Genomic DNA, 69,636 nt, shown 5'->3' on the forward strand with positions numbered 1-69,636 from the left:
GACTGGGACGAAAAAATAGGCCCAGCGCTTTGGACTGAGCAGCCCCAAGCCCGGGGACCCTTTCCTCGGAGCCCGGTGGAGGAACACCAAGGCCTGGTCACAGGAGCAACCTTTTGTGACCCTGGTAGTTCAGCCACTAGTGAGAGTAGTTTTTTATTTAATTTTTTTACAATTTTATTTTTTATTATTGTTTACATTTTTTTGTAGGAGAGAAGGAAGGAAGGAAGGAAGGAGGGAAAAAAAAAGGAAGGAGAGAAAAGAAGGAAGGAGAGAAAAGAAGGAAGGAGAGAAAGGGAGGAAGGAAGGAGAGAAAGGAAGAAAGGAAGGAAGGAGAGAAAGGAAGAAATGAAGGAAAGGAAGGAAGGAGAGAAAGGAAGAAATGAAGGAAAGGAGAGAAAGGAAGGAAGAAGAGAAAAGAAGGAAGGAGAGAAAGGGAGGAAGGAAAGGAAGGAGAGAAAGGAAGGAAGGAGAGAAAGGAAGGAAGGAGAGAAAGGAAGAAAAGGAGAGAAAGAAAGGAAGAAGAGAAAGGAGAGAAAGGAAAGAAAGGAGGGAGAGAAAGAAAGGATAGAAAGAAAAGAAAGGGAGGAGAGAAAGAAAGAAGGAAGGAGGGAAACAGGAGAGAGAGAGAGAGAGAGAGAGAGAGAAAAGAAAGCAGAATAGAAGCAGGGAAAGAAAGAGAGAGAGAGAAAGAAGGAAGAAAGGAAGGAAGGAGGGAAAAAGGAGACAGAAAGAGAGAGAGAGAGAGACGTATAGAAAGAAGGAAGGGGGGAAAGAAGGAAGGAGGCAAAGAAAGAAAAAAAGAAAGTAGAGAAACAGGAGACAGAGAGTGAGAGAGAAAGAAAGAGAGAGGTATAGAAGGAAAGAGGGAGAGAAAGAAGGAGGGAAAGAAAGAAAGAAGGAAGGAGGGAAACATGAGACAGAAAGAAAGAAAGAGAGACATATAGAAGGAAGTATAAAAATAAGGAAGGAGGGAAACAGGAGAGAGAGAGAGAATGAAAGAGAGATGTATAGAAGGAGGGAAATAAAGAAGGAAGAAAGGAAGGAGGGAAAAAGGAGATAGAGAAAGAGAATGAAAGAGAGACATATAGAAGGAGGGAAAAAAAAGAAGGAAGGAGGCAAAGAAAGAAAAAAAGAAAGTAGAGAAACAGGAGACAGAGAGTGAGAGAGAAAGAAAGAGATGTATAGAAGGAAAGAGGGAGAGAAAGAAGGAGGGAAAGAAAGAAAGAAGGAAGGAGGGAGGGAAACAGGAGACAGAGAGAGAGAGAGAAAGAAAGAGAAAGAAAGAAAGACATATAGAAGGAGGTAAAAAAAGAAAGAAGGAAGGAGGGAAACAGGAGGGAGAGAGAGAGAGAAAGAGAGATGTATAGAAGGAGGGAAATAAAGAAGGAAAAAAGGAAGGAGGGGAAAAGGAGAAAGAGAATGAAAGAGAGACATATAGAAGGAGGGGAAAAAAGAAGGAAGGAAGGAGGGAAAGAAAGAGAGAAAGGAAGGAGGGAAACATGAGGGAGAGAGAAAAAGAAAGAAAGAGAGATGTATAGAAGGAGGGAAATAAAGAAGGAAGGAAGGAGGGAAAAAGGAGATAGAGAAAGAATGAAAGAGAGACATATAGAAGGAGGGAAAAAAGAAAGAAGGAAGGAGGAAAAGAAAGAAGGAAGGAGGGAAATAGGAGACAGAGAGAGAGAAAGAAAGCGAGATGTATAGAAAGATGGAAGGAAGGAAAGAAAGAAAAAGGAAGGAGGGAAAGAAAGAAGAGGGGAAAGAAGAAAGGAGGCAAACGGAAAGAAAGAAAGAAGGAAGGAGGGAAAGAAGGAAGGAGGCAAAGAAAGAAAAAAGAAAGTGGAGAAACAGGAGACAGAGAGTGAGAGAGAAAGTAAGAGAGATGTATAGGAGGGAAAAAGAAGGAAGGAAGGAGGGAAACAGGAGACAGAGATAGAGACAGAATACGGCCAAATAGTATTATTTCAAATATGTCAATATATTTGGGAAGAATAGTTTTAAAATACATTTTAAATATATTTTTCTTCAATGTGGGTAAAAGATGGGGGGATCACAGAAGACAGGATCAAACAGCCTTTTTACACAATGCAGAGGATTAACCCCTTAGTTTCCACAGTGAGTATAACAAGCACGCTTTCCTGCATCTACAGACTGATTCTACTGTTGTGGGTTTAGTAATACTTTAAGTTCACACAAATTCCAAGCCCTGATGAGGGGGTGTGCCAGCCCCCCAAAACATGCTGGCTGTTTAACGTCATCCTAATATTAACTACTAAAAGGTTATGTTCACTTTATGACCCTCTTATTGAACTTGATGATTGTAAATTTTCTGACAGGTCCAGCAGTCCAGTTAAACATCCTTGATTAGGGCAGGTGTGTACTGCGTAGACCTGAATTGCAGTGCTGAGAAACGACCAGCAGATGGCAACCTTTTTGTCCATCTGGACGAAAACTGCTTCATTCAACCACTCACGTCACTAACTGAGGTCTCTGCCATTGGATATTCTGCAATGTGTCACATTTTCTGCACTAAGAGAAGATGCTGTTCAGTAACTGCTGCCAAGAGCTTGTGTTTGTGTCTGCACGACCTGACAGCCAATTATTTCTTCCAGTTTCTTTATGACTATGTGAATATTTATTTTAATTCTTCTCAAACCATGCCTGTAGGGGCGACATGGAGGAATATCTGGGTGAATTCTCCACCACATCGTCCATACAAGCTCTGTGTACTCTGCTTCACAACCCTTCAGAAGAGGAGGAGGAGGAGGAAATCGAAAGTCACGTGAGTATATTACTATTTTATTATATATTACTGTTTGTTTTATTATTAGTAATTATGTCATTTTTAAAAAGGAGCGGTATCAATCTGGGTATGGGGTAGGAGCAGGGGCGGACTGACAACTCATGGGGCCCCTGGGCAATAGGGGATCATGGGGAGCCCGGTGTCCTTGCCCAAACTCAAAAAAGCCTATGAAAAAGGTACCAGGGGCATCTCATGGGGCCCCCTACTGACCCCGGGCCCTCGGGCAGTGCCCGAGTTTCCAAATGGTCAGTCCGCCCCTGGGTAGGAGAAAAGAGTGTAAAAAATGTAGCTCCTCCCACCCATGCTTCCATGTTTAAAATGCGGCGTTCGTTCTGACAATAAGAGATGGAGGTCACAGGTAGGGCCACCATTAGAAACCACGGGGCCCCATAGAGCCTAGTTGACAGGGCAACACCTTCCCTCCCCCTTCCTACCCATATGGAAGAAAAATATACCTGAAATATATTTTAGAAATATTCTTCCCAAATATATTGCCATATATTTGAAACGCTACAATTTTGGCCGTATTCAATATATTTAAAAATATATTTTAATAAATAAATATCTATATATATATACATTCCTTCTGTACTGAAATGTATTGTAATTGTACTGTCTCCCTTATATTGTAGAGCGCTGTGCAAACTGTTGGCGCCATATAAATCCTGTATAATAATAATAATATATACTGCATATTGAAATGCGTTTTTATTACAAAATATATGAAAAAGATTTTTAAAAATACATTTCAAATATACTGTATGTCTTTATAAATACAAATCTACATTTTTGGAATGCATTTACAAATATGTGTAAAAATAAATGACTTTTTTATATGTTAAAAAAAACTGAAGAATATATTTAAAAAAATATATATATTTTTAAAAATCTATTTTTTTTAAATATATTATTACATACACTTTAATCCTGAACATTTAAAGTTTATAATTTAAACCCAAGGCTGTCTAGAGTCTTACCAGCAATTCTAGGCCCTGATGAAGTGGAGGTGTGTTAGAACCAGGGGCGGACTGACCATTTGGAAACTTGGGCACTGCCTAAGGGCCCGGGGTCAGTAGGGGGCCCCATGAGATGCCCCTGGTACCTTTTTCATAGGCTTTTTTGAGTTTGGGCAAGGACACAGGGGCCCCATGATCCCCTATCGCCCAGGGGCCCCATGAGTTGTCAGTCCACCCCTGGTTAGAACTGTGTTGGCTTGTCTCTAACATTTTAAGAATTGTTTGATTCTTTGTGATCTTTCAACAATCAGTCTGGTGCTCCTGCTTTGCCTTTACCTCCTCCTGGTAACAACATATCTACAGTGGGGATCAAAAGTTTGGGCACCCCAGCTAAAAATTTGTATTAATGTGCATAAAGAAGCCAAGGAAAGATGGAAAAATCTCCAAAAGGCATCAAATTACAGATTAGACATTCTTATAATATGTCAACAAAAGTTAGATTTTATTTCCATCATTTACACTTTCAAAATAACGGAAAACAAAAAAATGGCGTCTGCAAAAGTTTGGGCCCCCTGCAGAATTTATAGCATGCACTGCCCCCTTTGCAAAGCTGAGACCTGCCAGTGTCATGGATTGTTCTCAATCATCGTCTGGGAAGACCAGGTGATGTCAATCTCAAAGGTTTTCAGACTCATCTGACCTTGCCCCAACAATCAGCACCATGGGTTCTTCTAAGCAGTTGTCTAGAAAACTGAAACTGAAAATAGTTGACGCTCACAAAGCTGGAGAAGGCTATAAGAAGATAGCAAAGCGTTTTCAGATGTCAATATCCTCTGTTTGGAATGTAATTAAGAAATGGCAGTCATCAGGAACAGTGGAAGTTAAAGCAAGATCTGGAAGACCAAGAAAAATATCAGACAGAACAGCTCGCAGGATTGTGAGAAAAACAATTCAAAACCCACGTTTGACTGCACGATCCCTCCAGAAAGATCTGGCAGACACTGGAGTTGTGGTACACTATTCCACTATAAAGAGATACTTGTACAAATATGGTCTTCATGGAAGAGTCATCAGAAGGAAACCTCTTCTATGTCCTCACCACAAAAATCATCATTTGAACTTTGCAAATGAACATATAGACAAGCCTGATGCATTTTGGAAACAAGTTCTGTGGACCGATGAGGTTAAAATTGAACTTTTTGGCCGGAATGAGCAAAGGTACGTTTGGAGAAGAAGGGGCACAGAATTGAATGAAAAGAACCTCTGTCCAACTGTTAAGCATGGGGTTGGATCAATCATGCTTTGGGGTTGTGTTGCAGCCAGTGGCACAGGGAACATCTCACGAGTAGAAGGAAAAATGGATTCAATCAAATTTCAGCAAAGTTTGGATGGTAACTTGATGCCATCTGTGAAAAAGCTGAAGTTAAAGAGAGGATGGCTTCTTCAAATGGATAATGATCCTAAACACACCTCGAAATCCACGGGGGATTACATCAAGAGGCGTAAACTGAAGGTTTTGCCATGGCCTTCACAATCTCCTGACCTCAACATAATTGAAAATCTATGGATAGACCTTAAAAGAGCAGTGCGTGACAGACAGCCCAGAAATCTCAAAGAACTGGAAGACTTTTGTAAGGAAGAATGGGCAAAGATACCTCAAACAAGAATTGAAAGACTCTTGGCTGGCTACAAAAAGCGTTTACAAGCTGTGATACTTGCCAAAGGGGGCAGTACAAGATATCAACTCTGCAGGGTGCCCAAACTTTCGATCCCCACTGTATATGTGTATGTTTTGTATTTTGTAGTTGTATCTTATTTATATACACTTGTTTTTAGTGTCCTTCCTCTTCTGCGTTTGCTGGGCCCGGGGACATTGGATCTGTAAAAAAGCTGCAACAAAACATTTCCACTTGTAAGTATTATTTAAAGCCAAGCTTCACCTTATAGGGAAGTTCTGCTGATCCTTCTCCTCCCTCCCTCCTCATCCACTTTTGGAACTTTTTTTAGGGAGGCAGGTACCTATTTCTGGCAGATTCCTGCTCCCAGTTCCACTGGAATAGCCTAGGCCAGGGGTCTCCATTGTGCGGCCCGGGGGCCCGGATGCAGCCTTTTTTTGCTTTTATCTTGCCCTTGGGGCATTATCCCCCCCCCCCCACTGTCAGTAACAGTGGGACATAGTTCCTGCCACTGACAACAACAATGGAGCACTATTCCTCCCGCTGACACCAATGATGGGGCACTATTCCTCCCGCTGACACCAATGATGGGGCACTATTCCTCCCACTGACACCAATGATGGGACACTATTCCTCCCGCTGACACCAATGATGGGGCACTATTCCTCCCGCTGACACCAATGATGGGGCACTATTCCTCCCGCTGATACCAATGATGGGGCACTATTCCTCCCGCTGACACCAACGATGGGGCACTATTCCTCCCGCTGACACCAATGATGGGGCACTATTCCTCCCGCTGACACCAATGATGGGGCACTATTCCTCCCACTGATACCAATGATGGTGCACTATTCCTCCCACTGCTACCAATGATGGGACACTATTCCTCCCACTGACACCAATTACCCGGACACTATTCCTCCCACTGACACCAATTACCCGGACACTATTCCTCCCACTGATACCAATGATGGGGCACTATTCCTCCCACTGATACCAATGATTGGGCACTATTCCTCCCACTGACACCAATGATGGGGCACTATTCCTCCCACTGACACCAATGATGGAGCACTATTCCTCCCACTGATACCAATGATGGGGCACTATTCCTCCCACTGAAACCAATGATGGGACACTATTCCTCCCACTGACACCAATGATGGGGCACTATTCCTCCCACTGACACCAATGATGGGGCACTATTCCTCCCGCTGACACCAACGATGGGGCACTATTCCTCCCGCTGACACCAACGATGGGGCACTATTCCTCCCGCTGACACCAACGATGGGGCACTATTCCTCCCGCTGACACCAACGATGGGGCACTATTCCTCCCGCTAACACCAACGATGGGGCACTATTCCTCCCGCTGACACCAACGATGGGGCACTATTCCTCCCGCTGACACCAACGATGGGGCACTATTCCTCCCGCTGACACCAACGATGGGGCACTATTCCTCCCGCTGACACCAACGATGGGGCACTATTGACCATAAAAAATATTAAACTAGTGACTTCTGTGGTGCATCCAAGGTTGAGAAACCAGAAGAAAGTTTCTAAACGTCCTCCCGCATTCATTCCCTGGGAGCGCATGCACCGATCGCTGTACGGGACCTCTGTGTGAGGTCCCGATCATGTGATCATTGATTGGCCAATCAGTGATCACATGAATAGTATTAAGCAAGATGTCACTTCTGACATCATTGCTTACTACTAGTGAAATCTGTGAATGATCACAGAGATCACATGGTACAGGGCTATTCATAACAGCCTTGTACCATGTGACAAGATGTGACCAATCACAGCTCTCACAGTATTTCTCAATGGCTGCAAGAATGCAGCCAGAGAGAAGGAGAAATGATTGCTTTTACAGTCATAAAGGCTGTAAAAGCAATCAGTGTAAAAAAAAAAATGGTGACACTGTACTGCTAGGGTGACAGTATGTTAAAAAAAAATATTAGTATACAAAAATAAAATAAAAATGTAAACATTTTTTGAAAAATTATAATTTTTTGTTATAAACTAATTTGGGTTATTTTTTTATTTTTTTTTGTACTAAAAAGATAGCTGAATACATTTCTTCAAGATTTATGAAGAAAAATTATTTATTTGCAACATTTTATAAGAAAAACACTTATTTTTCAAAATGTTTGGATTTTTCATTTACATAGCAAAAAAAAATAAAAATCCCAGTGGTGAAAAAATACCACCAAAATAAAGTTTTAAGTGTCTCAAAAAAATGCAAAAAAAATATTCATATGGGTACAGTGTTGCATGACCGCGCAATTGTCATTCAAAGTGTGATAGCGCTGAAAGCTGAAAATTGGCCTGGGCAAAAAGGAGGTGAAAGCATCCGGACTGGAAGGGGGGTGAAAGCGTCCGGACTGGAAGGGGGGGTGAAAGCGTCCGGACTGGAAGGGGGGGTGAAAGCGTCCGGACTGGAAGGGGGGGTGAAAGCGTCCGGACTGGAAGGGGGGTGAAAGCGTCCGGACTGGAAGAGGGTGAAAGTGTCCGGACTGGAAGGGGGGGTGAAAGCGTACGGACTGGAAGGGGGGGTGAAAGCGTCCGGACTGGAAGGGGGGGTGAAAGCGTCCGGACTGGAAGGGGGGGTGAAAGCGTCCGGACTGGAAGGGGGGGTGAAAGCGTCCGGACTGGAAGGGGGGTGAAAGTGTCCGGACTGGAAGGGGGGTGAAAGCGTCCGGACTGGAAGGGAGTGAAAGCGTTCGGATTGGAAGGGGGTGAAAGTATCCGGACTGGAAGGGGGTGAAAGTGTCCGGACTGGAAGGGGGTGAAAGTATCCGGACTGGAAGGGGGTGAAAGTGTCCGGACTGGAAGGGGGTGAAAGTGTCCGGACTGGAAGGGGGTGAAAGTGTCCGGACTGGAAGGGGGTGAAAGTGTCCGGACTGGAAGGGGGTGAAAGCGTCCGGACTGGAAGGGGGTGAAAACGTCCGGACTGGAGGGGGGTGAAAGCGTCCGGACTGGAAGGGGGGTGAAAGCGTCCGGACTGGAAGGGGGGTGAAAGCGTCCGGACTGGAAGGGGGGTGAAAGCGTCCGGACTGGAAGGGGGGTGAAAGCGTCCGGACTGGAAGGGGGTGAAAGCGTCCGGACTGGAAGGGGATGAAAGCGTCCTGACTGGAGGGGGGTGAAAGCGTCCGGACTGGAGGGGGGTGAAAATGTCCGGACTGGAAGGGGGGTGAAAATGTCCGGACAGGAAGGGGGGGTGAAAGCGTCCGGACTGGAAGGGGGTGAAAGCGTCCGGACTGGAAGGGGGTGAAAGCGTCCGAACTGGAAGGGGGGTGAAAGCGTCCGGACTGGAAAGGGGGTGAAAGCGTCCTGACTGGAGGGGGGTGAAAGCGTCCGGACTGGAGGGGGGTGAAAATGTCCGGACTGGAAGGGGGGTGAAAATGTCCGGACTGGAAGGGGGGTGAAAGTGTTCGGACTGGAAGGGGGGTGAAAGTGTTCCGACTGGAAGGGGGGTGAAAGCGTCCGGACTGGAAGGGGGTGAAAGCGTCCGGACTGGAAGGGGGTGAAAGCGTCCGGACTGGAAAGGGGGTGAAAGTGTCCGGACTGGAAGGGGGTGAAAGTGTCCGGACTGGAAGGGGGTGAAAGTGTCCGGACTGGAAGGGGGTGAAAGTGTCCGGACTGGAAGGGGGTGAAAGTGTCCGGACTGGAAGGGGGGGTGAAAGTGTCCGGACAGGAAGGGGGTGAAAGTGTCCGGACTGGAAGGGGGTGAAAGTGTCCGGACTGGAAGGGGGTGAAAGTGTCCGGACTGGAAGGGGGTGAAAGTGTCCGGACTGGAAGGGGGTGAAAGTGTCCGGACTTGAAGTGGTTTAAAAAAAAAAAGAATCCTTTTACAACAACTTTCACACTATAGAAACGCAGTGCAGATGCATTCCGGATATGTTTCCACATGCGTGTTTTTGATGCGTTTTCGATGCATTCCAGTTCATTTTTTCCCCCTTTCTTTTTCTTCAATTTAAATAGGGACATGTGCGTTCAAGTTTGTTTTTGGTGCGTTGCAATGCATTTTTGGTGCGTTCCAGTTAGTTTTTGGTGCGGTCCGTTGTGCTTTTGATACATTTTACAGCATTCCAGTACAGTTCTGTGCATCTGTGCAGAAAAAAATGCAGCCTGTTCTTTTTTTTTTCTGCAACACTGGAACTGCAAGCACTGGTATGAACTATGACATTGACAACCGTATAACCTACTTTCTGTGCGTTTTGGATGCAGAAAAAAAGCAACTGAAACGCATGGAGTGTGAACTGGCCCTAACTCCACATTTATTGTCCCTGTAGATCAGGGGTGTCAAACTCCATTTTATCGCGGGCCGTAACAGCATTACGATTGCGCTCAAAGGGCCAGTTGTATCTGTAAGACTAGATGTCCAGAACACCCCCCCCCCCCCCATTACATCAGATGTCAAGAATCCCACACCCTCCCTAACATCACCGTGCACCCCCTTTGGGGGCAGAGCTGGAAAGCAGAAAGTGCAGGGTCTGGAGGAGGACCAGAGTGGAGGCAATTACAAGAGTCTGCTGAATGCTGAGACCAAGGGAGGCAGAGATGAGGGGGTGCTGCAGCTGCACTGAGAGGTGCAGGATTTGGCCGAGGAGTTCTATTCGCCTCTCTGCTGCCGACTGTTGAGATAATGTGGGAGCAAAGACAAGGGGGTACCTGCAGGTGAGGTGCAAGCAGGAGCGGACTGACAACTCATGGGGCCCCCGGGCAATAGGGGATCATGGGGCCCTTGTGTCCTTGCCCTAACTCAAAAAAGCCTATGAAAAAGGTACCAGGGGCATCTCATGGGGCCCCCTACTGACCCCGGGCCCTCGGGCAGTGCCCGAGTATCCAAATGGTCAGTCCAAGGGCCACATGAAATGGCCTTGAGAGCCGGATTCGGCCCGCGGGCCTTGTGTTGACGCCTGTGCTGTAGATAGTTTGTGTGGAACAAGCTGGCCCAAACAAACTATTTACAGTACCAACCGGTGTGCTTGCTGGGCATGTAGCCTTGCTGTGTTCCGGCAGTGGGATGGGGATGTCCTTGACAAAGTCAAGTCGGGCTGTGCACCACTCTGCCATTCACAGGAAACTTTGTATTCTATAAAATAATACAAAGCTCCTCTGAGATGGAGAGGCGGGCGGATGAAGTCACAATCTTCCTCTCAACCAATCACAGGAAGCCTTGTATTATTCATAAAACACAAAGCTTCCCGTGAATGGTTGAGCAGTGCCCAACCCGACTCCATGTAGTGTGATGGAACAAAAACGGAAATTGAAGGGCCACACCACTGCTAAAGAGTCCAGATGCCAGGGGGTCAGGGGGACAATCCAAAGAGTATCCAACACGTTTTGAGGTTCCAAAAATTCCCCCTTCATAAGAGCTAGAAGAAACATAAGGACGTCATATCAATATAATATCCATACCAGTGCCAGGACAAGGTCATTTAAAGCCCAGGGCTAACATGCCAAACTGCACCCTCCCCAAGAGTATTATGTGTCAGCAAACCCCCCCCCCCCTCCATAAAAACATCGATCACTAATCCTAATCTGCATGAGTACCCTCTAAGCATAAATATAAATTCCCTCTCCTCCTAACAAATCCACTCCCCTGTTGAAATCTCCCCTTCCAGCAGAAATCTTTGAACACCCCCACCTGCATCCTCCCTCCCCAATCACCCCTCCTAATACAAGTTCTCTACCCCCCAAATTCCCCCTGCGAGTACAAATCCCCCCCAATCTAAAGCCCCCCTGCCAGCACAAATCGCACCCCCAATCCTCCACCTCCTAGCAAAATCCTCCACCCCTCCTATTCCCCCTCCTAGCACAAGTACCCCCTTCCCAATCATACCTACTAGCACACATCCCCCCCCCTGCCAAAAAAAAAATTCCCCTCCAAGCACATATTCCCTCCCCTCCTCCTAGCACAAGTCTAGGGTATAGGATTATAACTTTTTTTTTTTTACCTATGGTTGAACTTGATGGATTTTTGTCTTTTTTCAGCCAGACTAACTATGTAACTATGTAAGTCCTCTTTCCCCATTTCCCCTCTCAACACAAATCCTCCCCGCCCCCCAAATCACCACTTCTAGCACCCCCTCCCAAATTCCCCACCTAGAACAATTCTTACCCCCTGCTGATTCCCCCTCCCAATGCAAATCTTCTCCCCTCCCCAATCTCCTCCCATTGCCCCTCCAACTCACATGATACTACAGTGCCCCGGGGGCAGCCGTCCCTCCTGCCCACCCCATGTCTTGGCCCTGTTCTATACAATATCCCATCATTAAAACCAAATAGCCAATAGTATTGTATTTGTAGAAATGAATGTCAGGTAAGAGATAGTCAGTATACAAGGAGGGGATATTGTATTGATATAGAGATCAGGGGCGGACTGACAACTCATGGGGCCTCCGGGCAATAGGAGATCATGGGGCCCCTGTGTCCTTGCCCAAACTCAAAAAAGCCTATGAAAAAGGTACCAGGGGCATCTCATGGGGCCCCCTACTGACCTCGGGCCCCCGGGCAGTGCCCGAGTTTCCAAATGGTCAGTCCGCCCCTGATAGAGATGTCCTTCTGCTTCTTCTAGTCCTGATAAAGAGGGCGTTTTGGACCCTCGAATCATGTTGACTACTCTTTGGATTGCCCCCCCTGACTATTATTGCTATAAAGTCCTATCTGGACCTTTTAACAGTGGTGTGGCCCTTTAATTTCCATTTTAATTTCATTGTAATGGGGACATCTGTTCCAATGACAACTGCCTAGGAAGGGAACGCACCTCACTTTGTAGAGATTCTCTTCATTCATTCATTCGTTCATTCTTCTCTTCATTCTTTCATCTCTGATTTCATGTTGTGGCTACAGGACAGGAAGTGACGGGAAATCTCCCCAGCAGTACACTGACAGGGGTGTTAGCTCTTCTTTTCTACATCCAAATCTAAAAAGAAATATTTTAGCTATGCAGTCCAATATTCTTTCTCTATAATGGTCCTTTGACCTGTTGCTGCCCATGTGCGTTGGCAAAGAGGATGGGCTTGAACGTCCACATGCCACACATATGCATCTGTGAGTGGCGTAGATTTCTGTGCTGAGAGTGCACTCTCCCAGAGTAGAGACTGAGCTGTCAAAGACAGATCCTGGTCTCTAGCAGTGATCGGGAGCTGACGGGACTGACTCCTGATCATGTGACCTGTGTGACAATCACAGTGGTCATGTGATCAGACCTTCGCACGCCTTGAGCATTATAGCCCAGTTAAAGGGTCCACAGTTCTGGGGGGGGGAAGGGATTAAACACTTTATAACTGGAAGCACCCAGTCACAATCTGTACTTGGCAGACAACCTCCTCCTGCTTGTATAATCATGTCATCATTTTACAACAGCTGAGACAGAAAAAGATGACAAGGATATTTGGAAAGAGTCAGAAGTCCAAGAAGGGGCAGAATTCGATGATTTTTTGGATCCGAGAGAAAAACCAGAGTAAGTCCAACTGTTCTGTTCAATGAATCTGTGAATCTTGCGGGTTTTTTTTGTTTGTTTGTTTTTCTGACCCCTGTAACCGTTTTATTACATGTTTTATTACATGTTTTATTACATGTTGACCCAGCTAGCAAATCAGTTATTTTTCTACTTCCTGTAGCAGGTTGACAACACTGTTTCTTTTCAAATGAAATTGCACAGCAGCGTTGTCACCCTATAGATGGGGTAGCTTTATTGGACACGTAGTTTAAATCGGCTTTAAAGCCTCACTCCTGGCACCAGAAAAAAACACCCTTGCAGTAGGCTTTCCTAGTATTGCCGAAATTATATTCTCATTAAGTTTACGGGTAGAGGAAGACGGTGTAATGCTTACATTAAGCTTTTGCAGCTTCCTCCTAAGCGCCCTGAAGCCTCTTCTCTAAGGTGGTTGCATGCTGACAAATTCAAGTACAATGCAGGACCAGGAGTCCTGCATTGTACATGAGGACAGTGAGGGCCCATCTGCAATCCCAAGCATTGGAGAGTGAAGAAGTGGGCCCTGAAGGATTCCTCTACCCCAAAGCTAAGCTCAACACCACAACCTTTGACATGTACTCAGCTGGTCATCATTTAAACCTGTTGCTTGAGGGAGGGATGGAAGGGCGATTGACAGAGGTCTAAATTGCCTTTCAAATCTATGTTGTGAATATCCTTAAAGAGACCCTATCACCTTATGAGAGCATCGGCTTAAAGCCCACTCCCTGACCACCTTTACTTCGCAGTTCTCCTCCACAGCTCCTCCTTATGTTGCAGCCACAGCAAAATACCCATTTGCAGCTGGTGTTAGAGATTAAAGGGAGTTGTAACGTCGGCCTTTAAAAAAAAAAAAAAGCCTATTTTGCCAACCACTGGCCTCTTATCTGCAATTGCAATATCACCCCACCAGATCTGTCCCCACCTCCACCACCTAGCCACATAATCTAACAGTAACAGTTTGGTGAAGGCCCTTTTCTGTTCCTGCACGGCTGTGTTCCTGTGCACAAAGCCAGCTCCATAAAGACATGGTTTGATGGGTTTGGTGTAAAGGAACTTGAGTGGCCTGCCCAGATACCTGATCTCAACCCTACTGAACACCTTTTAGGATGAATTGAAGTGCCAATTGTGTGCCAGGTCTTCTCAATCAACTTCAGTACCTGGCCTCAACCCAACTAAACATGTTTTGGATGATTTGGCATTCCCATTGTTCCAGGACTTCTCATCCAACATTAATACTTGCCCTCAACCCAACTGAACACCTTTCAGATTATTTGGAATGCATATTGTGTGCCAGGTCTTCTCATCCAACTTCAGTACCTGACCCTAACCCAATTGAACACCTTTTGGATGATTTGGAGTGCCCTTTGTGTGTCGGGTCTTCTCATCCAACATCAGTACCTGCCTCAGTCCTACTGAACAACTTTCAGATGACGTGGAATGCCCATTATGTGCCAGGTCTTCTCATCCAACATCAGTACCTGACCTCAACACTACTAAACATGTTTCAGATGAATTGGAATGCCCATTACGTGCCAGGTCTTCTCATCCAACATCAGTACCTGACCTCAGTCCTACTGAACACCTTTCAGATGAATTGGAATGCCCATTACGTGCCAGATCTTCTCATCCAACATCAGTACCTGACCTCAGTCCTACTGAACACCTTTCAGATGAATTAGAGTGCCCATTACGTGCCCGGTCTTCTCATCCAACATCAGTACCTGACCTCAGTCCTACTGAACACCTTTCAGGTGAATTGGAATGCCCATTACGTGCCAGGTCTTCTCATCCAACATCAGTACCTGAACTCAACGCTACTGAACACCTTTCAGATGAATTGGAATGCCCATTATGTGCCAGGTCTTCTCATCCAACATCAGTACCTGACCTCAGTCCTACTGAACACCTTTCAGATGAATTGGAATGCCCATTATGTGCCAGGTCTCATCCAACATCAGTACCTGACCTCAGTCCTAATGAACACCTTTTAGGATGAATTGAAGTGCCGATTGTGTGCCAGGTCTTCTTATCCAACTTCAGTACCTGGCCTCAACCCAACTAAACATGTTTTGGATGATTTGGCGTTCCCATTGTTCCAGGACATCTCATCCAACATTAATACTTGCCCTCAACCCAACTTAACACCTTTCAGATTATTTGGAATGCATATTGTGTGCCAGGTCTTCTCATCCAACTTCAGTACCTGACCCTAACCCAATTGAACACCTTTTGGATGATTTGGAGTGCCCTTTGTGTGTCGGGTCTTCTCATCCAACATCAGTACCTGCCTCAGTCCTACTGAACAACTTTCAGATGACGTGGAATGCCCATTATGTGCCAGGTCTTCTCATCCAACATCAGTACCTGACCTCAACACTATTAAACATGTTTCAGATGAATTGGAATGCCCATTACGTGCCAGGTCTTCTCATCCAACATCAGTACCTGACCTCAGTCCTACTGAACACCTTTCAGATGAATTGGAATGCCCATTACGTGCCAGATCTTCTCATCCAACATCAGTACCTGACCTCAGTCCTACTGAACACCTTTCAGATGAATTAGAGTGCCCATTACGTGCCCGGTCTTCTCATCCAACATCAGTACCTGACCTCAGTCCTACTGAACACCTTTCAGGTGAATTGGAATGCCCATTATGTGCCAGGTCTTCTCATCCAACATCAGTACCTGACCTCAACCCTACTGAACACCTTTCAGATAAATTGGAATGCCCATTATGTGCCAGGTCTTCTCATCCAACATCAGTACCTGACCTCAACCCTACTGAACACCTTTCAGATAAATTGGAATGCCCATTATGTGCCAGGTCTTCTCATCCAACATCAGTACCTGACCTTATGTTAATGGTCATGGTTTTGGAATGGGATGTCCAACAAGCTCATATAGCTTTAATGATCAAATGTCCACAAGTTTGACCATAAAATAAAAGTAAATCTTAAGTAAAAAAAATGTGAGGCTTCTAAACTCTTCCAGTGGCAGTCATCACTAATGTCTACACTATTCTGTTCACAGATTTGAAATACTTTTTAAGCAAAGAGTTAGTTCTGAAGATATCTTTTTGGGCCTGAGTCGAAAAGACCCGTCAACTGCTTGCTGTGAGGATATGGTGGTAAGTGTTTGGAGCTTTTCCTAATGCTGTCCAATATAACTTACTGATATTTTCTGTCTAATTTGCTCTTGAGATGGTGACAGGGTGTAGCCTGGAGGAGTGGCATGGGTGTCTGTGGTAAGTCTGGATGGTCTGGAGACACTCTGTTGAGGGTGCTGGGAAGCTTTGGACCTAATAATCTTTCTGTCACTCTGCTTTTTCCTCCTACCAGCATGCTCCTTGTTATCACAAGATCTAACATCAACACTTCCTGGCTCTTTGTGATGTTTCTCTCTCTCCCAGTTTGAGCCCCACTGTAGAGGGACAGGTGTCAAACACAAGGCCCGTGGGCCGAATCCAGCCCTCCAGGCCATTTCATGTGGCCCTTGCACCTCTCCTGTAGGTACCCCCTTGTCTTCTCCCCCACCATGTCTCAGCAGTCGGCAGCAGAGAGGAGAATAGAACTCCTCTGCCAAATCCTGCTCCTCTCAGTGCAGCTGCAGCACCCCCTCATCTCTGCCTCCCCTGGTCTCAGCATTCAGCAGACTTTGGTAGCTGCCTCCACTCCTCCTCTGGTCCTCCTCCAGACAGTGCACTTGCTGCTTTCCAGCTCTGCCCCCAAAGGGGTGCACGGTGATGTTAGGAAGGGTGTGGGATTTTTGACATCTGATGTAATGGGGGGGTGCTCTGGACATCTAGTCTTACAGACACAACCGGCCCTTTGAGGGCAACCGTATTGCTGATACGGCCCGCGATGGAATGGAGTTTGACACCCCTGCCCTAGAGAATAAAATAGTGTTCGTTCCAATTTTTTACGTAACACTGCAAAGGTCACCCTTTCTGAACTAGGGTGACTTAAAGTTCCTTCAAGGGGGCCTTGGAAAAATGTCTAAAAACTGCCCAAAACTTGTATAAAAGCCAGTGGCTGCCTTTAAAGTTACACAATGCCACAGGTTTTCATTGTGCACCATTACAACCTTCTAGCCGCCGGTGTCCTGACAACCTGACAACCAATGACATCATCAGTTGATAAGGAGGATGTCGTCTGTCTGCACAGCATCCTAGTTTGACCTTCCCCTGCCCCTCTCCATCAGTGCTGGGGTCACATTAGCTCAGTGATGGAGAACAACCGATGGAGAAGAGAAACATTGGCATACTAGTCAGTACCAGTGTGCAAAAGTGTATTTGCATTGGAAGAATAAATCACCTCTAATGTTGGGTGTCTTACATGTGTGGATGTTGCTGTCTTATATAAACCTATCAGAATATTTTTCACATTTTAGAATGGGGTGCCTCAAGACTGTCCATAATTTTAAAGGGTGCCTCAGGACTGTCCATAATTTTAAAGGGTGCCTCAGGACTGTCCATGATTTTAAAGGGTGCCTCGGGACTGTCCATGATTTTAAAGGGTGCCTCGGGACTGTACCATGATTTTAAAGGGTGCCTCGGGACTGTTCCATGATTTTAAAGGGTGCCTCGGGACTGTCCATGATTTTAAAGGGTGCCTCAGAACTGTCCATGATTTTAAAGGGTGCCTCAGAACTGTCCATGATTTTAAAGGGTGCCTCTGGACTGTCCCATGATTTTAAAGGGTGCCTCGGGACTGTCCCATGATTTTAAAGGGTGCCTCAGGACCGTCCCATGATTTTAAAGGGTGCCTCAGGACCGTCCCATGATTTTAAAGGGTGCCTCGGGACCGTCCCATGATTTTAAAGGGTGCCTCGGGACTGTCCATGATTTTAAAGGGTGCCTCGGGACTGTCCATGATTTTAAAGGGTGCCTCGGGACTGTCCATGATTTTAAAGGGTGCTTCGGGACTGTCCATGATTTTAAAGGGTGCCTCGGGACTGTCCATGATTTTAAAGGGTGCCTCGGGACTGTCCATGATTTTAAAGGGTGCCTCGGGACTGTCCCATGATTTTAAAGGGTGCCTCAGGACTGTCCATGATTTTAAAGGGTGCCTCGGGACTGTCCATGATTTTAAAGGATGCCTCGGGACTGTCCATGATTTTAAAGGGTGCCTCGGGACTGTCCATGATTTTAAAGGATGCCTCGGGACTGTCCATGATTTTAAAGGGTGCCTCGGGACTGTCCATGATTTTAAAGGGTGCCTCGGGACTGTCCATGATTTTAAAGGGTGCCTCGGGACTGTCCATGATTTTAAAGGGTGCCTTAGAACTGTCCATGATTTTAAAGGGTGCCTCGGAACTGTCCATGATTTTAAAGGATGCCTCAGGACTGTCCATGATTTTAAAGGGTGCCTCGGGACCGTCCCATGATTTTAAAGGGTGCCTCGGGACCGTCCCATGATTTTAAAGGGTGCCTCGGGACTGTCCATGATTTTAAAGGGTGCCTCGGGACCGTCCCATGATTTTAAAGGGTGCCTCAGGGCTGTCCATAATTTTAAAGGGTGCCTTGACTGAAAAAAGGTTGAGAAACACTGGTCTAAGAGACTCCAAACACAGCACACAGTTAACCCTTTGATTGCCCCAGATGTTAACCCCTTCCTGCCCAGTGTCATTAGTACAGTGTCAGTGCTTTTTATTAGCGCTGATCACTGTATTGGTGTCACTGGGGATGTCAGTGGCAGTTAGTCAGTTCCCCCCAGTGTCAGAATGTCCGCCGCAGTCCCGCTATAAGTCTCTCATTGCCGCCATTACTAGTAAAAATAAAGAAAACAATCCAAGTATCTATATCGCCATTTGTAAACGCTATAACTTTCACATAAACCAATTAATTTACACATATTGGGATTTTTTTTTTGCAAAGGCATGTCGCAGAATACATTATGGCCTAAATTTATGATGAAATTAGATTCTTAAAATTTTTTTTACTGAACATGTTTGATAGCAAAAAGTCAAAAATATTGTTTTTTGTTCAAAATTGTTGGTCTTTTTTTTTTATAGCGCAAAAAATAAAAACCACACAGGAGATCAAATACCAAGAAAGCTCAATTTGTGGGTAAAAAAGGACGTAAATCTCATTTGGGTGCAGTGTTGTATGACCGCGCAATTGTCAGATAAATTAAAGCAGCGCCGTAATGCAAAAAATGACCTGCTCAGGAAGGGGGGTAAATCCTCTGGAGGGCAAGTGGTTAAAAAGTTAGTTCACCTTCACAAAAAAGATCTGTGACCTAACACCGGACCCCTTCCCCACCCCCTGCTGTACTTACCTCCTGTGATTCTGATCCAGGATTAAACAGACAGATTCTGATTGGTCAGCACCGTCCATGTGACCATTTAGAATCCATCTGGTCCGTCTTTGCAGCGTTGAACAGAGAGGAGAGAAAGCAGCAGAGATTTCAAACCCCCAGACCAATGGAGCAGCTTGATGAACCCTGATTGAGGTAAGTACAGGGGGCACCGGGGGTGGGGAAGGGGTCACCTTTTGCAGATTTTCTGTAAAGGTGAACATTTTATTGCAAACAATGCAGTAAGGTAAAAAAAAAGCAAACCCGTTGAGAGCTTTTGCTCACATGCATATTGGAATGATGACATTTCTTTTGTAATTGTACAATGTCTAAATAAAGAATTACCAAAAAAAAAACCCTTTTAGAGCTTTTGCTCACATTTAATGTACAGTTGTGTTCAAAATAATAGCAGTGTGTTGAAAAAAGTGAATAAAGCTGAAAATCCTTCTAATAGCTTTTATTTCCATCCACACAAATGCATTGGGAACACGACACATTCTATTCCAAATCACAACATGAAGAAAAATACATCAAATTTGTGTTGTTCCTCTAAAAAAATGGAAGAAAAGTGAATATTAGACGGTTCAAAAAAATCACAGTGTTTGTATTCTTCTTTACAAACTCAAACATTCACTATATAAACTGAGAAATGTTTGAAGATTTTGCTTTCCTTTGAATGACTTCATGAATATTTGGTTGTAGTCGCACTGTTTCTGAGAACTGCTGTACATCTGTGTTGCATGGAGTCCCCCAACTTCTGGCCCCTGTGATCAGGTATTCCAGCCCAGGATGATTGGACCACATTCCACAGTTCTTCTCTATTTCTTGGTTTGGCCTCAGAAACGGCATTTTTGATGTCACAAGTTTTCTATTGGATTAAGATCCGGGGATTGGGCTGGCCACTCCATAACGTCCATCTTGTTGGTCTGGAACCAAGATGTTGCACGTTTACTGGTGTGTTTGGGGTCGTTGTCTTGTTGGAACACCCATTTCAAGGGCATTTCCTCTTCAGCATAAGGCAGCATGACCTCTTCAAGTATTCTGATGTATTCAAACTGATCCATGATCCCTGGTATGCGATAAATAGGCCCAACACCGTAGTATGAGGAACATCCCCATATCATGATGCTTGCACCACCATGCTTCACAGTCTTCACAATGTACTGTGGCTTGAATTCAGTGTTTGGGGGTCGTCTGACAAACTGTCTCCGCCCACTAGACCCAAAAAGAACAATCTTACTTTCATCATTCCACAAAATGTTGCGCCATTTCTCTTTAGGCCGGTCAATGTGCTCTTTGGCAGATTGTAACCTCTTCAGCACATGTCTTTTTCCCAACAGTGGGACTTTGCGGGGACTTCTTGCAGATAGCTTGGCTTCACATAGGCGTCTTCTAATTGTAACAGTCCTCACAGGGAACGTCACACCTTCTTTCATCTTCCTGGAGCTGATTGTTGGCTGAGTCCGCGCCATTTTGGCTATTCTTCTATCCATTCCAATGGTAGTTTTTCGCTTTCTTCCATGTCTTTCAGGTTTTGGTTGCCATTTTAAAGCATTTGCAATCATTTTAGCTGAGCAGCCGATCATTTTCTGCACTTCTTTATATGTTTTCCCCTCTCCAATCAACTTTTTAATCAAGGTACGCTGTTCTTCTGAACAATGTCTGGAACGACCCATTTTCCTCAGAATTTCAGAGAGAAATGCACTGTAACCAGCATGGACAACATTTGCTGCCTTCCTTCCTTAAATAAGGGCAATAATTGCCACCTGTTTCTCAAAGAATGAATGACCTCACTAATAGAACTCCACACTGCTATTATTTTGAACACGCCCCTTTCAATGAGTGATTCAATGACACAGAATCAGCAGCATGCATGTCATGACTGTTGGGTCTGTTGGATTTCTATGACTCTACTACACCTGATAGGAAATTATTTGCCATGTTGTCATCATTTCTACCAAAAACAGTGATTGATCCGGTTAGTGATGTCTGACTGCTATTATTTTGAACACAACTGTATATTGGAATTATGGCATTTCTTTTGTAACTGTACAATGTCTAAATAAAGAAGTAAAGACTTCAGAAGCACTTTAATAATACATACTTGAACAGAATACTTTATTTTTTTTAAATGTAACAGTTACCGTAAATATAATTTTTTTTTCATTTTTTTTGTTATATTTGTACAAATCACAATTATTATTATTTTTTTTTTATTAGATCCGTATCCAGCTTCCTGACACAAAGGTCTCTGATGTTTCACTTGATGTAAAGAAAACGCACATAAACCTCTGTACTCCCAAATAGTAAGTAATCCTTGGGATGCATTGCCTAGGGACATTGATCAGGAATTCTATAAAATATCCTTTTCCCCCCACATCAAATGTTAGGCGGATGCAAGATCAGTCACCCTGCACAAGGAGAACAACCAGCAGAGCTGTGGGAGGGGCCAGGCAGACTCCACCCCCTACCGGCTGCCTGCAGAAAAGTACAGGAGGGGGCGGGGACAAGACGAGTCACCCTGCACAAGGAGAAGGAAAGAGCACAGAGCTGTGGGAGGGGCCCAGCAGACCCCACCCGCTACCAGCTGCCTGCAGAAACCTACAGGAGGGGGTGGGGACAAGACCAGTCACCCTGCACAAGGAGAAGGAGAGAGCACAGAGCTGTGGGAGGGGCCCAGCAGACTCCACCCACTACCAGCTGCCTGCAGAAAACTACAGGAGGGGGTGGGGACAAGACCAGTCACCCTGCACAAGGAGAAGGAGAGAGCACAGAGCTGTGGGAGGGGCCCAGCAGACTCCACCCACTACCAGCTGCCTACAGAAAACTACAGGAGGGGGTGGGGACAAGACCAGTCACCCTGCATAAGGAGAAGGAAAGTGCACAGAGCTGTGGGAGGGGCCCAGCAGACTCCACCTGCTACCAGCTGCCTGCAGAAAACTACAGGAGGGGGCGGGGACAAGACCAGTCACCCTGCACAAGTAGAGAGAGAAGCAGTGAGCGGTCTTTATCACAGGAAGGAAAAGTCTCACATTGGCTTACTGCACAGATCTGGAGGAAATTCATAAAGGGCTTCAAGAATGCTGCGCTTTCTCCTTGTGTAAGGTGACTGCCCCCCTTTACATTAAGTGTTCCCATCAGAGTCCCCCTTTATATAAGGTGTTCCCATCAGAGTCCCCCTTTACATCAAGTGTCCCCATCAGAGTCCCTCTTTATATAAGATGTCACATGATCCCTAAACCCCACCCCACCTGTCCCGCCTCCCGGCTTCTGAAACTCTTAAAGGGCCGGGAGGCGCCGGCATGAAGGGGTTAATAGCAAAAAGTCCAAAATATAGTTTTTTTTTCTCAAAATTGTCGGCTTTTTCTTAATAAAAAAAACCACATAAGTACCACCAAAAGAAAGCTCAATTTGTGGGAAAAAAAGGAGGTAAATTTAATTTGGGTGCAGCGTTGCATGACCGCGCAATTGTCAGTTAAAATAACGCAGCGCCGTATCGCAAAAAAATCGCCCAGTCAGGAAGGGGGGGGGGGGGGAGGGGATCCTCAGGAGGGCGAGGGGTTACACTGACTCTGTTGTGTTTTTCACAGTAAGCTCGGGCTGCATCTCCCCCATGCGGTAAATGAACAATCAGGACAAGCCAAATTCCTGGCTGATACAGGAACCCTGGAGCTGACCCTCCCCATGGCACGGGACCTCGACTTCATCAACTTTGCATAGAAACACCGAAATTCAACAGACGGTACTTTGCATAAAACACTGCAAAAAAAAAATACAAAAATAAAAAAAAAACCTTCCACTGTCCAAAATGACTTCAAAGAGCACCTGTCACTGGTTGGCCTTACACATTCATCTCAAATCCATTAATTAATCCATGAAATAAATAAAATCCATTAAATGGAACTAAATAAATTAAATTAAATAAATCCATTAAATGGAACTAAATAAATTAAATTAAATAAATCCATTAAATGGAACTAAAGTCCAAAGAATACGTCTGTTCCGGCGATGTAACCGCTGCATCCCTTGCTGGCCAGGCTTCTTCTGGGTGCCGGAATGTCGGCCTCTTGAGACATGTCTCGTGCGCGTGCGCACGGGAGTCCCTCGTCCCGGCACCGTGCTGAGAATGTATGCTGAGCTGATCAATTCTCATCAGGGGCGGACTGACCATTTGGAAACTCGGGCACTGCCCGAGGGCCCGGGGTCAGTAGAGGGCCCCATGAGATGCCCCTGGTACCTTTTTCATAGGCTTTTTTGAGTTTGGGCAAGGACACAGGGGCCCCATGATCCCCTATTGCCCGGGGGCCCCATGAGTTGTCAGTCCACCCCTGATTCTCATGACTTACTGACTACACAGGGAAATGTGATGGAAGACTTGTCTGTCTTTTATTATTTTGTTCCAGGGCTTTTGTTCTCCGAAAATAGGTGCAGGAACACCCCCCCCCCCTTTCCAGAGTCACTCCTTGTCTCTGCCTCTACCTACCTCTGAGCACCATTCCTAGGTTCCACCCAGGGGCGGACTGACAACTCATGGTGCCCCTGTGTCCTTGCCCAAACTCAAAAAAGCCTATGAAAAAGGTACCAGGGACTTCTGATGGGGCCCCCTACTGACCCCGGGCCCTTGGGCAGGGCCCGAGTTTCCAAATGGTCAGTCAGCCCCTGATTGCAGGAGGTAAGTACAGCAGGGGGTGGGGAAGGGGTCCGGTGTTAGGTCACAGATTTTTTTGTGAAGGTGAACTAACCCTTTAACCCCTGGTCACATGGACCGCACTGACCAATCAGAATCTGCCTGGTTAATCCTGGATCAGGATCGCAGGCAGGGGCAGACTGACAACTCATGGGGCCCCCGGGCAATATAGGAAATTGGGGCCCCTGTGTCCTTGCCCAAACTCAAAAAAGCCTTTGAAAAAGGCACCAGGGGCATCTCATGGGGCCCCCTACTGACCCCAGGCAGTGCCCGAGTTTCCAAATGGTCAGTCCGCCCCTGGTTCCACCCCCCTACCCACCTCCCAAGTACTGTCCCTTTGAAAGAATACTGAAGCAAATATCACTTTGTGATGCAAAGTAAATTGTATGGAAATTGAAAATGATAACAAAAAAAGCTAGTAAAATAGATCCCCTACAGCAACAATAGATCCACCAGCAACAATGGACTCTTCTTCATGACAGCAATAACAGATTTCCCTGCAGCCAGCATCAATGGACCCTTCCTCCAGCAACAACGGACCCCCCGACAACAACAACAGATATCCCCACAGACATCAATGGACCCTTCAGCAGCGAGCAACAATAGAGTCCTCCCTCGACAGTAGATCCCTCCCAGAAACAATTGACCCCCCCAACAAAATAAGACCCACCCCATCAACAAAGCAGTACAGTAGATCCCTCAGCAACAATGGATCACCCACAACAAAATACCCTTCCTCCAGCAACAACGGACCCCCCACCCCCGACAACAACAACAGATCTCCCCACAGACATCAATGGACCCTTCAGCAGCGAGCAGCAATAGACCCCTCCCTCGACAGTAGATCCCTCCCAGAAACAATTGACCCCCCCCAACAAAATAAGACCCACCCCATTAACAAAGCAGTACAGTAAATCCCTTAGCAACAATGGATCACCCACAACAAAATACCCTTCCTCCAGCAACAACGGACCCCGCGACAGCAACAACAACAGATCTCCCCACAGACATCAACGGACCCTTCAGCAGCGAGCAACAATAGACTCCTCCCTCAACAATAGATCCCTCCCAGGAATAATTGACCCCTCCCTCCCAACAAAATAAAGACTCACCCCAGCAAAAATAAAATACAGAAGCAAGTATCATTTTGTGGTGCTAAGTACATTGTATCGCATTTGTAAATGATAACAAGAAAAGCAGTACAGTAGATCCCCTTCAGCAACAACAGATCCACCAGCAACAACGGACGCTTCTTCCCTCAGCAATAATGGACTGCCCACAACAAAATACCCTTCCCCCAGCAACAACAGACCCCCCCCCCTCCCCCCGACAACAACAACAGATCTCCCCACAGCCATGAATGGACCCTTCCGCAGCGAGCAACAATAGACTCCTCCCTCAACAGTAGATCCCTCCCAGGAATAATTGACCCCCCCCCAACAAAATAAGACCAACCCCAGCACACAATAGAATACAGAAGCAAGTATCACTCTGTGGTGCTAAGTAAACTGTATCGCAGTTGTAAATAATAACAAGAAAATCAGTATCATAGATCCCCTACAGCAACAATAGATCCACCAGCAACAAAGGACCCTTCTTCCCTCAGCAATAATAGACTACCCACAACAAAATACCCTTCCCCCAGCAACAACAGACCCCCCTCCCACGCCTCGACAACAATAATAGATCTCTCCACAGCCATCAATGGACCCTTCAGCAGCGAACAACAATAGACCCATCCCTCAGCAATAGATCCCTCCCAGGAACAAATGACTCCCTAGAAAAATAAGACCCACCCCAGCAACAATAGACCTCCCCAGCAGCAACAGACACCCCCTGCAGAAATAGATCTCCTCCAGCAACAATAGATCCCACTTCAGCCAGCGTCAATAGACCCTGCAGCACACTCCAGCACCCCTTGCCATTACATACATTCAGTGCTGGAGGTGCCTGCATTCCCCCGCGTTCCGCCGAAAAAAAATCTGAACAAAAAGCTCCTGTATCCTGAAAAATACAAATAAATCTCGGCCATCTTGGTTTGCAGTGCGTTTTATGAACACATATGGGTGTATATTAAAAAAAAATATTGTCCCATGAAACTGCATGTACCTTTTGTGCTCTGCAAATGCCGGCAAAATCGAATGTTACTCCGCTGCTTTCTCTCCAGGTCCTACAGCAGGGGTCTTCAAACTTGGAGGTAAACAGTTCCTCATTTTTGGTAGTAGGGGAAGGAATAGTGCCCATCATTGGTGTCAGTGGGAGGAATATAGTGCCCCATTGTTGGCGTCAGTGGGAAGAATAGTGCCCCATCGTTGGTGTCAGTGGGAGGAATAGTGCCCCATCATTGGTGTCAGTGGGAGGAATAGTGCCCCATCATTGGTGTCAGTGGGAGGAATAGTGCCCCATCATTGGTGTCAGTGGGAGGAATAGTGCCCCATCATTGGTGTCAGTGGGAGGAATAGTGTCCCATCATTGGTATCAGTGGGAGGAATAGTGCCCCATCATTGGTGTCAGTGGGAGGAATAGTGCCCCATCATTGGTATCAGTGGGAGGAATAGTGCCCCATCATTGGTGTCAGTGGGGGGAATATAGTGCCCCATTGTTGGCGTCAGTGGGAAGAATAGTGCCCCATCGTTGGTGTCAGTGGGAGGAATAGTGCCCCATCATTGGTGTCAGTGGGAGGAATAGTGCCCCATCATTGGTGTCAGTGGGAGGAATAGTGCCCCATCATTGGTGTCAGTGGGAGGAATAGTGCCCCATCATTGGTGTCAGTGGGAGGAATAGTGCCCCATCATTGGTGTCAGTGGGAGGAATAGTGTCCCATCATTGGTATCAGTGGGAGGAATAGTGCCCCATCATTGGTGTCAGTGGGAGGAATAGTGCCCCATCATTGGTATCAGTGGGAGGAATAGTGCCCCATCATTGGTGTCAGTGGGGGGAATAGTGCCCCATCATTGGTGTCAGTGGGAGGAAAAGTGCCCCATTGTTGGTGTCAGTGGGAGGAATAGTGCCCCATTGTTGGTGTCAGTGGGAGAAATAGTGCCCCATCATTGGTGTCAGTGGGAGGAATAGTGCCCCATCATTGGTGTCAGTGGGAGGAAGAGTGGCCCATCATTGGTGTCAGTGGGAGGAATAGTGCCCCATTGTTGGTGTCAGTGGGAGAAATAGTGCCCTATTATTGGTGTCAGTGGGAGGAATAGTGCCCCATCATTGGTGTCAGTGGGAGGAATAGTGCCCCATCATTGGTGTCAGTGGGAGGAATAGTGCCCCATCATTGGTGTCAGTGGGAGGAATAGTGCCCCATCATTGGTGTCAGTGGGAGGAATAGTGCCCCATCATTGGTGTCAGTGGGAGGAATAGTGTCCCATCATTGGTATCAGTGGGAGGAATAGTGCCCCATCATTGGTGTCAGTGGGAGGAATAGTGCCCCATCATTGGTATCAGTGGGAGGAATAGTGCCCCATCATTGGTGTCAGTGGGGGGAATAGTGCCCCATCATTGGTGTCAGTGGGAGGAAAAGTGCCCCATTGTTGGTGTCAGTGGGAGGAATAGTGCCCCATTGTTGGTGTCAGTGGGAGAAATAGTGCCCCATCATTGGTGTCAGTGGGAGGAATAGTGCCCCATCATTGGTGTCAGTGGGAGGAAGAGTGGCCCATCATTGGTGTCAGTGGGAGGAATAGTGCCCCATTGTTGGTGTCAGTGGGAGAAATAGTGCCCTATTATTGGTGTCAGTGGGAGGAATAGTGCCCCATCATTGGTGTCAGTGGGAGGAATAGTGCCCCATCATTGGTGTCAGTGGGAGGAAGAGTGGCCCATCATTGGTGTCAGTGGGAGGAATAGTGCCCGATCATTGGTATCAGTGGGAGGAATAGTGCCCCATCATTGGTGTCAGTGGGAGGAAGAGTGGCCCATCATTGGTGTCAGTGGGAGGAATAGTGCCCGATCATTGGTATCAGTGGGAGGAATAGTGCCCCATCATTGGTATCAGTTGGAGGAATAGTGCCCCATCGTTGGTGGGAGGAATAGTGCCCCATCATTGGTGTCAGTGGGAGGAATAGTGCCCCATCATTGGTGTCAGTGGGAGGAAGAGTGGCCCATCATTGGTGTCTGTGGGAGGAAGAGTGGCCCATCATTGGTGTCTGTGGGAGGAATAGTGCCTCATTGTTGGTGTCAGTGGGAGGAATAGTGGCCCATAGTTGGTGTCAGTGGGAGGAAGATTGGTCCATTGTTTGTGTCAGTGGGAGGAATAGTGCCCCATTGTTGGTGTCACTTTGAAGAATAGTGCCCCATTGTTGGTGTCACTTTGAAGAATAGTGCCCCATTGTTGGTGTCACTTTGAAGAATAGTGCCCCATTGTTAGTGTCAGAGGGAGGAATAGTGGTCCATAGTTGGTGTCAGTGGGAGGAAGATTGGTCCATTGTTTGTGTCAGTGGGAGGAATAGTGCCCCATCATTGGTGTCAGTGGGAGGAATAGTGCCCCATCATTGGTGTCAGTGGGAGGAATAGTGCCCCATCATTGGTGTCAGTGGGAGGAAGAGTGGCCCATCATTGGTGTCAGTGGGAGGAATAGTGCCCGATCATTGGTATCAGTGGGAGGAATAGTGCCCCATCATTGGTGTCAGTGGGAGGAAGAGTGGCCCATCATTGGTGTCAGTGGGAGGAATAGTGCCCGATCATTGGTATCAGTGGGAGGAATAGTGCCCCATCATTGGTATCAGTTGGAGGAATAGTGCCCCATCGTTGGTGGGAGGAATAGTGCCCCATCATTGGTGTCAGTGGGAGGAATAGTGCCCCATCATTGGTGTCAGTGGGAGGAAGAGTGGCCCATCATTGGTGTCTGTGGGAGGAAGAGTGGCCCATCATTGGTGTCTGTGGGAGGAATAGTGCCTCATTGTTGGTGTCAGTGGGAGGAATAGTGGCCCATAGTTGGTGTCAGTGGGAGGAAGATTGGTCCATTGTTTGTGTCAGTGGGAGGAATAGTGCCCCATTGTTGGTGTCACTTTGAAGAATAGTGCCCCATTGTTGGTGTCACTTTGAAGAATAGTGCCCCATTGTTGGTGTCACTTTGAAGAATAGTGCCCCATTGTTGGTGTCAGAGGGAGGAATAGTGGTCCATAGTTGGTGTCAGTGGGAGGAAGATTGGTCCATTGTTTGTGTCAGTGGGAGGAATAGTGCCCCATCATTGGTGTCAGTGGGAGGAATAGTGCCCCATCATTGGTGTCAGTGGGAGGAATAGTGCCCCATCATTGGTGTCAGTGGGAGGAAGAGTGGCCCATCATTGGTGTCAGTGGGAGGAATAGTGCCCGATCATTGGTATCAGTGGGAGGAATAGTGCCCCATCATTGGTGTCAGTGGGAGGAAGAGTGGCCCATCATTGGTGTCAGTGGGAGGAATAGTGCCCGATCATTGGTATCAGTGGGAGGAATAGTGCCCCATCATTGGTATCAGTTGGAGGAATAGTGCCCCATCGTTGGTGGGAGGAATAGTGCCCCATCATTGGTGTCAGTGGGAGGAATAGTGCCCCATCATTGGTGTCAGTGGGAGGAAGAGTGGCCCATCATTGGTGTCTGTGGGAGGAAGAGTGGCCCATCATTGGTGTCTGTGGGAGGAATAGTGCCTCATTGTTGGTGTCAGTGGGAGGAATAGTGGCCCATAGTTGGTGTCAATGGGAGGAAGATTGGTCCATTGTTTGTGTCAGTGGGAGGAATAGTGCCCCATTGTTGGTGTCACTTTGAAGAATAGTGCCCCATTGTTGGTGTCACTTTGAAGAATAGTGCCCCATTGTTGGTGTCACTTTGAAGAATAGTGCCCCATTGTTGGTGTCAGAGGGAGGAATAGTGGTCCATAGTTGGTGTCAGTGGGAGGAAGATTGGTCCATTGTTTGTGTCAGTGGGAGGAATAGTGCCCCATCATTGGTGTCAGTGGGAGGAATAGTGCCCCATCATTGGTGTCAGTGGGAGGAAGAGTGGCCCATCATTGGTGTCAGTGGGAGGAATAGTGCCCCATTGTTGGTGTCAGTGGGAGAAATAGTGCCCTATTATTGGTGTCAGTGGGAGGAATAGTGCCCCATCATTGGTGTCAGTGGGAGGAATAGTGCCCCATCATTGGTGTCAGTGGGAGGAAGAGTGGCCCATCATTGGTGTCAGTGGGAGGAATAGTGCCCCATTGTTGGTGTCAGTGGGAGAAATAGTGCCCTATTATTGGTGTCAGTGGGAGGAATAGTGCCCCGTCATTGGTGTCAGTGGGAGGAATAGAATGGCAGTAACTACGGCCCAATATTGCTGACAGTAAAGGGAATAATGCACAAGGGCGAGATTAAAGCAAACAAATCTGGAGACCGCTGTTCTACAGAATAGAATGAATGACTACAATACCACATGATAGCCACTAGATGGAGCTGGCAGTCATAGTAAATTAGTATTTCTTTTCTATGATCACTAGCGCCACCTATTGGCCATAATGCAGTGTTTTATGGACTTTTATTAAAGCGGACCTTCACCCCTCAAAACGAATATTTTGTACGTGGCTCCAGCCCCCTCCCTCTCCTACAATTGGGTATATTTTTTTTCTTTCTGCACAGGGCAACACTTTCTTAATTTTTCACCTAGGTGAGAGTTACGTTGCACCCGATCCACATGTGTGCAGATCTGCTCTCCACGACCTTCAGTACCCAGCGGAAACCTTCGGCACACCTGCACATGCACTGGGTGCAGTCATGCATTCAAGAATACAATGTGTTTAGAAAGTTACATGAAAAATTGGCACGTGTGCAGATTGCACATAATTCCCCCTAGCTATCTCAATCCTGCCATTTTCCCACACATGCATATTCACAGATCTGCCAGATCCTGAAGGATGGGCAGAGTGCTGGACTATCAAATATGGTGGCACCAGTAAGGGTGGAGTATGATCCTAGCTGTAAAGGGACTAAAGCTCTTTAATATACACTATATTGCCAAAAGTATTGGCCCCGCCCTCCACATCATGTGATTCAGGTGTTCCAATCCCCTCCATGGACACAGGTGTATACAATCCATCCCCTAGGCATGCAGACTGCTTCTACAAACATTGGTGAAAGAACGGGTCGCTCTCAGGAGCTCAGTGACTCCAAGCGTCGTCCCGTGATAGGTGGTCACCTGGGCAATAAGTCCATCCGTGACATTTCCTGGCTACTAAATAGTCCACGGTCAACTGTTAGTGGGATTATAACAAAGTGGAAGCAACTGGGAACAACAGCAACTCAGCCACCAAGTGGTAGGCCACGTCACATGACAGGGCGGGGTCAGCGCATGCTGAAGCGCACAGTGCGCAGAAGTCACCAACTGTCCGCAGAGTCAATAGCTAAAGACCTCCAAACTTGGTGTGGCCTTCAGATGAGCCCAACAACAGTGCGTAGAGAGCTCCATGGAATGGGTTTCCATGGCCGAGCAGCTGCATCCAAGCCTTCCATCACCAAGTGCAATGCAAAGCGTCGGATGCCGTGGTGTAAAGCACGCCGCCACTGGACTCTAGAGCTGAGGAGACGTGTTCTCTGGAGTGACCAATCACGCTTCTCTGTTTGGCAATCCGATGGACATGTCTGGGTTTGGCAGTTGCCAGGAGAACAGTACTTGCCTGACTGCATTGTGCCAAGTGTAAAGTTTGGTGGAGGGGGGATTATGGTTTGGGGTTGTTTTTCAGGGGGTGGGCTTGGCCCCCTAGTTCCAGTGAAGGGAATGTTTAAAGCGACATTTGGGACAATTTCATGCTCCCAACTTTGTGGGAAAAGTTTGGGGATGGCCCCTTCCTGTTCCAACATGACTGCACACCAGTGCACAAAGCAAGGTCCATAAAGACATGGAGGAGCCAGTTTGGGGTGGAGGAACTTGACTGGCCTGCACAGAGTCCTGACCTCAACCCCATAGAACACCTTTGGGATGAATTAGAGCGGAGACTGCGAGCCAGGCCTCCTCCCCCGACATCAGTGCCTGACCTGACAAATGTACTTCTGGAAGAATGGTCCAACCTTCCCATAGACACCCTCCTAAACCTTGTGGATGGCCTTCCCAGAAGAGTTGAAACTATTATAGCTGCAAAGGGCGGGGCCAACTCAACATTGAACCCTACGGACCAAGACTGGGGGGCCATTAAAGGTCATGTGTGTGGAAAGGGCGGAGCCAACTCAATATTGAACCCTACAGACCAAGACTGGGGAGCCATTAAAGGTCATGTGCGTGGAAAGGCCGGTCGACCAATACTTGGGGCAGTATTGTGTATCTTCACTAAATGCTGAATAATGTTACTATATAGACTCCTGTTGTCCCAACCTGTGGCCCGAGGGCCCCATTTTTCCTTTTGGCATTTGGTGTGCGGCCCTCAAACTTCAGCAGTCTTTAGTGGGAACGTTGATCAGGGTAACAGCATTGATCTCTATTAGCCTCATGTAATATGTTCCCAGTTTCATTTTGTCTTCTGCAGCAAATCTCCAGCAAGGAATGTATCCTGTCCTCACTCTCTGACCCTCATTTCCTCTATCAGGTCTGCAGTCCTCAGGCCTTAGGTATACTGAACATTATGTGTGGCCCTTTGGTGATGTCAGGGGTGGCATTTGAGGCCCCCTTTAGCTCATAAGGTGACAACCACTGATCTAGACTGTGGGTGGGTAGAGGCTAAAAGAGACAGTAAGGCCACAGATCCTCGTGTTGCATGTTTATTTCTCCTGGCCCCAGGCTTTCCCCCAGAGGACACCCTCACCCCCTGGAGGGGGGAGGTTTTTTTTTTAAACCTCAAGGGGGCTAGAGCTTTAACCCATTCGAAATCTGCAATTTTGACAACAATGATGTGGTGTCACACACCTCATGTTGCCAATAGTCAACAAGATGATGATGATGTCACATGCATTGCTGCGCCCTCCTATTTTGTCCTGGGCGGAACTTCCTCAGTTGGCAATTCCCGCACAGGATGTGATGTGATGTGTATGGGGGGGTGAAGCCACACACATGACGTCATCCCGCAGCCATCTTGTTGACTATTGGCAATAAATAAAAGCATATAGTCACATTATCAATACTCAACAAGATGGCTGCGGGATGACGTCACGTGCATTGCTCCACCCTCCTATAGGCGTTACGTCCTGGGCGGAACTTCCTCAGTAGGCAGTTCCCGCACAGGACATGATGTGTATGGGGGGGTGAAGCCACGCACATGACGTCATCCCGCAGCCATCTTGATGATTATTGGCAATAAATAAAAGCATATAGTCACATTGCCAATACTCAACAAGATGGCTGCGGGATGACGTCATGTGCATTGCTCCACCCTCCTATAGGCGTTACGTCCTGGGCGGAACTTCCTCAGTAGGTAATTCCAGCACAGGACGTAATGTGCATAAGGGGGTGAAGCCACGCACATGACGTCATCCCGCAGCCTTCTTGTTGATTATTGGCAATAGATAAAAGCATATGGTCACTTTGCCAATACTCAACAAGATGGCTGCGGGATGACTTCACGTGCATTTCTCCACCCTCCTATATGCATTACGTCCTTGGCAGAACTTCCTCAGTAGGTAATTCCCACACAGGACGTAATGTGTTTAAGGGGGTGAAGCCACGCACATGACGTCATCCCGCTTGTTGACTATGGCAATGAACGTGACTATATGCTTTCATTGCCGCACGGTGGAGTGCCTTATCCTGTGTTATCCCACTTTTTAGCAGTATTAGATACATTTGAACGGAGATCATTATGGGCCGCCTCGTTATTCTTTCATGATTGTTGCGCATCGCTGAGTTGTAAGAGAGCAGCCTTTGGACTGAGAATTTATGTCCTTAAAGGGAAAGCACTTTTGACCTGTAGGTTCAGGGGTCATTCTCTGGAGGTGAGCGGCCATTATTTTGGTGGAGGTGGTTAACACACGGGTGTGATGTTGAGAAGACTGATAAGAACCACTACTCAGGGATTGAGTATTGGGACTTTTATGAAGTTCACGTTGAGCTTGAAGGACATTTTATTTTATGATGAGTTTATTGTTTTGGTTGCTCTACACTGTTTTGTTTGGCATGAAATCTGCCAACCTAGTTCAAGTCTTCGGACATTGCGACGTGTTGTATTAGCACATCTCGTTCTTCGGTGACAACATGGTAAGATTACACGGTTGCCTGGATATTCCCCAAGAGATCAGACATTTGTGGAGCAACCATATGCTCAGTCCATGGTGAGGTGAGGAGTGATCCCAAGCTGAAATCCCACCGGGTTTAATTATCCGACCATTACTGCAATATACAGAAGTCAGTGCTTGTAGAAGAGGGACAGCCCTTGTTTGTTACTTGTTTGAACAACATCCCTGTGGCACAACGTGTTTATATATTAGGGAGTGAATACACGTGAAAACAGGTTCAACAATGGATTCCTTGTACGCTTGACGTGGACCTTCACCCCAAATTAACATTCATTTTTCATTGCCTTCTTCCCTCCCGCTCTCTCCTATTTGGATATTATTTTTATATTTTTGGTTCTCTAAATAAAAATGACATGCCCCCCCTTCTGCGCATGTTCACCAGGAGAGCCCTATTGCACATCTGCACATGTGCAGGTTTCCTATGCACACGCAAAGATGGGCTGGTATCAAATGCCCAAAACTACCCACACGGAAGAAATATATATTTGAAATATAGTTTAAAACCATTCTTCCCAAATATATTGCCATATATTTGAAATGCTACAATTTTGGCCGTATTCAATATATTTCAAAATATATTACAATGAATTAAAAAAAAAAAAAAATATATATATATATATATATATATGTATATATATATATTTATTTATTTATTTATTTATTTTAATTCATTTAAATATATTTTTAAATATGTGTGTGTATATATATATATATCACATCACATATTCACATGTGCAGGTTTCCTATGCACACGCAAAGATGGGCTGGTATCAAATGCCCAAAACTACCCACACGGAAGAAAAATATATTTGAAATATAGTTTAAAACCATTCTTCCCAAATATATTGCCATATATTTGAAGTGCTACAATTTTGGCTCTATTCAATACATTTAAAAATATATTACAATGAATTTAAAAAAAAAAAAAAATATATATATATATATATATATATATATATATATGTATATATATATATTTATTTTTATTTTTTTAATTCATTGAAATATATTTTTAAATATGTGTATGTGTATATATATATATATATATGTGTGCGTGTGTATATATACAGTGTATATATATATATATATATATATATATATATATATATATATATGTGTGTCTATATATATATATATGTGTGTGTGTATATATATATATATATATATAGATATATGTATGTAAAAATCTATGTTAAAATTACTTTTTTACATGTTAAAAGAAATCTGAAAAAAATATACAGCTTTGCTATGTACACACAAAGATGGGCTGGTATCAAATGCCTTTTTTAAAACATACAGAATATTTGAAAATATATTTTTGAAAATATTTTTCAGATATTTTGTAATAAAAACACATTTCAACATACAGTGTGTATATATATATATATAAAATTTTATTTTTAATTAATTTGTTAATTTATTTATTTATTGAAATATATTTTGAAATATATTGAATATGGTCAAAATTGTAGCATTTCAAATATGTGTCAATATATTTGGGAAGAATAATTTTAAAATATATTTCAAGTATATTTTTCTTCCATATGGGTTGTGAAAACACTCGTATGTGAATAATATATTTTAAAAATATATATATTTTAAAAAATATTTTTCAGATATTTTGTAATATATAAAAAATGCATTTCAACATACAGTGTATCTCTCTCTCTCTCTCTCTAGCTATATCTATCTATATATATATATGTATATATCCCCTCCCTCCTAGATTGTAAGCTCCAAAGAGCAGGGCCCTCAATCCCCTCATGTTTTGCATTGTATTGGTATTGTTCTGTTACATGTTCTGTCCCCCTGTAATGTACAGAGCTGAGCGAACTATTGGCGCTTTATAAATACTGTATAATAATAATATATATATATATATATATATATATATATATATATACTGTGTGTTGAAATGCGTTTTTTATATATTACAAGATATATGAAATATATATTTTTTAAAATATATTTTTTTAATTATATAAAAAAGTCTTTTCAAGATATATTTTTACATACATTTGTAAATGCATTCCAAAAATGTAGATTTGTATCTTTAAAGACATACAGTATATTTGAAATGTTTTGTATATATATAAAAAACGCATTTCAACATGCAGTATATGTGATATATATATATATATATATATCATGTTTGGGAAGAATATTTTGAAAAAATCTATTTCAAATATATTTTTTTTTCCATATGGGTAGGTCTGTGCCGCAAGGCTTTGACAGGATCGGAAGGCTGGGCAGAACCCTTCAGCAAATCCGTGCATGCGCCAGAATAACAAATATGGCGGTAGTCAGAGTTGTGGGCAGTGATAAAACTAAAGGAGGCTGAAGTTCCACTTTAGGGTGATCAATTTTCAGCATATTGAATGACAATTGTGCAGTCATGCAACACTGTACCAATATAAAATATTTCATCATTTTGTTCAAACAACAGAAGTTTTCCTTTGGTGGTATGTAATCACCACTGGATTTTTTATTTTTTGCTAAATAAATGAAGAAAAGACCAAAACATTAGTTTTTCTTCATTTCTGTTATAGAATTTTGAAAATAAATAATCTTTCTTCATAAATGTATTCTGCTACATTTCTTTGATGAAAATAACCAAAATCAGTGTGTATTATTTAGTCTGTAGGAAAGTTATTGAGTCCAAAAAATATGGGATATCTATCTGAAAATCGATCAGTCCTGATATACTGATGGCCCATCTGATTTTTTGAGGCCCCAAAAAGCCAGGACAGTTCAAATATCCCCCAAATGACCTCTTTTTGGAAAGTAAACAGTCCAAGGTATTTAGTAAGAGGCATGGTGAGTTTTTTGGAATTGTAATTTTTTTGTCACAATTTTTTGGAAAATGAAGAAATTTAAAAAAAAAGTTTTTTTTTCACTTTTTTTTTTGCATACTGTCACCAGTGCAGTACAGTGTCATCATATAACTGGTGTGGCGGTGATCAGGGACACTGAATAAAAAACAAAAAATGTAATAATTTTAATAAATTCTAATTTTTTTTTTTTCGATTTTTTATTTTACATAGTATTTTACCATAGTAACACTGTACCACTCTGGGGAGGTGATCAGGTTTGTTTTGGGGTTTTTTTTTACACACACTATGATTGCTTTTAACAGTGAATTTCACTGTTATAAGCAACCATTTTTTTTCTGAGTGAAATCTATTCGCTCAGTGTTTACTATTGTGATTAGCTGTGATTGGCCACAGCTAATCACATGGTACAGATGGGTTGTGATTGGCCCTATTTGTACCATGTGATCACTGTGACCAATCTCACAGAATACCACAATAGTACATGAATGGAAGCTGTCCATTGTGTACAATTGTCATGTGATCTGATGTGATTGGTCACAACCAAGGGCAGACTGATCATTTGGGAACCCGGGCACTTCCCGAGGGCCCGGGGTCAGTAGGGGGCCCCATGAGATGCCCCTGGTACCTTTCATAGGTTTTTTTGGGTGTGGTTTGAGTGTGGGCGAGGACACAGGGGCCCTGTGATCCCTTACTGCCCGGGGGCCCCATGAGTTGTCAGTCCACCCCTGGTCACAACTATACATGGTATCGGCAGCGTGCCGGTACACTGATCTGTCATCCTCTGTGTCTAATGGTCAGAGCAGGTGACAGATTGTCCCACAGCGCAGCCCGTGGGTCAGGAGCAAGCCGCGTTCTGGGATGTCCAACCCAGAACGGCGAATGTCCCGGCCAGCCATCATTTTACTATAGGCCAGGCAGGAAGGTGTTAAATTAAAGACAAAAAAGGAAATTCATTAGCAGGTTGAAGAAAGGGGATAGTGACCAGATAAAGCAAAATATAAGCAGGTCAAACTTCTATTTTATATAGAACTTTTATATAGATTAAAAATCATGTTTAAAGAAGAAGCCTTTCATGAAGCAGGAATATAGTTTTGTTAGTAGATCATTTTCCTCTTCTTCTCATCTGAGGACACATCTCATTCTTGAAGGACCTTTAATCTTCCCTCTAGGAGGATGGCCCTTTGTTTGAGGCTTTGATGAGCAGAACTGTATTCTCGGAGCAAACGAGCAAACCGAGCGTGTAAGGTGTTCACATTAGATTCCAGAAGCTCCAATTTTTCCTCAGGAGATTTACCGTTCATCGCGTTTATCTCCTTCGTCTCATCAAGCAGACCTTCCTTGGTCAGTATTTCCCTTCCTCTCTCTTCCAAGATCTTCTTGGCATCTGGATATTCTTCTAAAGCTTCCATCAGGTCGTCCTTCGAAAGGCAGAAAAGGTCAGAGTACCCAAGGCTCCGAATACTGGCAGTCCTACGATTTCCCATCTTACTCCCTTTGATATTGAGGATACTAATCTCACCAAAACAACTCCCGGAAGTGAGGATAGCATACTGAGTTATTCCATCCTCTCCGACAACAGCAAGCTTCCCCTCCTTGATTATATACATCTCTCTTCCAATGTCTCCTTTACGGCAGATGTAATCGCCGGGGCTGAAAACCTGAGGATGGAGCTTCAGGACCAACTCAACCAAGAGGCCAGCTTCACAGTTCTGGAAGATCCGAACCTGGGACATAAGCACAGGGTGCAAATCAGAGTTGCAAATGAATCCAAAACTTAAAGAGGAACACCAGGTATGGATTGTTTGCACAGTTACATGGGTCCAGCTTGACCCAATGTAAGTATATTCATACCTGGGGGATCCCTGTGGAAGCCTGAAATCCCTGTAGCAGTGGCAGCTACTACAGTGATTGCCAATGTCCTCTGAATCCCATGACAAGCAAAGCGACTTCCATGTTGCATAGTGACCACAGGGAAGGCCTTTGCTTGGCACAGACACCATTCACATTTTCCCCAATGAACGAAAGGCGTTCTCTGATTGAGTGAGGTGGAGATCGTGATGTCACCGCCCAACCTTTTCACCTCATCCAGTCCAAGAACACTTTGCATTCTACAAGAAAAATGCAAGGCGCTCTGTGAATAGCAAGTGTTTAATCCCTATTGGTTACTATGCAGAAGGGTTGCCGCTCAGCACAGGACCTGGAAGATAGCAGTGATAAGCTCTTGGATATATATTGAGCAGCACCTAGTACAAAAGTTCTCACCACCTAAAGGTTTTTTTGAAAAGCTTATTGGTTAACCCCCCTGGCGGTATTCCCGAGTGTAGCTCGGGGTAAAGTTTCAGCACCACAAGCGGTAACCTCGAGCTACACTCGGGAATACACTGCAGCGTTGCTCCGGGATCTCTTCTTCACTTACCTTGTCCTTCGCTCCTGCGATGTCCCCCCTGCAGTGTCCCCGGCAATGTCCTCCGGCCGATGCCGGCATCCGTCTTCCGGGTTCCGTTCCCTGCGACGTCAGGACGTACGGGGACAGAACTGGTGGGAAATTTGAAAATTGTAGAAGTGACATTCACTAAAATCACATAGTAAAACATAACTGTATCAACCCATTTCACATACATTTTGTCCCGAGCAGGGGCGGACTGACCATTTGGAAACTCGGGCACTGCCCATGGGCCTGGGGTCAGTAGGGGGCCCCAGGAGATGCCCCTGGTACCTTTTTCATAGGCTTTTTTGAGTTTGGGCAAGGACACAGGGGCCCCATGATCCCCTATTGCCCGGGGGCCCCATGAGTTGTCAGTCCGCCCCTGGTCCCGAGTGCTTTGTCCTGTGTCCTGCCTGCATTTTTACTGTTCTTTCTGCCTGGAAACTGAGAAACGTCCATGGCGTCCAAAAAGCGTCCTTTTAGGCCAAAAGAGGTTTTAGACCGGCTAGAGAACAGCGATAGTAAATCAGAACCACTTGCAGAATTGAGTGATAATGATTCGTGGGGGAAATTCGTCATCGGACACTGAAAACGATTTTGCGACTTTGCTCAGTAATGTGCGAACTTGGCACTCTATTTCAAATTTCAGTGTTTTTGGTTTGATTATATTATTGAATTAAATTTATTTTTATTATATTATTATTTTTTATGATTATTTATTATATTATAATTTATGATTTCGTGTTTCAAATTTTAACATACCCGGGATGTTTACTAGACTATTGTTCGGACAGATTTCAGTGAGTTATTCCTAAAAATTACAGGCCTACAATAAGAAAAATACATATTTCCATGCAAAAAAATGTACCGGTTTGAGCACAGAAATATGGACTTAATCAGAACGCTAGGGAGGCTACGAGCATCAAATACAGCCAACATGTTTCAGAGCAAAAGCCTTCTTCAAGTCTTCAGCAGTATTTTTAGACTCACAATGGAATACCCAGGGAGACCTACATTAAGGGCTAGTGTCTTCTAAGAACAGCTGGCTGAATTTCCTCTAAAACACGTTATCCACTATAGGTATCACAATCAAGTATTTTCTTAAAGCAGAACACCATGTGAAAACTGCTCATTTTGTCCAGGGCTTTAGTGAAAAAGCTATACTTACCCCGTCCTCTCATCCTCCGGAATCTGCATTCCCCCCATGTCCAGTGGTGGACTGTTCCTGCCGTCCTCACACCTGGAGCTGGTCTATGGGCATGATGACATCAGGAACAGTCCATTCACAAGACTGCTAGTGTTCAGGGGGAAGACCGCTAGCGTTCAGGGGGAAGAAGTGGCAGGGACTAGTCTTGCGCTCTGAGGATCAGCGGATTCGATAAGTATATCTTCACTTTTATGATCCCTAGACAAAAATGAGCAGATGGCCCACGCAGTGCAGGCACAGCCCCACTGCATGGTACAAAAAAATGTTGCCCAGATTTCTGTTTTAAACATTTAGAAGTATACTGTATAAGGCAGGGGCGGACTGACAACTCATGGGGCCCCCGGGCAATAGGGGATCATGGGGCCCCTGTGTGCTTGCCCATACCCAAAAAAGCCTATGAAAAAGCCAATGAAAGGTACCAGGGGCATCTCATGGAGCCCCCTACTGACAGTGCCCGAGTGCTCGAATGGTCAGTCCGCCCCTGGTATAAGGTATGATGGAAATTTGAAACGAGAAGTCATATGTTTGAAATGAAAGAAGAGACTCACCTTTCTTAAAGTGTCCAGATGAACATTAATGGCAATTTCGGCTCTCAGTTTGTCGGGGAGATTTTTCAACACCTCCCTTTCATCCACTGTCTTTTCAGCTGTCCATACGTAGTCAAACCATCGGATGACTTTGGCCTCCAATTCCTTGCTTACTTTTCTAAACTGCATGTAATGCTTGATGGCATCTATTTTAGCCTGGAACTCGGTCCTCGTTGCATTCATGTTTGAGATCATAGAGCCCACATTACCAACAATGGTGGCGAAGATCAGAACTCCAACCAAAAAGTCAAAAACGATGAATGTATACTCTGTGTCGGTCATGGGGGTAGGTGAATTCCCGATGGTGGTGAGAGTCAAAGTTGACCAGTACAGACAGTAGACATATGCACGAGTAAGGGAACCATGTTCAGTAGCAGTAATATTTGGGTAGACCCATGTATCTGTACCAAACCCAATGGCCTTAGATATAACATAATAAATGCAGGCATTCCAGTGTATAATAAGTATAATATACAAAACTAGGTTAATGATTCTAAAGATATTGGGGTAGCTGGTCCGAGTCTCCGTTTGGTCGAAGCATTCAAACATACGTGGAAAGTGCAGAAGTCTGTTGAAGCGCAGCTCTGGCCAATGCAGTCCAAGTGCCAAGTAACCAAAATCGGTTGGAAGTATCGAGAGTACATCCAGTTTAAACTGCAATGTATTGATATAGTTGTCACTTAGCATTTTTGTATCTCGAACCAACTTCCCCTGTTCCAAAAATCCTTAAACAAAAGGAGAAAAAGTTAGGTGGATGGCAAGATCTGCATTTGCATGCTTACAAGGTTATAATGCTCACAAGACCTGAATAAGTATTGATGCAGAAAACGTATCCTGACATCATAAGTATAGAAAAGACATTAACAACAGTTTCTAGAAGCCCAACTCCAGCCAAAACATTTTATTTCATCTTGTATACAATGGCGAAGGGGTAAAGCCCTTATCACGTTTTTTATTGCCATCTCTGTTCTCCTTGGAGACATTTCCCATCATTTCTGTTTTTGAATGATGGGAAATCTCTCCAAATTCTAGAGATGACCACACACCTCCTCAAAGCTTTGGCAGCCTTTGCCTACTCACCTTCTCTTCATCACTGTCCTCCGCAGACTCATCCAGTTCCCCTGCCCAGCATCATTCAACCATCTTCCTGTGAGGGTAGGCTGTCATGGCCTCTATGATTAAGCCCCTGTTGCGCGAAACTTATCAGATGGGTTCTCCCATGGGTTGGAGACCAAGCTGAAGCCATTTTTCACTAAGTGGAGCTCACTATATATCAAGGCAGTGTGCGGACAGGCGCCATTTTGTTGTGGTCCTTAATGTGTCTGACGAGCCAGTATTCAACCTGACCAACACCTGCAAACAGTGTGGCCATTTAGCTGGGACAACAGATTGGGGCATTTGAGCAATATGAGTTTTATTTGATTTTTGGTCTTCTAGGCTGTTGTAGACACACCCCCTGTCACACTGACCTGGGCTCACAGTAGTCATGGGTAGATTGGCCCTTACACAACATTGCATTAGCATCATCCTCTCCAGGAGTCAGAACTGCCCACAACTGTCATCCTGGTAGCTCTGCCAAGTGGTGTTGGCCCTGAAACTATACAGGTACCATCAGATGGGAGGTCAGTTAGTTACTCCCAAGGAACCCCAAACAAAATTTAGAGGATCTGTAGGGTTCCCCTAAAACCCTGGTTGAACTGGTCTAGGCTGTCACAGACACTCCTCCCTGGGGGTGTATCATCATGCTGGCATGGGCTCACAGTACTTGGGGGCAGAATGGCCCTGACACAATATTACATCATGTTGTCCAGGAGTCAGGATTGCCCACAGCTGTCAATGGAGGAGAAGAGGGAGAAATTGTGCTCCCAATTGGCCTAAAAACTGTTTTGTTTTTTTTAGGGCTTGTTCATGCTAACGGTTTGAGGTGTGTGGTAAAACCCTGCAGTTGAGCCATGCTTTAACTGCTCTGAAAACCACTACTCCCTGTAGCTGCAGAGACAGTATACATGTTCTGCGGCAGGAATTATGCCCCCTATCTCCTTCGGCAGGTGTAGTACCCACAGAAAGCAACCCATTCAAGTGAATGGGGCTGCACTGCAAGCTAATGCAGTGACAAAGGGGTTAAAGCAATACAGCACCTCCTCACCACCTGTTAAATGCTCTCCAAAGAGTGATTCGAACACAAATCGAACACAAATCGCTCTTAAGAGACCAAAGCTTGTGTGAACGAGCTTTTAGACTGATCGTTGGTGGTATTAAATCACCATTGTGGTTTTTTATTTTGTACAATAAAAAGAAAAAAAGACAACAACTTTGAAAATATAAAACTTTTTTCCTTGCTTTCTGTTATAAAACATATCAAATAAAATTTCCAGGGCAGTACAAACATCCCCAAAATTATATTCCTAGGTGACCTTATATTTTTGCCACAATTTTTTGGGGAAATGAAGACACATGCTGGTACTGAGAGGGTTAAATCAAAGGTCTTGGTAATGGTGCTCTAGATACATTATTGGGATGGCTAACTGTGGTTGGACACGCTGTAGCACCACTGAAGAAGTGGACATGCTTCCATGAAATGCGTTGAGGGCGCTATAGGAAACTATGGGAATAGGATCTCTGGAGTGGGGCTATGGGTTTCTCCAGGGGGCTGGGGACGTTGCAGGGGCACTGTGGGAGACTGCAGGGTGCTTTGGTGCTGGGGGGTACTGTGGGGTTGTTGAGGGCAAGGTAGGACACTGTTGGAGGTTGGGGACACTATGAGGGGCTGGAGGCTTTGCAGTAGGCCTGGGGGTACTGTGCAACATTGGAGAGGATTGTGGAAGGTCGGGGGGAGAGCACAGTGGGGCTGAAGACTACTGAGCTCCACTATAGAAGGTTGGGAGTCACTATGGGAGCTGGGAAGCACTGTAGGAGGTTAGGGGATCTGCAGCTGGCTGGAGGCCAAGTAGAGGGAGACTGGGATGCCCGGTGATTAACTACCACTAGTCTAGATAGCTTGAGTACCATGAAAGTCTCTTACTGGCACTTTGTTTTTTAATGTATACAAAGAGCATTCATTGATGGCTAACACTGGACAATACTCGACTTCTGCTAGACGTAGAAGCAAAGGCTCTCATGGTTTTATCATTAGCCATCTAAAATCACCTGTACGGAATCGGATTACGATGTCAATGATGTATATGATGTCACAAACATAGTCCAGGGTCAGCCACACTACAATATAATTGGTTTGAAGATCATTAAAGCAGGCCCTGCGGAAAAAAAACAAGAAAGAACAGTTATTTGGAGGGAAGCTACAACAGAAAAGGGCTGTCTGTAAATTTAGGATGAGTAGAAGAACAAGGAAAGCGTATCTAAAGCTAAAACACTCATTTCAGTTTTGTATGGAGTTGTGATGGGTTAGAATCCCATGTTACATTTTTATTGCTGTCTCAGTCATCACTATGGAGGTTTTCCCTCTCTATTTGACCTGCTGACCATTGTCCACCTTTGGTGCGATTACACTTACAGGCCCATTTATAAAAAATTGGCAATACCATTCATCCATCGAAAACTACATGTAAATTCGTTCTGGGAAAATTGGGCAAAAGCGAGTGTTCTCAGGGTATATTCTCTGCAGGGTATATTCTATTCCATCAGGTCGACCTGATGGAAGCTTTAGTAGAGTATCCAGATGCCAAGAAGATTTTGGAAGAGAGAGGAAGGGGAATACTGACCGAGGAAGGTCTACTTGATGAGACGAAGGAGATAAATGCGATGTTGGCCATTATATTTTTCTGAAAAAATGCTGCTGTATTTCACCTTTACATTGCAACCCAGACGTACCTCACTATTAATAGGAACCAATTATACAGCACAGGCGCAGCTATGACGTAAAGCCACCGATAATACCATTTTCCTGAAGGATCAACCACTAATCTCTCAGATAACTTCACCCTGTAATTAAAATTAAAACATAAGTTAAAGCCCTATTGAGCTTTCATTCCAAATCCAGCTAAATTCATTTCAGGTGCATCAAAAAAAGTTGTTTTTTCTTAGAGTAGCCACAGCCCAAGTAAAAATGCCTATTTCCTGCCAGCATACTGCAGAGAAAGACCCTTGCTCTTAGTGGGGAAGCAGTGGCATCTGCGCATGAAGTCCAACACGTCACCTGCTGAGTGAGAGCTAGGGCTCTCCAATCAGCAAATCTAGTTGAAGTATAAATAAATAAATAGTGTGGCGCTCTAAAAATATATAAATATCATAACCGTTTGTAATACGTGACCAAACAAATAAGTGACCAATTCATAAAGTGAAATGATAACAGGATATAAAATAAATACCTTAAGTGATCTAAACAATGAACCTAGTATCTCGAAGTTAATTAGCACATCATAAAGTGATCATATATATTGTATCCTGTATAAAGTGAACAACGTGCTAAAGTGCCAAAAAAGTGTACAAAAGCAATATATTTCAATTCTTGGATATTCTTAAAACATTCAATCCATCAAGTGATAACCAAATCATGCGATGTGCGGTGATGGAAAATGGTGATTTGTGCCAAACTCCTCTCCTACAGGTGGCTAAATTGCCTCCTCACCTCCTCTCGGTGACCACTAAGGGCCAGCAGGCTTGCAGGATCACCCTGGATCCTTATTCCACAAAAGACCAGCAGCTTTTCTCCTCCTTTATTTGTGTGAGACTCCTGTTTCTCTCACTCCACCAAGATGTTTCTGAAGGACAATGACTCACCAGTCCAGTGAGTCCAAAAAGAAAATGCCCTCTAAGTGCAGTAATTAATGACTCCTTTATTTTTAAAAAAAAGTACAGAGTGACAACACTCACATTTTCGGTCAGTCCACCCTCCTCTCCGATGTGTGGGTGTACTCCATGTGCATGGGACTTCCTAGGTGTAGTAAGATGGCGTCCTTCGCCGGAAATACGTCACCGCGCACCGGAAACTGCGGACTCGCGAACCTACGCGTTACGTCACTGTCTGCTCGTGACTTCCTCGGAGAGGAGGGTGGACTGACCGAAAATGTGAGTGTTGTCACTCTGTACTTTTTTTTAAAAATAAAGGAGTCATTAATTACTGCACTTAGAGGGCATTTTCTTTTTGGACTCACTGGACTGGTGAGTCATTGTCCTTCAGAAACATCTTGGTGGAGTGAGAGAAACAGGAGTCTCACACAAATAAAGGAGGAGAAAAGCTGCTGGTCTTTTGTGGAATAAAGATCCAGGGTGATCCTGCAAGCCTGCTGGCCCTTAGTGGTCACCGAGAGGAGGTGAGGAGGCAATTTAGCCACCAGTAGGAGAGGAGTTTGGCACAAATCACCATTTTCCATCACCGCACATCGCATGATTTGGTTATCACTTGATGGATTGAATGTTTTAAGAATATCCAAGAATTGAAATATATTGCTTTTGTACACTTTTTTGGCACTTTAGCACGTTGTTCACTTTATACAGGATACAATATATATGATCACTTTATGATGTGCTAATTAACTTCGAGATACTAGGTTCATTGTTTAGATCACTTAAGGTATTTATTTTATATCCTGTTATCATTTCACTTTATGAATTGGTCACTTATTTGTTTGGTCACGTATTACAAACGGTTATAATATTTATATATTTTTAGAGCGCCACACTATTTATTTATTTATGTTTACACTGTATCAGGTATCAGCAGGAGAGTGTTGGCAGCTTTAAGGTTGTTTTATTTTATTGTATTTTATTTTTTCACCATTTATAGCGCAGGAGGAACATTGATCAAATCTAGTTGAAGCATGCGTTAGAACTGGGGTCTCCATGCTGCAGCCCGTGGGCTGGATGCAGGGCTGTCTTAATAGCATCATGGTCCCCTGGAGAAAGTAGTGCACTGGGGCCCCTTCCAGCATGCCCCAATTTACGTACCCACTCTCAAGATTTAAAGTATAAATAGTTCATAGAATTAAAAATATTTATTAGTACTTTTAGTCAAATTGATTTTAAACAATAAAAAAGCATATCGTGCATCAAAGACTAATTAACACAAAGGGCACAGTACGGGGGCAGGCAGAAGGACACAGTACAGGGGGAGTCAGGAGGGCACAATTCTGGAATAAGGAGGGCAGAGGACAGGTTCTTGGATGCTGCCCGGGAAATTCAGGGACAGCTTAGTAAAAAGCGTGACTGTCCTGGCAAATCCGGGACAATTGGCAAGTATGATGTAATGTAAGATCATCATGGGGCCCCTATGCACCTGGGCAGGGCTGCTGTTAGAAACCACAGGGAACCAATACAGCCAATGGGACAGCCCCCCCCCAAAAAAAAAAACACAGTCTACTATGCTTCAGTTATGAATGCATACAGTGAGTGATCGATACCGATCACTCATTGTGTTCATTCGGGAAATCAAGGGCTTGTTAATGTGTCATATTTAATGGACCATTTCCCCAACTGTCCATCCTGAAGGATTGTATTGTGTGCTTGCAGGTGGGAAGTAGAGGAGGGTGAGAAGCTGGCAGCACTGTGGGGGTGGGGGCACACAGAGGGGCCTGGGCAGCAGGGGGAAAAGTATGGTGCACAGGGAGTGTGATGGGTGCGGTGGGTGCTGGAACCAATTCCCTGGCATGGTTCTCTCTGCAGCAGCTGAAAGCCAGTGGGAGGAGAGGAGCTTTCAGGTGCTGCAGAGAGAGCCATACAGGGGATCGGTTTCAGTAATTTGCCCTCCCAACGTACCATTCACTCTCCCTACCCACATCCGATTCACCCAGCTGCCTGGGCCCCCCTGCTGGCCTGGGCCCCGTACAGGAGGACTGGTGGTACCCCCTTATCTATGGCCCTGCACCTGGGGTCCCTGGGCAGTGCCCAGGGGTGCCCATGCATTGAGACAGCCCTGGCTGGATGCGGCCCTTTGCTTGCCTTTATCCGGCCCTCGGGGCACTATTCCTTCCACTGACATGAGGCACAATTCCTTACACTGACACCAAAGGTAGGGCACTATTCCTCCCACTGACACCAGCATTGGGATACTGTCAGGGCTCCCGGGTGTGACCAGAGGTATGTGACTGACGCAGGGAAACGCAGACTTCAGATAAGTTATAAACAATATAATTTATTAACACTAACAATACAAACATAAACGCAGTGCAATACTAAAACATATCACAGTGCAAACAAACCAAACCAACCACCCACAGAAAACAATATATACAATGCAAGCGTCGTCAGGCAGGCCGGGTTAATAACAATCGGGCAGGTAGGTACAGGGGGAGCAAGCGGAGAATGGTTGGGGTCACAAGCCAGGTTCAGCAGGTAGCGGGCAGCGTGGTACAGAGGGTCAGGCAGAGGGATGGTCAGGAACGAGCCGGGGTCAGAGCAGGAGAGGGTCAGCGTAATCAGAACAGGCAGAGTTTGGCAACAAGGAAACGTACTAGCAGGAACACAGGAACAGGAACAAGAATGCAGGATTACAAGATACAGGGCCCAGGAAAAACACACACACCAAGGCAAAGACTGCAGGTCTGGCCATCACTTAAATACACCTGCATAAGCAGTTTCAGGTGTTTGGCTGACTGCAGGGTTGAGTCTCTGATTGCTGGGAGCACCCGCTGGCCAGCCCTGGTACTGCAGCCCACAAGGCAGGTGAGTCCCACCACTACTGGCAAGTCCATTCCTAACAGATACTATTCCTCCCACTGATACCAGAGATGGGTACTAATTCTCCCACTGACACCAATTATTGGGCACTTTTCCTCCCACTGCCACCAACGGTGGGACACTATTCCTCCCACTGACACCAATGATGGGACACTATTCCTCCCACTGACACCAATGATGGGACACTATTCCTCCCACTAACACCAATTATGTATTTGTTTTTATTTCCACTGTCATGACAGGCAGTAAATTGGCCCTTTGTTTTGAAAGTTTGGAGACCCCTGCTTTAGAATAAGGAAACTACCATACTCAAGAGTTTAGTGGCCTCCCTTAAAAATCCACTATTCCCATACAAAGCAGCACTTGAGGCCCTGATGAAGGGAGTACTTTACAGTCCCTGAAACATGTTGGGCTGTTTATTAGGACTTCTATAATGCAATAAATATCTTTTCACAATAAAAATATTATTGTAGCACTTTTTTTCCATACGGCCTCCAGATTCTTTTGTTAGGGTACCCCTCTCACTCTCACTAAAGGTGATGCATGGGATCTCAGGATGCAGTGCTTGAACAGCAACAGGTCATTAACTCTGTGTAAGCTCCGTCACTAACTGACACAGAGTTTACATAGGGTTCAGAGTTTCAAAGATAAATGGAACAGTGAAGGGGCAGAGAAGGTAAGTATGTGTGTGTTGTATCCCATCAAGAGAGCCTGTCACTTTGCCCTGAAGTGACAGGGAATTGGACATCCCAATCCAAAACCACGGGCAAAAATATTGAGTAGCCTTCCCGCCTATTCCTTCTTGTTTTACATCCTCCACCCTCCCAGGAAGTCATTCAACAAGATTCTGAAATGTGTCGTTGGGAATTTTTGTCCAGTCAGCCAAAAAGAACATTTGTGAGGTCAGGTTGAGATGTTGGAAAAGGTGTTCATTAGGTTTGAGGTCAGGTACTGGCACTGGATAAGAAGACCTGTTCCCAGAGTGGTTCAGAAGTTTTGAAGTCAAGTTCTGAAGTTAGATAAGAAAACCTGATCCCAAAAGGTGTTCAGTAGGATTGAGGTCAGGTTTTGATTTTAGATAAGAAAACCTGATCCCAAAAGGTGTTCAGTAGGATTGAGGTCAGGTTCTGATTTTAGATAAGAAAACCTGATCCCAAAGGTGTTCTGTATCTTTGAGGTCAGGTTCTGATGATGGATAAGAAAACCTGATCCCGAAAGGTGTTCAGTAGGATTGAGGTCAGGTTCTGATTTAAGATAAGGAAACCTAATCCCAAAAGGTGTTCAGTAGGATTGAGGTCAGGTTCTGATTTTAGATAAGAAAACCTGATCCCAAAGGTGTTCTTTATCTTTGAGGTCAGGTTCTGATGATGGATAAGAAAACCTGATCCCGAAAGGTGTTCAGTACGATTGAGGTCAGGTTCTGATTTTAGATAAGGAAACCTGATCCCAAAAGGTGTTCAGAAGGATTGAGGTCAGGTTCTGATTTTAGATAAGAAAACCTGATCCCAAAAAGTGTTTAGTAGGGTTGAGGTCAGGTACTGATGTTGGATGAGAAGACCTGATCTCAAAGGTATTCAGTAGGGCTGAGGTCAGGTTCTGATGTTAGATAAGAAGACCTGATCCCAAAGGTGTTCAATATCTTTGAGGTTAGGTTCTGATGCTGGATAAGAAAACTCAATCCTAAAGGTGTTCATTAAGTTTGAGATCAGGTACTGGCATTGGATAAGAAGACCTGATCCCAGAGTGGTTCAGTAGTTTTGAAGTCAATTTCTGATGTTAGATAACAAAACCTGATACCAAAAGGTGTTCAGTATCTTTGAGGTCAGGTTCTGATGATGGATAAGAAAACCTGATCCCAAAAGGTGTTCAGTAGGATTGAGGTCATGTTCTGATTTTAGATAAGAAAACCTGATCTAAAAGGTATTCAGTAGGGCTGAGGTCAGGTTCTGATGTTAGATAAGAAGACCATATCCCAAAGGTGTTCAGTATCTTTGAGGTCAAGTTCTGATGTTGGATAAGAAAACTCAATCCTAAAGGTGTTCAGTAGGGTTGAGATCAGGTTCTGACCTGATCTCAAAGGTGTTCAGTAGCTTTGAAGTCAGGTACTGATGGACAAGAAGACCTGCTTTACATTCTTCATTCCATTTCAGGTTAAAGGTATTCAGTAGGTCAGGGTTCTGTGCAGGACACTTGGGGGTTTATTTACTAAAGCTGGAGAGTGCAAAATCAGACTCACTTCTGCATAGAAACCAATCAGCTTCCAGGTTTCATTGCCAAAGCTTCATTGAACAAGCTGAGGTTAGAAGCTGATTGGTTTCTATGCAGAAGGGAGTCTGATTTTGGACTCTCCAGCTTTAGTAAATAAACCCCTTGAGGTCCTCCACACCAAATTCATAAAGCCAAGGAGCTAGCTTTGTGCACAGAGGCACAGTGATGCTGGAATAGAAAAAGGCCTTCTCCAAACTGTTACCACATAGTTGGAAGAGCTCAATTGTCTTTAATCTTTTTGTATGCCAATTTTTGTCAGTGGAGATTACATTGCCATGCACCTGGTTTAAGACGTCCAAGAAGTTCATATGTGTGTGATGGTAGTATTTTTTTGTCTTACTGTTGGGTTGTCTTGGTTTTTACTTTTGTATCTTGAGTTTGTTTCTCCTTTCCAGCATTTCCTTCTGTTGCTTGCACTTCAGCTCCACGGAATCGGTCGAGAAACGAATCAGGCCTTTGGTCTTGATCACGTAGGCTCCTGTGGGCCCATTCCCGCAAGACCACCACTAGACGCACTATCCTAAAAGTGTTACATAAAAAGTTCAATCAGCCAATAGATTGTGTAAGCAAAACATGTAGATAGAGCATGCCAAGTATGAGGACCAGAATACAGAATGTGTCCATGTTTCATATATTTCATCTATAACTAGACTATCAGGACGACACCACCAAGAGAACCTATGGAGCATCCTTCATAGAACAGGGCTGATTAAGGCCAGAGCATCTGAAACACATTAGCTTGTCTTTTAGGACATTAGCTTGACTTTTGGAATTGCTTCTTTTCACCAAATATTGTTTCACCATTTTTAGATTACTGGCTGGTATCAGACCTGGGTCTTGTCCCCAGTTGTGAAAAATGTTTTAGTAGTGGTGGTGCTTTTTTAAAAATTTTTTATGGCTTGGGGCTCTTTGATATGTATATATATTTTTGTACTTCGAGGGCTTTTTCACATGTGTGGTAGAGGGGCTGGGAGGCGGCTGCCCCGGGTCGCAGTGGCCTCATGTGAGGGGCACACTGCATAGTGCTGGATCTTCTTGTTAGATTTGGGATCCTTAGCATTCCCTGGATCTCTCAGAAGAGTCTGTTGGTGTCACCCTTGCCTAGGCATCATGGGCAGGAAGTGTGGCCTTTGGATGACAACAGGGAGCTATCGACGGTATGGCTGCCTGTAACTCCCCAGCAGGGGCGGACTGACCATTTGGAAACTCGGGCACTGCCCGAGGGCCCGGGGTCAGTAGGGGGCCCCATGAGATGCCCCTGGTACCTTTTTCACAGGCTTTTTTGAGTTTGGGCAAGGACACAGGGGCCCCATGATCCCCTATTGCCCGGGGGCCCCATGAGTTGTCAGTCTGCCTCTGCTCCCCAGTAGTGCACGCAAGGGTGACAACTAGGAATGCACCAAACTACCGGCTGCCAAAATTTATTGGCTGAAAATAGGGTGAGTGACATTATGCTGATAGAAACAAAAGTGCCGATAATGGCATGCTGCGTCCCATAGACTTAAATGCAAAATCACGTTCTACTGACTTCAATGTAAAATTGTGTCACCTAGGCTTTAACACAAAAACGCCCCCTAGTGACTTCAATGGAAAATCGCCCCCTAGTGACGTCAATGCAAAATCGCCCCCTAGTGACTTCAATGCAAAATCGCCCCCTAGTGACTTCAATGCAAAATCACCCCCTAGTGAAGTCAATGGAAAATCGCCCCCTAGTGACGTCAATGCAAAATCGCCCCCTAGTGACTTCAATGCAAAATCGCCCCCTTTTGACGTCAATGCAAAATCGCCCCCTAGTGACGTCAATGCAAAATCGCCCCCTAGTGACTTCAATGCAAAATCGCCCCCTAGTGACTTCAATGCAAAATCGCCCCCTAATGACTTCAATGCAAAATCGCCCCCTAGTGACTTCAATGCAAAATCGCCCCCTAGTGACGTCAATGCAAAATCGCCCCCTAGTAACGTCAATGCAAAATCGCCTTCTAGTGACCTCAATGCAAAATCGCCCCCTAGTGACGTCAATGCAAAATCGCCCCCTAGTGACGTCAATGCAAAATCGCCCCCTAGTGACGTCAATGCAAAATCGCCCCCTAGTGACTTCAATGCAAAATCGCCCCCTAGTGACGTCAATGCAAAATCGCCCCTAGTGACATCAATGCAAAATCGCCCCCTAGTGACATCAATGGAAAATCGTCCCCTAGAGACTTCAATGCAAAATCGCGTCCCATAGGCTTCAGTGTGAAAAGGCATCCCATAGACTTCAGTGTAAAAACGCCAGCCACATTAACCACTTGCCTACCAGGCACTTTTACCCCCTTCCTGCCCAGGTCAATTTCCAGCTTTCAGTGCTGTCGCACTTTGAATGACAATTGAGTGGTCATGCAACACTGTTCCTAAACAACATTTTTTTTTTTTTAGACAGACAGAGCTTTCTTTTGGTGGTATTTAATCACCTCTGTGGTTTTTTATGTTTTGCTAGACAAACTAAAACTGAAAATTAAAAAAAAAGTTTCTTCTTAGTTTTTATTATAAAATTTTGTAAATAAGTAATTTTATTCCTTCACTGATGTGCGCTAATGAGGCTGCAGCGATGGGCACTGATAGGAGGCACTGGTGGGCATTGACAGGCATCACTGATGGGCACTGAAAGGCAGCAGTCATATATGGCACTGATAGGTGGCACTGATAGGTGGCACTGTCGGGTACTGATAGTCGGCACTGATTGGAACTGTTAGGTGGCACTGATTGGAACTGTTAGGTGGCACTGATGGGCAGTGATAGGCAGCACTGACTAGCACTGATAGGTGGTACTGATAGGTGGCACTGACTGGCCATGATAGTTGGCACTGACTGGCATGGATAGGTGGCACTAATAGGCAGCACTGATAGGCGGAACTGACTGGCACAGATATGCAGCACTGATTGGAACTGTTAGGTGGCACTGATTGGAACTGTTAGGTGACACTGACAGGCACTGATAGTTGGCTCTGACTGGCACTGATAGGCGGTACTGATTGGAACTGTTAGGTGGCAGTGATTGGAACTATTAGGTGACACTGACGGGCACTGATAGTTGGCTCTGACTGGCACTGATAGGCGGCACTGATTGGAACTGTTAGGTGGCACTGATTAGAACTGTTAGGTGACACTGATGGGCACTGATAGTTAGCTCTGACTGGCACTGGTAGGCGGCACTTACTGGCACTGATTGAAACTGTTAGGTGGCACTGATTGGAACTGTTAGGCAACACTGACGGGCACTGATAGACGACACTGATGGGCACTGATAGGGGGCACTGACTAGCACTGATAGGCAGCACTGACTGGCACTGATAGTTGGCACTGAAAGTCTGCTCTGATGGGCACTGATATGTAGCATTGATGGGCACTGCTATGTGACACTGATGGGCACTGACAGGTGGCACTGATGATCATTGTAGATGTCCCCTCTGAGGAATCTCCGGCTCTCCTCTCCTCTCGCGCTGTATTATTTATTTATTTTTTTAAAACTGTCAGATTCAGTTTCGATTTTCGGCCAAATGCATCCTAAACTTTCGGTTTCGGCACTGGGATGTTCATTTTGGTGCACCACTAGTGAAGGAGCTGACAAGGACACAGCATTTCTGGCAAGATCAACAGGAATTTTCTGTACTTGCTGAAAGTGATCCTAACCGGGAAAAAATAGAAAACGAATGCAGCCGACACATCTAAGCGGCAGTGTGATACATTTATGTATTATTATTTACATGTTTTGGGAGTTTTTTACGTGTTTCTTACCTGGACAGAGCTCCCCGCCCTCTAAACGATGCCTGTGACACCACATCACCATTGTCTGAAATAACTCTTTGTAGCTCCGAAGAGGTGTCATCGCACACTGATATCGCCCTAAAGGACATAAAGCGTTAGAGTAAAGCTTGTGGAATATCATTATCAGATGATACTTTTAATCATTTACACTAAATTAATTTAATACACATTTATTTTGTGAAAGATACAATATTCTAAAATAGTGTGACACCAGCTAGGAGAATAAAGCCGGGGATGCTCAGGAGACAGTCCAATAGAAGTCTATGAGCATATGGGGAGGCTATGGACCAGGGGTCTACAAACTGTGGCCTGGGGGCCGAATGCACCCCTTTGCTTGCCATTTTCTGGCCCCTGGGGCCCATGGGGCATAGTTCCTGTTACTGACACCTACAGTGGGGCACTATTCCTTGCAAGGGCACCAAAGATAAGACACTATTCCTCCCATTAATACCAATGACGAGGGCCATGTTCCTCCCACTGACACCAATGATGGGGCACTATTCCTCCCACTGACACCAATGATGGGGCACTATTCCTCCCACTGATACCAATGATGAGGCACTATTCCTCCCACTGATACCAATGATGGGGCACTATTCCTCCCACTGACACCAATGATGGGACACTATTTCTCCCACTGACACCAATGATGGTTCACTATTCCTCCCACTGATACCAATGATGGGGCACTATTCCTCCCACTGACACCAATGATGGGGCACTATTCCTCCCACTGATACCAATGATGGGGCACTATTCCTCCCACTGACACCAATGATGAGGCACTATTCCTCCCACTGATACCAATGATGGGGCACTATTCCTCCCACTAACACCAATGACGGGGCATTATTCCTCCCACTGACACCAATGATGGGGCACTATTCTTCCCACTGACACCAATGGTGGGGCACTATTCCTCCCACTGACACCAATGATGGGGCTCTATTCCTCCCACTGACACCAATGATGGGGCACTATTCCTCCCACTAACACCAATGATGGGGCACTATTCCTCCCACTGACACCAATGACGGGGCACTATTCCTCCCACTGATACCAATGATGAGGCACTATTCCTCCCACTGACACCAATGATGGAGCACTATTCCTCCCACTGATACCAATGATGGGGCACTATTCCTCCCACTGACACCAATGATGGGGCACTATTCCTCCCACTGATACCAATGATGGGGCACTATTCCTCCCACTGACACCAATGATGGGGCACTATTCCTCCCACTGATACCAATGATGGGACACTATTCCTCCCACTAATACCAATGATGGGGCACTATTCCTCCACTGATACCAATGATGGGGCACTATTCCTCCCACTGATACCAATGACAGGGCACTATTCCTCCCACTGACACCAATGATAGGGCACTATTCCTCCCACTGATACCAATGATGGGGCACTATTCCTCCCACTGATACCAATGATGGGGCACTATTCCTCCCACTGACACCAATGATGGGGCACTATTCCTCCCACTGATACCAATGATGGGGCACTATTCCTCCCACTGATACCAATGATGGGGCACTATTCCTCCCACTGACACCAATGATGGGGCACTATTCCTCCCACTGATACCAATGATGGGGCACTATTCCTCCCACTGATACCAATGATGGGGCACTATTCCTCCCACTGACACCAATGATGGGGCACTATTCCTCCCACTGATACCAATGATGGGACACTATTCCTCCCACTGATACCAATGATGGGGCACTATTCCTCCCACTGACACCAATGATGGGGCACTATTCCTTCCAGTGATACCAATGATGGGGCACTATTCCTTCCACTGATACCAATGACGGGGCACTATTCCTCCCACTGACACCAATGATGGGGCACTATTCCTCCACTGATACCAATGATGGAACACTATTCCTTCCAGTGATACCAATGATGGGGCACTATTCCTCCCACTGACACCAATGATGGGGCACTATTCCTTCCAGTGATACCAATGATGGGGCACTATTCCTCCCACTGATACCAATGATGGGGCACTATTCCTCCCACTGATACCAATGATGGGGCACTATTCCTCCCACTGATACCAATGATGGGGCACTATTCCTCCCACTGACACCAATGATGGGGCACTATTCCTCCCACTGATACCAATGATGGGACACTATTCCTCCCACTGATACCAATGATGGGGCACTATTCCTCCCACTGACACCAATGATGGGGCACTATTCCTTCCAGTGATACCAATGATGGGGCACTATTCCTTCCACTGATACCAATGACGGGGCACTATTCCTCCCACTGACACCAATGATGGGGCACTATTCCTCCACTGATACCAATGATGGGGCACTATCAGCCCCTCTAACGTCTGAAGGACAGTAAACTGGCCCTTTGCATAGAAAGTTTGGAGACCTCTGCTATAGACCGTGAATATTGCAATAGGATATGGCCTTCAGATTCAGATATATGTATCCCCTAGTAAAATTTTCATCAATGGAGGTAGCCAGGCAGGATAAGTGTACTTTATATTTAAGTACACCTATTTTTTATATTTTTAATTTTTTACATTTTCTTTAACCACTTAACCTCCTACATCTGTATACCTCCCAAGGACTATGAAAAGTTTTACAGTTCTGCTATGGGCCCATCCGGGACAGGTTTTTAAAAATATATATTTTTTAAATATATTCTTCAGATTTTCTTTTACATATAAAAAAGTCATTTTAACATATATTTTTACCTATATTTGTAAATTCATTCCAAAAATGTAGATTTGTATTTTTGAAGACATACAGTATATTTGAAATGTATTTTAAAAAATATTTTTCATATATTTTGTAATAAAAACACATTTCAACATACAGTATATATATTTATTTAAATATGTTTTTGAAATATATTGAATACGGCCAAAATTGTAGTATTTCAAATATATGTCAATATATTTGGGAAGAATATTTTTAAAATATACTTCAACTATATTTTTCTTCCATGTGGGCACTACTCCCTTAAATACCAACAATGGTGCACATTCCTCCCACTGATACCCACAATGGGGTACAATACCTCTCACTAAAGCTGATGAAGAGGCATATTTTATTCCCATTGACACCAGGATATTTTGATATCCCTCTGGCCACAGTCTGGCCCTCCTAAAGCCTGAAGGACAGTTAACTGGCCTTAGCCCTTACTGACACCTGTAGATGCAGGCAATGTGGAGCAATTCATTCTCAAAAATCACAGCAGATGCACTAAGGTAGAGCAGGGATCTAGATCTGTCCTTGTTTAGAAAGTCTGGAGATCCCTGCTCTAGAGTGACCTTAGTTCTTCTCCTATGATCTTTGAGGATGAATTGCTCCACATTGCCTGCATCTACAGATGTCAGTGAGGACTTGCTTTAAAGCGCTTTTAATGCCTGTTTAAATTGTGTAAATAGCTGAAGGTCTGTAGCTTGGACCAGGGGCGGACTGACAACTCATGGGGCCCTCAGGCAATAGGGGATCATGGGGCCCCTGTGTCCTCGCCCACACCCAAAAAAGCCTATGAAAAAGTAAATGAAAGGTACCAGGGGCATCTCATGGGGCCCCCTACTGACCCCGGGCCCTCGGGCAGTGCCCGAGTGCTCGAATGGTCAGTCCGCCCCTGGCTTGGACAAAGGTCTCAGAATTGAGAAGCACTGCTGTCTAAGAGCAGCACTCATTTCTCTGGAACTCATAATGGTCTTGACCAGCACTGAGTGGACTTTTCTGACTGCAGCGTACTCAGGAAATGGTATAAAGCTTTTGGTGATGACAGCCAACACATAGATATTCACAGGGCCTCATACTGCCTGGCTGGCAGGGATCCCCCTGCCATGAACCAATGGTTTGGTCCAGGGGCGGACTGACCATTTGGAAACTAGGGCACTGCCCGAGGACCCAGGGTCAGTAGGGGGCCCCATGAGATGCCCCTGGAACCTTTTTCATAGGCTTTTTTGAGTTTGGGCAAGGACACAGGGGCCTCATGATCCCCTATTGCCCAGGGGCCCAATGAGTTGTCATTGGTTTGGTCTGAAAAATAGATTCAGACCAAACTTTGCCTGTTTGGGTGTATGGAGGAACACCCAAACTATTACCCCTTCACCCTAATTTTTTGCGGGAGATGGACATCATATATGGAAGTGGAATTTAAGCCTCTTCTTGCTGTCAATGGTTCCTAAGGAAGCAATCTAGCCTGCCCCAGTGGACTGATATAGAAGAAGAGACCTGGATCTTTAAAATGTATTTGTCAGGTGCCGTGGCATGGAGAATTATTCCACCTGCTCCCAATAATAAGCAAATAGTTCCCTCCCTGCCCCTGCTGCTAAACTGATGGAGCCCAGGAATCTTTAATTTTTGGCAGCCATGGCCCCTGGGAGTCCTGTGTATACCCAAAGGTATTCAGAGTGTCCCCTCTCAGTCCCAAAGTCCCCTGGTGAACTGAGGGGCCCGGGCTCTGTACAGGAGGGCCAGCTCAACTCTCCTATCAGTGTCCCTAAATATCTCCACCTCCATTAGTATGATCCAAGTTTGAACAGTGGTTATACTACAACTCACTCTATGTCAGAGGAATTCTATTTATCTAGCCAAACCTCATTATTCTGTATTATTACTGTAGCACTACCCCCGAAGAGTTGCTGAATTGTTTTTGGGTTCCCTTTGGCTCTGGACCCCACTCTCAAAGCCCAACCCCTGCTGTCAGAAAGCCCAGCCCCTGCTTTCAGAAAGCCCAACCCTTGCTTTACAGTACACTCTACAATAAGAGGTTTATAGCAAACTTCAGTATGACTTGGTTACACAGCATTAACAGAATTGGAATGTGTCAAATCAATTGTTACTTCTGTCAGTTTGAACTTAAGAAAAGACAACACTTATCACAGAATCCTAATTAGTATTAGCAGGCCTGCTTTTCAGAAATGAACCCGGTACCTTCAACCTGAGGTGGCCTTACAGAACCTCAGTGAGCAGCTGGAACTATCAAACAGGTAGACTAGCTCACTTTGGGCCCTCAGGACCTGATGGCAAGGAGATAGCTCTTTACCTCAAATCAACCAATGTTCTTTAAAGGCAGAAGAGAATCCTATGCGCACTTGATGGGGCCCAGTCGGTGTACAGTGCAGGGAAGGGTGGACTGTAACTGTCTGATGAACAGTGTAATAAAGAGGGGGAATATAAAGCAACAATCTGGTGACAGTAGCAGTTGGCACAGAGCAACCCTTCTTTAGGCTGTAAGACTCTTGGCACAGTAGGGAAAAAGCCTCCTTAGCAGTGTGAATTGATGATGATGATGGTGACACAGCAGTAGTTTGGCTTGTGGACCGGCTGTCCTGCTATTAGTTCTGATGATAAGACTGTGCTGAGTGTAATCAGGCAATGGTGGACAAAGGAACTAGGCTGCAACTTCTAAAAACTACGTGCGATGTCCGCAACTGTGGGCAGGAAAATAGCAAATGTGGAGCAGGTGTCAATGTCTCCTGTCTTTGATAATGCTTGAGACTCTCTCACTTGAGGGATGGTGTCTTGCGAACTCTGGTGGTCTCTCTCTCTTTCTTGATAAGGCCTCCACACACTTTCCAATCCTGCCTGTAGTGCTCCGTCCGGTCACCTGCTAACAGATTAGCTCTCTAGACAGTGTTCTTTAAAGGCAGAGGAGAATCCTGTGCGCGCTTGATAGGGCCCAGTTGGTGCACAGTGCAGGGAAGGGTGAACTGTAATTCTCTGAGGAACAGTGTACACTTTCCAGTCCTGCCTGTAGTGCTCCAACCGGTCACCTGCTGACAGATTAGCTCTCTAGACAGTGCTCTTTAAAGGCAGAGGAGAATCCTGTGCGCGCATGATGGGGCCCAGTTGGTGCACAGTGCAAGGAAGGGTGGGCTGTAATTCTCTGAGGAACAAAGTACACTTTCCAGTCCTGCCTGTAGTGCTCCGTCTGGTCACCTGCTGACAGATTAGCTCTCTAGACATTGTTCTTTAAAGGCAGAGGAGAATCCTGTGCGCACATGATGGGGCCCAGTTGGTGCACAGTGCAGGGAAGGGTGGTCTGTAGCTCTCTGAGGAACAGTGTAATAAAGAGGGGGAAGAATAACACTCCCCCTGTCAGCAGCAATTTTACAAATGTGATATTCCATTAAGGCAGTAGTCACTAGTGAATCTAAAGATCCTGTTGACAGATTAGCTCTCTAGGCAGTGCGGCAAGTTCAGTGATCAGCAAATTCTCTTTGCCTTTTCTCTCTCTCTTTCGGCGGCGTGGTCTGGTCTTCCTCCCATAGTCAGCACAATCCTCTCTCCAGATCTCTCCCCTCTCACTTCCCGTCTCATCTCAATTTATATATGCCCCTGCCCACACGCCAGCTCCTCTGGGAAATGTAGTTCTTTACTGCACTGTTAGTGAAATCATGCGACTCAGCATACAAGGTCCATGGGACTGCTCTTCAGAATGTGAAAGCCATTTTAACATCCTAAATCCTATTAATAGGTATGTTACATTACATATCAAAGTATTGACATCTACTCTTTGTGGATTACTCACCTACTGCCGCAGTTTTCCGTGGATTCCTGGTCATTTTCAGTTGGTGTCTTAATGGCTGACCGCGGGTGTAAGTTGGGGGACGAGTTTTTTTGAATATTTGTCTGGCCAGTCATCCTCCATGGGAACGTTCAGAGAACATCAGCACATGGGACCGCCTCCTGCTGGGAGGGGAATAACATTAGTTTAGTAAATGCTATTGGTTGATTCACAGCAGTTCCTGTTTTTGGCCCCCTGTCTACAAAAATGAATTCCCCGTCTTGCTGTCAATGATTCCTTTTGCTGTAATGTTCCAAATATAACCCCAAAGTTGGGCTCTGCATACACCATCAAGCAGCCCGCAGCCTCTCTCGGATCCCACCTAGTCCCCATGCCGCATATGTCCCTTCTTCCAGTCCCCACTGAAAAATGCCGCCCTAGGCAAATGCCTTGGTAAATACACCCCTGCACCTCCCTTCCATTTTATTCCCCCCCCCCCCCCCATTGTTCCATAACCTTTCCCATTCCCTTCATCTCCATTTCTATTTCCTTCCTTCTTTTCCATTTCCTTTCCCTTTTTCCCCTTCTGTCTCTTCTCTATGCCCCCTGCCCCCCCCCCCCCCCTTAACCCTTTTGCTGCCAGAGCTGTTTTTTGCATTTTTTTGCATAGTTAAAAAATACTTTTAGGCCTGAAAATTACACAAAACAATCCAAACATTATATATTTTCTAACACCCTAGAGCAGGGGTCTCCAAACTTCCAAAGCAAAGGGCCAGTTTACTGTCCTTCAGACTTTAGGGGGCTGGATTGTGGCCAAGGGGGCGGGGGGGGCAGAAAAAGTCTCAGGCCCAACAAGGTCTCAGGTGTGGAGTTCAGTTGCATGGTGCCTGTGGTCACTAGGAGGAGACGTGCCCCGTCATTGCTATCATTGGCCCATCATTGAGGTTAGTGGATCGATTAGCGGACTATCATTGATATTAGTGGGAAGAATAGTATCTCATTGCTGGTGTCAGTTGGGGGAATTATGACCCACTTATGGTGTCAGAGTGATTAGTGCCCCAAGGGCCAGATAAAGGCTAGCAAATTCCCACATGGAAGAAAAATATATTTGAAATATATTTGAAAAATATTCTTCCCAAATAAATTGCCATATATTTGAAATGCTACAATTTTGGCTGTATTCAATATATTTCAAAATATATTTCAATAAATGTATATATATATATATATATAGATATACTGCATGTTGAAATGCATTTTTATTACAAAATATATGAAAAATATTTTTTAAAATACATTTCAAATATACTGTATGTCTTTAAAAATACAAATCTACATTTTTGAAATGCATTTACAATTATGTGTTAAAATTAAATTTTTATATGTTAAAAAAAATCTGAAGAATATATATTTTAAAAAATATATTTTTAAAAATATATTTTTTTAAATATATTCTTCAGATTTTTTTTAACATATAAAAAAGTCATTTTAACACATAATTGTAAATGCATTCCAAAAATGTAGATTTGTATTTTTAAAGACATACAGTATATTTGAAATGTATTTTAAAAAATATTTTTCATATATTTTGTAATAAAAATGCATTTCAACATGCAGTATATATATTTTTTTAAATATATTCTTCAGATTTTTTTTAACATATAAAAAAGTCATTTTAACATATATTTTTACATATATTTGTAACTACATTCCAAAAATGTAGATTAAATGTATTTTTAAAGACACACAGTATATTAGAAAATGTAATTTTAAAAATGTTTTTGTTATATATTTTGTAATAAAAACGCATTTCAACAAACAGTATATATATTTATTGAAATATATTTTTAAAAATACATTTTCTAATATACTGTGTGTGTTTAAAAATTCATTTAATCTACATTTTTGGAATGCATTTACAAATATATGTAAAATATATGTTAAAATGACTTTTTTTTATATGTTAAAAATAATCAGAATAATATATTTAAAAAAAAAAAAATTTTTTAAAAATATTTTTCATATATTTTGTAATATATAAAAGACGCATTTCAACATGCAGTATATATATATATATATATATATATATATATATATATTTTTTTTTTAAAATATTGAATACGGCCAAAATTGTAGTACTTCAAATATATGTCAATATATTTGGGAAGAATATTTTTAAAATATACTTCAAATATATTTTTCTTCCATGTGGGCAGGGCAAGGGTGCGGAACTGCACCCCCTCCCCCACTCATAATGTAATGCATGCTGTAGAAAGGGTTTACTGCCCTGTGTCTGCCCTGTGTCTATATTCTGCTAGACTGTTCCCAGGGCAGCTGCCCCTCCTGCCCACCCCTTGTCCCAGCCCTGGTTATAAAGAGATTGCTAATGGGTGGCTTTATATCTTCTTTTGGAGTCCCATTCGTACGTGTTATGGTCATATAATGTGCATTGTGTATGAGTGGCTTTAGATATTCTTTAAAGGCCCCATTCATATCCCTAAAGTATATCAACCCATCCACGCACTTCAGCACGTGACGGTCACATGTATGACCATTACACATGTGAACAAGTACTTAAAGTCGATCCAGGGCCGGACCTAGCCTATCTAATCTGGAGGTGCGGTAAAAAAAAAGTCAGGGCATAATGTGTGTGAGCCCCCGACAGTCGGTCACACTGTATCATGACCTGGGAAATACTAGTGTGTATTAGGCTGGCGATAGATTAGGATGATCAAATAGAACCTGAGGCACTTTATATCAAATGTCGCTATCAGAGTCCCCCTTTAGATCAGAAGTCCTCATCACAGTTCCCCATTACATGGCGTCCCCATCACCGTGCCCCTTTACATCAGGGTTCCCATCAGAGTTCCCCCTCACATAAGGTGTCCCCATCAGAGTGTCCCTTTATATCAGGTGTCCCCATCAGTGTGCCCCCTTACATTAGGGTACCCATCAGAATGCCCCTTACATCAGGTGTCCCCATCAGAGTGCCCCCTTACATCAGGGTCACCTTCAGAGTGCCCTCTTACATCAGGTGTCACCATCATAGTATCCCCTTACATCAGGTGTCCCCATCAGAGTGCCCCCTCACATAAGGTGTCCCCATCAGAGTGTCCCTTTATATCAGGTGTCCCCATCAGCGTGCCCCCTTACATTAGGGTACACATCAGAATGCCCCTTACATCAGGTGTCCCCATCAGAGTGCCCCCTTACATCAGGGTCACCTTCAGAGTGCCCCCTTACATCAGGTGTCACCATCATAGTATCCCCTTACATCAGGTGTCCCCATCAGAGTGCCCCCTTACATCAGGGTCACCTTCAGAGTGCCCCCTTACATCAGGTGTCACCATCATAGTATCCCTTTACATCAGGTGTCCCCATCAGAGTGCCCCCTTACATCAGGGTCACCTTCAGAGTGCCCCCTTACATCAGGTGTCACCATCAGAGTGTCCCCTTACATCAGGGTCCCCATCAGAGTGCCCCAATAAATCATGGTCCCCATCAGAGTGCCCCTTCACATCAGGTGTCCCCATCAGAGTGTTCTTTTACATCAGGTGTCCCCATCAGAGTGCCCCCTTACATCAGTTGTCCCCATCAGAGTGCCCCCTTACATCGAGGTCCCCATCAGAGTGTCTCCTTACATCAAGTGTCACCATCAGAGTGCCTCCTTACATCAGTGTCCCCATCAGAGTCCCCCCTTACATCAACTATCCCCCAACAGAGTACCCCCTTATATATGATTAGTTATCCCTGTCAGAGTTCCCCCTTATATCAGGTGTCCCCATTGAAGTGTGCACTTACATATGAACAGTTATCCACTCCAGAGTGCCCCCTTACATCAGTTGTCCTCATCAGAGTGCCCCCTTACATCAGGTATCCTCATCGTAGTGCCCCCTTACATCAGTTGTCCTCATCAGAGTGCCCCCTTACATCAGGTGTCCTCATCAGAGTGCCCCCTTACATTGGCTGTCCCCATCCAAGTTCCCCCCCTACATCGACTGTTTGCATCAGACTGACTCATGGATAGGTGTATGCACTCTCAGCGACCTAGGGGGGCACAATTAAAATCTGGAAGGGGGAGGCACAGCCTGCCCCAGCACTCCCCTAGATCCAGCCCTGAGTCTATCTAAACCCAAGAACAAACATTTTCTATAATGCAGCTTAGCAGATCTTTACAAGGTGCATTCTAACGTGGTTCTGCACATTGCACTGTGTAATGCAGACATGTTGCATCTTTATGCCATGTACTCAGTGGTGTATTTAGGTTTTGTGCTACCCTAGGCAACACAAAATTGGCGTACCCCCCTCCTCCCCCGCAGAAAGAGCCTGACATTGACCAAGAACACCCCTGCCTGCCCTCCACCTGAGCCTTCCACTACCACTGCCCCCCCATACACCAGCCACCATCCCCCATGGCGAGAGAGAGAAAGACACTTACCTTCACAGCTCCGGACATCCCCAGGTATGAGAGTCAGGCTCTGCATATACTGTCATGAAACCCACAGCATCTCTCGGAACCCACCAGGTCCCCATGCCGCGTGTGTCCCTTCTTCCATCCCTTCTTCCAAGGGGCAGTGCTGCCTCCCCTGAAAAATGCTGCCCTAGGCAAATGCCTTGTTTGCCTTGTAGTAAATACACCCCTGCATGTACTTGTATGCTGTAAACTTGGCACAATTGGATCTCTAGTGTCCTTGCATTGAGCTTACGTTGGTCAACACATCTTAATGTCCTTTACGTGAATGAGCCCTTAGGTAGACAAGAACTAAGTCTGACCCAACACATTAGGGTTGTGTCCGGACGTTCTTGTTGAAGAAGAATATCTACCACCGTCACCGGCCCACACAACTGAACTCGCCTTCATGCCATCTCAATACTTGCCGTTGTTTGGTCCTGAAGCTTTTCCTTGGAGATCCTGGTTATTGTTTTATCCATAAGATTTCCAAAAATAATCACAGTACAAAAATGTTCAGAAGTCCAAGTTGTATCCTTCTCAGTGATCTTTCCATGTTCTCTTTTCATTAGTACATTCCTAGGGGAACTTTTTCTGCATGGCATTGGACCACATCAGTGGCCACCTTTAGCCTTCCTTGGCATTTCAGGTTGTCTTGTTCCGCTTTCTGTCTTCTTTCAACCTTTTTGAGGAAGCCAACTGTTCTTTATTCATGGCTCTTCTGTTTTTTCCTCTCTCCTTCCCTCCACCTTTCTCCTGTTTGTTTTCATGTTAATGAAGGAGACTAATTACTCTCTAGAGTCCATAATACCACACCTAGAGGCTCAGCTTCACAATGTAATGGTGATTAGACATACCTCCTATGCAGAGATCCTAGGTAGGGTTGGCCATATTCAAGCAGAATTTTGTTTGAAAAAAAATGTCCATTCTTGGGCACCAATTCACAAAAAGAACATTGGGGAACTGGAGAAAGTACAGAGAAGAGCAACCAAACTGATAAGAGGCATGGAGGAGATCAGCTATGAGGGAAGATTAGATGAACTGAATTTATTCTCTCTTGAGAAGAGGAGATTAAGGGGTGATATGATCTCCATGTATAATACATAAGGGGGGATATGATCACCATGTATAATACATAAGGGGGGATATGATCTCCATGTATAATACATAAGGGGGAATATGATCTCCATGTATAATACATAAGGGGGGATATGATCTCCATATATAATACATAAGGGGGATATGATCTCCATGTATAATACATAAGGGGGGATATGATCTCCATATATAATACATAAAGGGGGATATGATCTCCATGTATAATACATAAGGGGGATATGATCTCCATGTATAATACATAAGGGGGGATATGATCTCCATGAATAAATCATAAGGGGGGATATGATCTCCATGTATAAATACATAAGGGGGGGATATGATCTCCATGTATAATACATAAGGGGGGATATGATCTCCATGTATAAATACATAAGGGGGGGATATGATCTCCATGTATAATACATAAGGGGGGTTATGATCTCCATGTATAATACATAAGGGGGGATATGATCTCCATGAATAAATCATAAGGGGGGATATGATCTCCATGTATAAATACATAAGGGGGGGATATGATCTCCATGTATAATACATAAGGGGGGATATGATCTCCATGTATAAATACATAAGGGGGGGATATGATCTCCATGTATAATACATAAGGGGGGTTATGATCTCCATGTATAATACATAAGGGGGGGTATGATCTCCATGTATAATACATAAGGGGGGATATGATCTCCATGTATAATACATAAGGGGGGTTATGATCTCCATGTATAATACATAAAGGGGGATATGATCTCCATGTATAATACATAAGGGGGGATATGATCACCATGTATAATACATAAGGGGGGGTATGATCTCCATGTATAATACATAAGGGGGGATATGATCTCCATGTATAATACATACGGGGGGATATGACCTCCATGTATAATACATAAGGGGGGATATGATCTCCATGTATAATCAATAAGGGGGGATATGATCTCCATGTATAATACATAAGGGGGGATATGATCTCCATGTATAATCAATAAGGGGGGATATGATCTCCATGTATAATACATAAGGGGGGGATATGATCTCCATGTATAATACATAAGGGGGGATATGATCTCCATGTATAATACATAAGGGGGGATATGATCTCCATGTATAATACATAAGGGGGGATATGATCTCCATGTATAATACATAAGGGGGGATATGATCTCCATGTATAATACATAAGGGGGGATATGATCTCCATGTATAATACATAAGGGGGGGATATGATCTCCATGTATAATATATAAGGGGGGATATGATCACCATGTATAATACATAAGAGGGGATATGATCTCCATGTATAATACATAAGGGGGATATGATCACCATGTATAATACATAAGGGGGGATATGATCTCCATGTATAATACATAAGGGGGATATGATCTCCATATATAATACATAAGGGGGGATATGATCTCCATGTATAATACATAAGGGGGGGGGTATGAACTCCATGAATAATACATAAGGGGGGATATGATCTCCATGTATAATACATAAGGGGGGATATGATCACCATGTATAATACATAAGGGGGGATATGATCTCCATGTATAATACATAAGGGGGGATATGATCTCCATGTATAATACATAAGGGGGGATATGATCTCCATGTATAATACATAAGGGGGGATATGATCTCCATGTATAATACATAAGTGGGGATATGATCTCCATGTATAATACATAAGGGGGGATATGATCTCCATGTATAATACATAAGGGGGGATATGATCACCATGTATAATACATAAGGGGGGATATGATCTCCATGTATAATACATAAGGGGGATATGATCACCATGTATAATACATAAGGGGGGATATGATCTCCATGTATAATACATAAGGGGGATATGATCTCCATGTATAATACATAAGGGGGGATATGATCACCATGTATAATACATAAGGGGGGATATGATCTCCATGTATAATACATAAGGGGGATATGATCACCATGTATAATACATAAGGGGGATATGATCACCGTGTATAATACATAAGGGGGATATGATCACCATGTATAATACATAAGGGGGGATATGATCACCATGTATAATACATAAGGGGGGATATGATCTCCATGTATAATACATAAGGGGGATATGATCTCCATGTATAATACATAAGGGGGGATATGATCTCCATGTATAATACATAAGGGGGGATATGATCTCCATGTATAATACATAAGGGGGGGATATGATCACTATATATAATACATAAGGGGGGATATGATCTCCATGTATAATACATAAGAGGGGATATGATCTCCATATATAATACATAAGGGGGGGATATGATCACCATGTATAATACATAAGGGGGGATATGATCACCATGTATAATACATAAGGGGGGGATATGATCACCATGTATAATACATAAGGGGGGGATATGAGCACCATGTATAATACATAAGGGGGAATATGATCTCCATGTATAATACATAAGGGGGGGATATGATCTCCATGTATAATACATAAGGGGGGATATGATCTCCATGTATAAATACATAAGGGGGGATATGATCTCCATATATAATACATAAGGGGGGATATGATTTCCATGTATAATACATAAGGGGGATATGATCTCCATGTATAATACATAAGGGGGGTTATGATCTCCATGTATAATACATAAGGGGGGGGGGTATGATCTCCATGTATAATACATAAGGGGGGATATGATCTCCATGTATAATACATA

General features: G+C 44.6%; 2 protein-coding genes across 2 annotated transcripts; one reads left to right on the plus strand and one right to left on the minus strand.

The window, feature by feature from the left end:
- The first annotated feature begins 279 nt into the window (after positions 1-279).
- On the plus strand, positions 280-23,036 carry DNAAF6 (dynein axonemal assembly factor 6). Its single transcript, XM_089661394.1, has 6 exons — positions 280-2,779; positions 5,593-5,668; positions 12,817-12,913; positions 15,962-16,058; positions 21,448-21,533; positions 22,818-23,036. The coding sequence occupies exons 1-6, from the start codon at positions 2,672-2,674 to the stop codon at positions 22,945-22,947; spliced, it is 594 nt and encodes a 197-aa protein (XP_089517520.1). The 5' UTR covers positions 280-2,671; the 3' UTR covers positions 22,948-23,036.
- Positions 23,037-37,905: 14,869 nt separating this feature from the next.
- Positions 37,906-61,528, minus strand: LOC149436834 (cyclic nucleotide-gated channel alpha-2-like). Its single transcript, XM_089661398.1, has 7 exons — positions 61,375-61,528; positions 54,798-54,905; positions 51,364-51,543; positions 44,952-45,062; positions 44,271-44,377; positions 41,085-41,848; positions 37,906-38,628 (listed from the first exon to the last, which is right to left on the minus strand). Exons 1-7 carry the CDS (start codon positions 61,485-61,487, stop codon positions 38,041-38,043), a joined length of 1,971 nt encoding a protein of 656 aa, XP_089517524.1. The 5' UTR covers positions 61,488-61,528; the 3' UTR covers positions 37,906-38,040.
- Positions 61,529-69,636: the final 8,108 nt, after the last annotated feature.

This window comes from Staurois parvus, unplaced genomic scaffold (genome assembly GCF_062004578.1).
Source record: "Staurois parvus isolate SC_StPar_1 unplaced genomic scaffold, SC_StPar_1.0 ptg001332l, whole genome shotgun sequence".
NCBI lineage: Eukaryota > Metazoa > Chordata > Amphibia > Anura > Ranidae > Staurois > Staurois parvus.

Bases quoted from the DNA above. Each gene is read 5' to 3' on its own strand.
- DNAAF6 (XM_089661394.1), top strand. From the start codon at position 2,672: ATGGAGGAATATCTGGGTGAATTCTCCACCACATCGTCCATACAAGCT. The intron at 2,780-5,592 runs GTGAGTATATTA...ACTTGTTTTTAG, and splicing joins AGGAGGAAATCGAAAGTCAC to TGTCCTTCCTCTTCTGCGTT. The intron at 16,059-21,447 runs GTAAGTGTTTGG...TTTTTTTATTAG, and splicing joins CTTGCTGTGAGGATATGGTG to ATCCGTATCCAGCTTCCTGA.
- LOC149436834 (XM_089661398.1), bottom strand. From the start codon at position 61,487: ATGACTGGCCAGACAAATATTCAAAAAAACTCGTCCCCCAACTTACAC. The intron at 54,906-61,374 runs GTGAGTAATCCA...TATGTCCTTTAG, and splicing joins ACGGAAAACTGCGGCAGTAG to GGCGATATCAGTGTGCGATG. The intron at 51,544-54,797 runs GTAAGAAACACG...TAACACTTTTAG, and splicing joins GGGCGGGGAGCTCTGTCCAG to GATAGTGCGTCTAGTGGTGG.